Genomic DNA, 72,089 nt, shown 5'->3' on the forward strand with positions numbered 1-72,089 from the left:
AGGAACACAGACCGAAAATAACACAGACTGACAGGAATACAGACTGGCAGGAACATAGACTGACATAAACATAGACTGACAGGACACAGACTGATAGGAACACTGACTGACATGAACACTGACTGACAGGACACAGACTGACAGAAAACAAAGACTGACAGCAAAGCAGACTGACAGTAACACAGACTGACAGGACACAGACTGACAGGAACACTCATTGACAGGATCACAGACTGACAGGAACACAGACTGACAGGAACACTGACAGAAACACAGACTGACAGGAACACAGACTGACAAGAACAGAGGCTGACAGAAACACAGACTGACAGGACACATACTGTCGGACACGGACTGCCAGGACACAGACTGACAGAAGCACAGACTGACAGGAATACAGACTGGCAGGAACACAGACTGACAGGAATACAGACTGGCAGGAACACAGACTGACAGGCACATAGACTGACAGGAACATCGACTGACGGTAACAGAGACTGTCAGGAACACAGACTGACAGAAACAGAGTCGGACAGGAACACAGAAAGACAGAAACACTGACAGAAACACAGACTGACAGGAACACAGACTGACAAGAACAGAGGCTGACAGAAACACAGACTGACAGGACACATACTGTAGGACACGGACTGACAGGACACAGACTGACAGAAGCACAGACTGACAGGACACAGGCTGACAGAAACACAGACTTACAGAAACACAGACTGACAGGAATACATACTGAAAGCAATACAGACTGACAGAAACACAGTCTGCAAGGAACACAGACTGACAGGAGCATAGACTGACAGGAACATAGACTGACATGATCATAGAATGACATGAACAAAGACTGACAGGAACATTTACTGACAGGAAGACGCACTGACAGAAACACGGACTGACAGAAACACAGACTGACAGGAACACAGACTGACAGGAGCATAGACTGACAGGAACATAGACTGACATGATCATAGAATGACATGAACAAAGACTGACAGGATCATTTACTGACAGGAAGACGCACTGACAGAAACACGGACTGACAGAAACACAGACTGACAGGAACACAGACTGACAGGAGCATAGACTGACAGGAACATAGACTGACATGATCATAGAATGACATGAACAAAGACTGACAGGAACATTTACTGACAGGAACACAGACTGACAGGAACACAGGCTGACAGAAACACAGACTGACAGAAACACAGACTGAAAGAAACAGACTGACAGGAATACAGACTGACAGAAACTCAGACTGACAGGAACACAGGCTGACAGAAACACAGATTGACAGGAAGACAGACTGACAGATACAAAGACTGAATGAAACAAAGACTGACAGGTATAGAGTCTGACAGGAACAAGGACTGACAGGAAGACAGACTGACAGGAAGACAGACTGACAGAAACACAGACTGACAGGAATACAGACTGGCAGGAACACAGACTGACAGGCAAATAGACTGACAGGAATATAGACTGACGGTAACTGAGACTGTCAGGAACACAGACTGACAGAAACAGTGTCGGACAGGAACACAGACTGACAGAAACACTGACAGAAACATAGACTGACAGGAACACAGACTGAAAGAAAACAGAAACTGACTGCAAAACAGACTGACAGGAATACAGATTGACAGGAACATAGACTGACAGGAACATAGACTGACATGAACATATACTGACAGGGACACACACTGATAGGAACACAGACAGACAGAAACATAGACTGACAGGAACATATACTGACAGGAAAGCAGACTGACAGGAACACAGACTGACAGGAACATATAATAACAGAAACACAGACTGACAGGAACACAGACTGACAAGAACACTGACTGACAGGAATTGAGACTGACAGGAATAAAGACAGACAGGAACATAGACTGACTGAAACGCAGAGTGACAGGAACAAAGACTGACAAGAACTTAGACTAACAGAAACGCAGACTGGCAGGAATACAGACTGACAGAAATGCAGCTTGACAGGAACACAGACCGAAAATAACACAGTCTGACAGGAATACAGACAGGCAGGAACATAGACTGACATAAACATAGACTGACAGGACACAGACTGATAGGAACACTGACTGACATGAACACTGACTGACAGGACACAGACTGACAGAAAACAAAGACTGACAGCAAAGCAGACTGACAGTAACACAGACTGACAGGACACAGACTGACAGGAACACTCATTGACAGGATCACAGACTGACAGGAACACAGACTGACAGGAACACTGACAGAAACACAGACTGACAGGAACACAGACTGACAAGAACAGAGGCTGACAGAAACAAAGACTGACAGGACACATACTGTAGGACACGGACTGACAGGACACAGACTGACAGAAGCACAGACTGACAGGACACAGGCTGACAGAAACACAGACTGACAGGAATACATACTGAAAGCAATACAGACTGACAGAAACACTGACTGACAGGTACAGAGGCTGACTGAAATACAGACTGACAGGACACAGACTGACAGAAACACAGTCTGACTGGAAAGCGGACTGACAGGAACACAGGCTGACTGAAACGCAGAATGACAGGACATAGACTGACAGAAGCACAGACTGAAAGGAACATAGACTGACAGGAAAACAGACTGAAAGAAACACAGATTGACAGGGCACTGACAGAGAGAAACACAGACTGACAGAAACACAGTCTGCAAGGAACATAGGCTGACAGAAACACAGACTGACAGAATCACAGACTGAAAGAAACAAATACTGACAGGAATACAGACTGACGGAAGCACTGACAGACAGGAACACAGGCTGACAGAAACACAGTTTGACAGGACACTGACTGATAGAAACACAGACTGAGAGGAAGACAGACTGACAGATACACAGACTGACTGAAACACAGACTGACAGATATACAGACTGACAGGAACACAGACTGACAGGAACATGCACTGACAGAAACACGGACTGACAGAAACACAGACTGACAGGAACACAGACTGACAGGAACATAGACTGACAGGAACATAGACTGATAAAACATAGTCTGACAGGAGCATAGACTGACGGTAACAGAGACTGACAGGAACACAGACTGACAGAAAACAGACACTAACAGCAAAACAGACTGACATGAACACAGACTGACAGGAACACACAGTGAAAAATACACAGACTGACAGTAACAGAGACGGACAGGAACACAGACTGACAGAAACACAGATTGACAGGACACTGACTGATAGAAACACAGACTGACAGGAAGACAGACTGACAGATACACAGACAGTCTGAAACATAGTCTGACAGGAAGACAGACTGACAGGAACACAGACTGACAGGAAGACAGACTGACAGGAACACAGACTGACAGAAAACAGAAACTTTCAGCAAAACAGACTGACAGGAATACAGACTGACAGGAACATAGACTGACAGGAACATAGACTGACATGAGCAAAGACTGACAGGAACATTTACTGACAGGAACACAGACTGACAGAGAACACAGGCAGACAGAAACATAGACTGACAGGAACATATAATGACAGGAACGCTGACTGACAGGAACATAGACTGACAGGAACACAGACTAACTGTAACACAGATTGACAGGAACACAGACTGACAGGAACACAGACTGGCAAGAAGACTGACGGACAGGACTACAGACTGAAAGGAATAAAGACTGACAGGAACAGAGACTGACAGGAACATAGAATGACAGGAACAGTGACTGACAGGAACACAGACTGACAGAAAACAGAGACTAACAGCAAAACAGACTGACAGGAACACAGGCTGACAGAAACACAGACTGAAAGAAACACAGACTGACAGAAACAGATTCGGAAAGGAGCACAGACCGACAGAAACACGGACTGACAGGAACACAGACTGACAGGAACACAGGCTGACAGAAACACAGATTGACAGGAACACAGACTGACAGATAACAGAGACTAACAGCAAAACAGACTGACAGGAACACAGACTGACAGCAAAGCAGACTGACAGTAACACAGAATGACAGGACACAGACTGACAGGAACACTCATTGACAGGATCACAGACTGACAGGAACAAAGACTGACAGGAACACTGACAGAAACAAGGACTGACAGGAACACAGACTGACAAGAACAGAGGCTGACAGAAACACAGACTGACAGGACACACACTGTAGGACACGGACTGACAGGACACAGACTGACAGAAGCACAGACTGACAGGACACAGGCTGACAGAAACACAGACTTACAGAAACACAGACTGACAGGAATACATACTGAAAGCAACACAGACTGACAGAAACACTGACTGACAGGTACAGAGGCTGACTGAAATACAGACTGACAGGACACAGACTGACAGAAACACAGTCTGACAGGAAAGCGGACTGACAGAAGCACAGACTGACAGGACACAGGCTGACAGAAACACAGACTTACAGAAACACAGACTGACAGGAATACATACTGAAAGCAATACAGACTGACAGAAACACTGACTGACAGGTACAGAGGCTGACTGAAACACAGAATGACAGGACATAGACTGACAGAAGCACAGACTGAAAGGAACATAGACTGACAGGAAAACAGACTGAAAGAAACACAGATTGACAGGGCACTGACAGAGAGAAACACAGACTGACAGAAACACAGTCTGCAAGGAACATAGGCTGACAGAAACACAGACTGACAGAATCACAGACTGAAAGAAACACAGACTGACAGGAATACAGACTGACAGAAACGCAGACTGACAGGAACACAGGCTGACAGAAACACAGACTGAAAGAAACAAATACTGACAGGAATACAGACTGACGGAAGCACTGACAGACAGGAACACAGGCTGACAGAAACACAGTTTGACAGGACACTGGCTGATAGAAACACAGACTGACAGGAAGACGCACTGACAGAAACACAGACTGACAGGAACAGAGACTGACAGGAACATAGATTGACAGGAACATAGACTGACAAAACATAGTCTGACAGGAGCATAGACTGACGGTAACAGAGACTGACAGGAACACAGACTGACAGAAAACAGAGACTGACAGCAAAACAGACTGACATGAACACAGACTGACAGGAACACTCAGTGAAAAATACACAGACTGACAGTAACAGAGACGGACAGGAACACAGACTGACAGAAACACAGATTGACAGGACACTGACTGATAGAAACACAGACTGACAGGAAGACAGACTGACAGATACACAGACAGACTGAAACATAGTCTGACAGGAATACTGACTGACAGGAACACAGACTGAGACCAAGACAGACTGACAGGAACACAGACTGACAGAAAACAGAAACTTTCAGCAAAACAGTCTGGCAGGAATACAGACTGACAGGAACATAGACTGACAGGAACATAGACTGACATGAACAAAGACTGACAGGAACATTTACTGACAGGAAAACAGACTGACAGAGAACACAGGCAGACAGAAACATAGACTGACAGGAACATATAATGACAGGAACGCAGACTGACAGGAACATAGACTGACAGGAACACATACTAACTGTAACACAGATTGACAGGAACACAGACTGACAGGAACACAGACTGGCAAGAAGACTGGCAGACAGGAATACAGACTGAAAGGAATAAAGACTGACAGGAACAGAGACTGACAGGAACATAGAATGACAGGAACAGAGACTGACAGGAACACAGACTGACAGAAAACAGAGACTAACTGCAAAACAGACTGACAGGAACACAGGCTGACAGAAACACAGACTGAAAGAAACACAGACTGACAGAAACATATTCGGAAAGGAGCACAGACCGACAGAAACACGGACTGACAGGAACACAGTCTGACAGGAACACAGGCTGACAGAAACACAGATTGACAGGAACACAGACTGACAGATAACAGAGACTAACAGCAAAACAGACTGACAGGAAGACAGACTGACAGAAACACAGACTGACAGGAAGACAGACTGACAGGAACACAGACTGACAGAAAACAGAAACTTTCAGCAAAACAGACTGACAGGAATACAGACTGACAGGAACATAGACTGACAGGAACATAGACTGACATGAGCAAAGACTGACAGGAACATTTACTGACAGGAACACAGACTGACAGAGAACACAGGCAGACAGAAACATAGACTGACAGGAACATATAATGACAGGAACGCTGACTGACAGGAACATAGACTGACAGGAACACAGACTAACTGTAACACAGATTGACAGGAACACAGACTGACAGGAACACATACTGGCAAGAAGACTGACGGACAGGACTACAGACTGAAAGGAATAAAGACTGACAGGAACAGAGACTGACAGGAACATAGAATGACAGGAACAGTGACTGACAGGAACACAGACTGACAGAAAACAGAGACTAACAGCAAAACAGACTGACAGGAACACAGGCTGACAGAAACACAGACTGAAAGAAACACAGACTGACAGAAACAGATTCGGAAAGGAGCACAGACCGACAGAAACACGGACTGACAGGAACACAGACTGACAGGAACACAGGCTGACAGAAACACAGATTGACAGGAACACAGACTGACAGATAACAGAGACTAACAGCAAAACAGACTGACAGGAACACAGACTGACAGCAAAGCAGACTGACAGTAACACAGAATGACAGGACACAGACTGACAGGAACACTCATTGACAGGATCACAGACTGACAGGAACAAAGACTGACAGGAACACTGACAGAAACAAGGACTGACAGGAACACAGACTGACAAGAACAGAGGCTGACAGAAACACAGACTGACAGGACACACACTGTAGGACACGGACTGACAGGACACAGACTGACAGAAGCACAGACTGACAGGACACAGGCTGACAGAAACACAGACTTACAGAAACACAGACTGACAGGAATACATACTGAAAGCAACACAGACTGACAGAAACACTGACTGACAGGTACAGAGGCTGACTGAAATACAGACTGACAGGACACAGACTGACAGAAACACAGTCTGACAGGAAAGCGGACTGACAGAAGCACAGACTGACAGGACACAGGCTGACAGAAACACAGACTTACAGAAACACAGACTGACAGGAATACATACTGAAAGCAATACAGACTGACAGAAACACTGACTGACAGGTACAGAGGCTGACTGAAACACAGAATGACAGGACATAGACTGACAGAAGCACAGACTGAAAGGAACATAGACTGACAGGAAAACAGACTGAAAGAAACACAGATTGACAGGGCACTGACAGAGAGAAACACAGACTGACAGAAACACAGTCTGCAAGGAACATAGGCTGACAGAAACACAGACTGACAGAATCACAGACTGAAAGAAACACAGACTGACAGGAATACAGACTGACAGAAACGCAGACTGACAGGAACACAGGCTGACAGAAACACAGACTGAAAGAAACAAATACTGACAGGAATACAGACTGACGGAAGCACTGACAGACAGGAACACAGGCTGACAGAAACACAGTTTGACAGGACACTGGCTGATAGAAACACAGACTGACAGGAAGACGGACTGACAGAAACACAGACTGACAGGAACAGAGACTGACAGGAACATAGATTGACAGGAACATAGACTGACAAAACATAGTCTGACAGGAGCATAGACTGACGATAACAGAGACTGACAGGAACACAGACTGACAGAAAACAGAGACTGACAGCAAAACAGACTGACATGAACACAGACTGACAGGAACACTCAGTGAAAAATACACAGACTGACAGTAACAGAGACGGACAGGAACACAGACTGACAGAAACACAGATTGACAGGACACTGACTGATAGAAACACAGACTGACAGGAAGACAGACTGACAGATACACAGACAGACTGAAACATAGTCTGACAGGAATACTGACTGACAGGAACACAGACTGAGACCAAGACAGACTGACAGGAACACAGACTGACAGAAAACAGAAACTTTCAGCAAAACAGTCTGGCAGGAATACAGACTGACAGGAACATAGACTGACAGGAACATAGACTGACATGAACAAAGACTGACAGGAACATATAATGACAGGAACGCAGACTGACAGGAACATAGACTGACAGGAACACATACTAACTGTAACACAGATTGACAGGAACACAGACTGACAGGAACACAGACTGGCAAGAAGACTGGCAGACAGGAATACAGACTGAAAGGAATAAAGACTGACAGGAACAGAGACTGACAGGAACATAGAATGACAGGAACAGAGACTGACAGGAACACAGACTGACAGAAAACAGAGACTAACTGCAAAACAGACTGACAGGAACACAGGCTGACAGAAACACAGACTGAAAGAAACACAGACTGACAGAAACATATTCGGAAAGGAGCACAGACCGACAGAAACACGGACTGACAGGAACACAGACTGACAGGAACACAGGCTGACAGAAACACAGATTGACAGGAACACAGACTGACAGATAACAGAGACTAACAGCAAAACAGACTGACAGGAACACAGACTGACAGAAACACAGACTGAAAGGAACACAGACTGACAGAAACAGAGTCGGACAGGAACACAGACTGACAGAAACACTGACAGAAACACAGACTGACAGGAACACAGACTAACAGAAACACAGACTGACAGGAATACATACTGAAAGGAATACAGACTGACAGAAACACTGACTGACAGGTACAGAGGCTGACTGAAATACAGACTGACAGGACACAGACTGACAGAAACACAGTCTGACAGGAAAGCGGACTGACAGGAACACAGGCTGACTGAAAGGCAGAATGACAGGACATAGACTGACAGAAGCACAGACTGAAAGGAACATAGACTGACAGGAAAACAGACTGAAAGAATCACAGATTGACAGGGCACTGACAGAGAGAAACACAGACTGACAGAAACAAAGTCTGCAAGCAACATAGGCTGACAGAAACACAGACTGACAGAATCACAGACTGAAAGAAACAAATACTGACAGGAATACAGACTGACGGAAACACTGACTGACAGGAACACAGGCTGACAGAAACACAGATTGACAGGACACTGACTGATAGAAACACAGACTGACAGGAAGAGAGACTGACAGATACACAGACTGACTCAAACACAGACTGACAGATATACAGACTGACAGGAACACAGACTGACAGGAAGACACACTGACAGAAACACGGACTGACAGAAACACAGACTGACAGGAACACAGACTGACAGGAACATAGACTGACAGGAACATAGACTGACAAAACATATTCTGACAGGAGCATAGACTGACGGTAACAGAGACTGACAGGAACACAGACTGACAGAAAACAGACACTAACAGCAAAACAGACTGACATGAACACAGACTGACAGGAACACTCAGTGAAAAATACACAGACTGGCAGGAACAGAGACGGACAGGAACACAGACTGACAGAAACACAGATTGACAGGACACTGACTGACAGAAACACAGACTGACAGGAAGACAGACTGACAGATACACAGACAGACTGAAACATAGTCTGACAGGAATACAGACTGACAGGAACACAGACTGAGAGGAAGACAGACTGACAGGAACACAGACTGACAGAAAACAGAAATTTTCAGCAAAACAGACTGACAGGAATACAGACTGACAGGAACATAGACTGACAGGAACATAGACTGACATGAACAAAGACTGACAGGAACATTTACTGACAGGAACACAGACTGACAGAGAACACAGGCGGACTGAAACATAGACTGACAGGAACATATAATGACAGGAACGCAGACTGACAGGAACATAGGCTGACAGGAACACATACTAACTGTAACACAGATTGACAGGAACACAGACTGACAGGAACACAGACTGGCAAGAAGACTGACGGACAGGAATACAGACTGAAAGGAATAAAGACTGACAGGAACACAGACTGACAGAAAACAGAGACTAACTGCAAAACAGACTGACAGGAACACAGGCTGACAGAAACACAGACTGAAAGAAACACAGACTGACAGAAACAGATTCGGAAAGGAGCACAGACCGACAGAAACACGGACTGTCAGGAACACAGACTGACAGGAACACAGGCTGACAGAAACACAGATTGACAGGAACACAGACTGACAGATAACAGAGACTAACAGCAAAACAGACTGACAGGAACACAGACTGACAGAAACACAGACTGAAAGGAACACAGACTGACAGAAACAGAGTCGGACAGGAACACAGACTGACAGAAACACTGACAGAAACACAGACTGACAGGAACACAGACTAACAGAAACACAGACTGACAGGAATACATACTGAAAGGAATACAGACTGACAGAAACACTGACTGACAGGTACAGAGGCTGACTGAAATACAGACTGACAGGACACAGACTGACAGAAACACAGTTTGACAGGAAAGCGGACTGACAGGAACACAGGCTGACTGAAACGCAGAATGACAGGACATAGACTGACGGAAGCACAGACTGAAAGGAACATAGACTGACAGGAAAACAGACTGAAAGAATCACAGATTGACAGGGCACTGACAGAGAGAAACACAGACTGACAGAAACAAAGTCTGCAAGGAACATAGGCTGACAGAAACACAGACTGACAGAATCACAGACTGAAAGAAACAAATACTGACAGGAATACAGACTGACAGAAACACTGACAGACAGGAACACAGGCTGACAGAAACACAGATTGACAGGACACTGACTGATAGAAACACAGACTGACAGGAAGACAGACTGACAGATACACAGACTGACTGAAACACAGGCTGACAGATATACAGACTGACAGGAAGACAGACTGACAGGAAGACACACTGACAGAAACACGGACTGACAGAAACACAGACTGACAGGAACACAGAATGACAGGAACATAGACTGACAGGAACATAGACTGACAAAACATAGTCTGACAGGAGCATAGACTGACGGTAAGAGAGACTGACAGGAACACAGAGAGACAGAACACAGACTGACAGGAACACACAGTGAAAAATACACAGACTGACAGTAACAGAGAAGGACAGGAACACAGACTGACAGAAACACAGACTGAAAGAAACACAGACTGACAGGAACAGAGGCTGACAGAAACACAGACTGACAGGACACATACTGTTGGACACGGACTGACAGGACACAGACTGACAGAGGCACAGACTGACAGGACACAGGCTGTCAGAAAGACAGACTAACAGAAACACAGACTGACAGGAATACATACTGAAAGGAATACAGACTGACAGAAACACTGACTGACAGGTACAGAGGCTGACTGAAATACAGACTGACAGGACACAGACTGACAGAAACACAGTCTGACAGGAAAGCGGACTGACAGGAACATAGGCTCACTGAAACGCAGAATGACAGGACATAGACTGACAGAAGCACAGACTGAAAGGAACATAGACTGACAGGAAAACAGACTGAAAGAATCACAGATTGACAGGGCACTGACAGAGAGAAACACAGACTGACAGAAACACAGTCTGCAAGGAACATAGGCTGACAGAAACACAGACTGACAGAATCACAGACTGAAAGAAACAAATACTGACAGGAATACAGACTGATGGAAACACTGACAGACAGGAACACAGGTTGACAGAAACACAGATTGACAGGACACTGACTGATGGAAACACAGACTGACAGGAACATAGACTGACAGGAACATAGACTGACAAAACATAGTCTGACAGGAGCATAGACTGACGGTAAGAGAGACTGACAGGAACACAGAGAGACAGAACACAGACTGACAGGAACACACAGTGAAAAATACACAGACTGACAGTAACAGAGAAGGACAGGAACACAGACTGACAGAAACACAGACTGAAAGAAACACAGACTGACAGGAACCGAGGCTGACAGAAACACAGACTGACAGGACACATACTGTTGGACACGGACTGACAGGACACAGACTGACAGAGGCACAGACTGACAGGACACAGGCTGTCAGAAAGACAGACTAACAGAAACACAGACTGACAGGAATACATACTGAAAGGAATACAGACTGACAGAAACACTGACTGACAGGTACAGAGGCTGACTGAAATACAGACTGACAGGACACAGACTGACAGAAACACAGTCTGACAGGAAAGCGGACTGACAGGAACATAGGCTCACTGAAACGCAGAATGACAGGACATAGACTGACAGAAGCACAGACTGAAAGGAACATAGACTGACAGGAAAACAGACTGAAAGAATCACAGATTGACAGGGCACTGACAGAGAGAAACACAGACTGACAGAAACACAGTCTGCAAGGAACATAGGCTGACAGAAACACAGACTGACAGAATCACAGACTGAAAGAAACAAATACTGACAGGAATACAGACTGATGGAAACACTGACAGACAGGAACACAGGTTGACAGAAACACAGATTGACAGGACACTGACTGATGGAAACACAGACTGACAGGAAGACAGACTGACAGGTACACAGACTGACTGAAACACAGACTGAGAGATATACAGACTGACAGGAACACAGACTGACAGGAAGACACACTGACAGAAACACGGACTGACAGAAACACAGACTGACAGGAACACAGACTGACAGGAACATAGACTGACAGGAACATAGACTGACGGTAACAGAGACTAACAGCAAAACAGACTGACAGGAACACAGGCTGACAGAAACACAGACTGAAAGAAACACAGACTGACAGAAACAGATTCGGAAAGGAGCACAGACCGACAGAAACACGGACTGACAGGAACACAGACTGACAGGAACACAGGCTGACAGAAACACAGATTGACAGGAACACGGACTGACAGATAACAGAGACTAACAGCAAAACAGACTGACAGGAACACAGACTGACAGGAACACTCATTGACAGGATCACAGACTGACAGGAACAAAGACTGACAGGAACACTGACAGAAACAAGGACTGACAGGAACACAGACTGACAAGAACAGAGGCTGACAGAAACACAGACTGACAGGACACACACTGTAGGACACGGAATGACAGGACACAGACTGACAGAAGCACAGACTGACAGGACACAGGCTGACAGAAACACAGACTTACAGAAACACAGACTGACAGGAATACATACTGAAAGGAATACAGACTGACAGAAAAACTGACTGACAGGTACAGAGGCTGACTGAAATACAGACTGACAGGACACAGACTGACAGAAACACAGTCTGACAGGAAAGCGGACTGACAGGAACACAGGCTGACTGAAACGCAGAATGACAGGACATAGACTGACAGAAGCACAGACTGAAAGGAACATAGATTGACAGGGCACTGACAGAGAGAAACACAGACTGACAGAAACAAAGTCTGCAAGCAACATAGGCTGACAGAAACACAGACTGACAGAATCACAGACTGAAAGAAGCACAGACTGACAGGAATACAGACTGACAGAAACGCAGACTGACAGGAACACAGGCTGACAGAAACACAGAATGAAAGAAACAAATACTGACAGGAATACAGACTGACGGAAGCACTGACAGACAGGAACACAGGCTGACAGAAACACAGTTTGACAGGACACTGGCTGATATAAACACAGACTGACAGGAAGACGCACTGACAGAAACACAGACTGACAGGAACAGAGACTGACAGGAACATAGACTGACAGGAACATAGACTGACAAAACATAGTCTGACAGAAGCATAGACTGACGGTAACAGAGACTGACAGGAACACAGACTGACAGAAAACAGAGACTAACAGCAAAACAGACTGACATGAACACAGACAGACAGGAACACTCAGTGAAAAATACACAGACTGACAGTAAGAGAGACGGACAGGAACACAGACTGACAGAAACACAGATTGACAGGACACTGACTGACAGAAACACAGACTGACAGGAAGACAGACTGACAGATACACAGACAGACTGAAACATAGTCTGACAGGAATACAGACTGACAGGAACACAGACTGAGACCAAGACAGACTGACAGGAACACAGACTGACAGAAAACAGAAACTTTCAGCAAAAAAGTCTGACAGGAATACAGACTGACAGGAACATAGACTGACAGGAACATAGACTGACATGAACAAAGACTGACAGGAACATTTACTGACAGGAACACAGACTGACAGAGAACACAGGCAGACAGAAACATAGACTGACAGGAACATATAATGACAGGAACGCAGACTGACAGGAACATAGACTGACAGGAAGACATACTAACTGTGACACAGATTGACAGGAACACAGACTGACAGGAACACAGACTGGCAAGAAGACTGGCGGACAGGAATACAGACTGAAAGGAATAAAGACTGACAGGAACACAGACTGACAGGAACACAGACTGACAGAAAACAGAGACTAACTGCAAAACAGACTGACAGGAACACAGGCTGACAGAAACACAGACTGAAAGAAACACAGACTGACAGAAACATATTCGGAAAGGAGCACAGACCGACAGAAACACGGACTGACAGGAACACAGACTGACAGGAACACAGGCTGACAGAAACACAGATTGACAGGAACACAGACTGACAGATAACAGAGACTAACAGCAAAACAGACTGACAGGAACACAGACTGACAGAAACACAGACTGAAAGGAACACAGACTGACAGAAACACTGACAGAAACACAGACTGACAGGAACACAGACTAACAGAAACACAGACTGACAGGAATACATACTGAAAGGAATACAGACTGACAGAAACACTGACTGACAGGTACAGAGGCTGACTGAAATACAGACTGACAGGACACAGACTGACAGAAACACAGTTTGACAGGAAAGCGGACTGACAGGAACACAGGCTGACTGAAACGCAGAATGACAGGACATAGACTGACGGAAGCACAGACTGAAAGGAACATAGACTGACAGGAAAACAGACTGAAAGAATCACAGATTGACAGGGCACTGACAGAGAGAAACACAGACTGACAGAAACAAAGTCTGCAAGGAACATAGGCTGACAGAAACACAGACTGACAGAATCACAGACTGAAAGAAACAAATACTGACAGGAATACAGACTGACAGAAACACTGACAGACAGGAACACAGGCTGACAGAAACACAGATTGACAGGACACTGACTGATAGAAACACAGACTGACAGGAAGACAGACTGACAGATACACAGACTGACTGAAACACAGGCTGACAGATATAGAGACTGACAGGAAGACAGACTGACAGGAAGACACACTGACAGAAACACGGACTGACAGAAACACAGACTGACAGGAACACAGACTGACAGGAACATAGACTGACAGGAACATAGACTGACAAAACATAGTCTGACAGGAGCATAGACTGACGGTAAGAGAGACTGACAGGAACACAGACAGACAGAAAACAGACTGACAGGAACACACAGTGAAAAATACACAGACTGACAGTAACAGAGACGGACAGGAACACAGACTGACAGAAACACAGACTGAAAGAAACACGGACTGACAGGAACACAGACTGACAGGAACACAGGCTGACAGAAACACAGATTGACAGGAACACAGACTGACAGATAACAGAGACTAACAGCAAAACAGACTGACAGGAACACAGACTGACAGAAACACAGACTGAAAGGAACACAGACTGACAGAAACAGAGTCGGACAGGAACACAGACTGACAGAAACACTGACAGAAACACAGACTGACAGGAACACAGGCTAACAGAAACACAGACTGACAGGAATACATACTGAAAGGAATACAGACTGACAGAAACACTGACTGACAGGTACAGAGGCTGACTGAAATACAGACTGACAGGACACAGACTGACAGAAACACAGTCTGACAGGAAAGCGGACTGACAGGAACATAGGCTCACTGAAACGCAGAATGACAGGACATAGACTGACAGAAGCACAGACTGAAAGGAACATAGACTGACAGGAAAACAGACTGAAAGAATCACAGATTGACAGGGCACTGACAGAGAGAAACACAGACTGACAGAAACAAAGTCTGCAAGCAACATAGGCTGACAGAAACACAGACTGACAGAATCACAGACTGAAAGAAACATATACTGACAGGAATACAGACTGACGGAAACACTGAAAGACAGGAACACAGGCTGACAGAAACACAGATTGACAGGACACTGACTGATAGAAACACAGACTGACAGGAAGACAGACTGACTGATACACAGGCTGACTCAAACACAGACTGACAGATATACAGACTGACAGGAACACAGACTGACAGGAAGACACACTGACAGAAACACGGACTGACAGAAACACAGACTGACAGGAACACAGACTGACAGGAACATAGACTGACAGGAACATAGACTGACAAAACATAGTCTGACAGGAGCATAGACTGACGGTAACAGAGACTGACAGGAACACAGACTGACAGAAAACAGAGACTAACAGCAAAACAGACTGACATGAACACAGAATGACAGGAACACTCAGTGAAAAATACACAGACTGACAGGAACAGAGACGGACAGGAACACAGACTGACTGAAACACAGATTGACAGGACACTGACTGACAGAAACACAGACTGACAGGAAGACAGACTGACAGATATACAGACAGACTGAAACATAGTCTGACATTAATACAGACTGACAGGAACACAGACTGAGACGAAGACAGACTGATAGGAACACAGACTGACAGAAAACAGAAATTTTCAGCAAAACAGACTGACAGGAATACAGACTGACAGGAACATAGACTGACATGAACAAAGACTGACAGGAACATTTACTGACAGGAACACAGACTGACAGAGAACACAGGCAGACAGAAACATAGACTGACAGGAACATATAATGACAGGAACGCAGACTGACAGGAACATAGGCTGACAGGAACACATACTAACTGTAACACAGATTGACAGGAACACAGACTGACAGGAACACAGACTGGCAAGAAGACTGACGGACAGGAATACAGACTGAAAGGAATAAAGACTGACAGGAACACAGACTGACAGAAAACAGAGACTAACTGCAAAACAGACTGACAGGAACACAGGCTGACAGAAACACAGACTGAAAGAAACACAGACTGACAGAAACAGATTCGGAAAGGAGCACAGACCGACAGAAATACGGACTGTCAGGAACACAGACTGACAGGAACACAGGCTGACAGAACACAGATTGACAGGCACACAGACTGACAGATAACAGAGACTAACAGCAAAACAGACTGATAGGAACACAGACTGACAGAAACACAGACTGAAAGGAGCACAGACTGACAGAAACACAGACTGACAGGAACACAGACTAACAGAAACACAGACTGACAGGAATACATACTGAAAGGAATAGAGACTGACAGAAACACTGACTGACAGGTACAGAGGCTGACTGAAATACAGACTGACAGGACACAGACTGACAGAAACACAGTTTGACAGGAAAGCGGACTGACAGGAACACAGGCTGACTGAAACGCAGAATGACAGGACATAGACTGACGGAAGCAAAGACTGAAAGGAACATAGACTGACAGGAAAACAGACTGAAAGAATCACAGATTGACAGGGCACTGACAGAGAGAAACGCAGACTGACAGAAACAAAGTCTGCAAGCAACATAGGCTGACAGAAACACAGACTGACAGAATCACAGACTGAAAGAAACACAGACTGACAGGAATACAGACTGACAGAAACACTGACAGACAGGAACACAGGCTGACAGAAACACAGATTGACAGGACACTGACTGATGGAAACACAGACTGACAGGAAGACAGACTGACAGGTACACAGACTGACTGAAATACAGACTGAGAGATATACAGACTGACAGGAACACAGACTGACAGGAACATAGACTGACAGGAACATAGACTGACGGTAACAGAGACTAACAGCAAAACAGACTGACATGAACACAGACTGACAGGAACACACAGTGAAAAATACACAGACTGACATTAACAGAGACGGACAGGAACACAGACCGACAGAAACAGTGACAAAAACACAGACTGACAGGAAAAGAGGCTGACAGGAACATAGACTGACAGGAACACTGACTGACAGGAACTCAGGCTGACAGAAATACAGACTGACAGGACATAGACTGACGCAAACACAGACTGACAGGAACATAGACTGACAGGAACAGTGACTGACAGGAATACAGATTGACAGGACACTGTCTGACAGTAACGCAGACTGACAGGAACACAAACTTACAGGAACACAGACTGACAGAAGCACAGACTGACAGAATCACAGACTGAAAGAAACACAGACTGACAGGAACACAGACTGACTGAAACGCAGACTGACAGGAACACAGGCTGACAGAAACACAGATTGACAGGATACTCACTGATAGAAACACAGACTGACAGGAAGACAGACTGACAGATACACAGACAGACTGAAACATAGTCTGACAGGAATACTGACTGACAGGAACACAGACTGACAGGAAGACAGACTGACAGGGACACAGACTGACAGGAACATAGAATGACAGGAACATGGACTGAGCAAAACATAGTCTGAAAGGAACATAGACTGACAGGGACACAGACTGACAGGAACATAGACTGACAGGAACAGTGACTGACAGGAATACAGATTGACAGGACACTGTCTGACAGTAACGCAGACGGACAGGAACACAGACTGACAGGAACATAGACTGACAGGAACATAGACTGACAGGAACATAGACTGACGGTAACAGAGACTAACAGCAAAACAGACTGACATGAACACAGACTGACAGGAACACACAGTGAAAAATACACAGACTGACATTAACAGAGACGGACAGGAACACAGACTGACAGAAACAGTGACAAAAACACAGACTGACAGGAAAAGAGGCTGACAGGAACATAGACTGACAGGAACACTGACTGACAGGAACTCAGGCTGACAGAAATACAGACTGACAGGACATAGACTGACAGGAACAGTGACTGACAGGAATACAGATTGACAGGACACTGTCTGACAGTAACGCAGACTGACAGGAACACAGACTTACAGGAACACAGACTGACAGAAGCACAGACTGACAGAATCACAGACTGAAAGAAACACAGACTGACAGGAATACAGACTGACTGAAACGCAGACTGACAGGAACACAGGCTGACAGAAACACAGACTGACAGATACACAGACAGACTGAAACATAGTCTGACAGGAATACTGACTGACGGGAACACAGACTGACAGGAAGACAGACTGACAGGGACACAGACTGACAGGAACATAGAATGACAGGAACATGGACTGAGCAAAACATAGTCTGAAAGGAACATAGACTGACGGCAACAGAGACTGACAGGAACACTGACTGACAGAAACACAGACTGAAAGAAACACAGACTGATAGAAACAGAGTCGGACAGGAACGCAGACTGACAGAAACACTGACAGAAATACAGCCTGACAGGAACACAGGCTGACAGGAACATAGACTGACAGGAACTCAGGCTGACAGAAACAAAGATTGGCAGGACATAGACTGACAGAAACAGAGACTGACGGGAGCACAGACTGACAGGAATACAGACTGACAGGAACACCGACTGTCAGGACACAGACTGACACGAACACTCATTGACAAGAACACAGACTGTCAGGAACACAGACTGACAGAAACAGAGTCGGACAGGAACACAGAGTGACAGAAACACTGACTGAAACACAGACTGACAGGAACACAGTCTGACAGAAAACAGAAACTTTCAGCAAAACAGACTGACAGGAATACAGACTGACAGGAAAATAGACTGACAGGAACATAGACTGACATGAACAAAGACTGACAGGAACATTTACTGACAGGAACACAGACTGACAGAAAACACAGGAAGACAGAAACATAGACTGACAGGAACATATAATGACAGGAACGCAGACTGACAGGAACATAGACTGACAGGAACACATACTAACTGTAACACAGATTGACAGGAACATAGACTGACAGGAACACAGACTGGCAAGAAGACTGACGGACAGGAATACAGACTGAAGGGAATAAAGACTGACAGGAACACTGTCTGACAGGAACATAGAATGACAGGAACAGAGACTGACAGGAACACAGACTGACAGAAAACAGAGACTAACAGCAAAAAAGACTGACAGGAACACTGACTGACAGAAACACAGACTGAAAAAACACAGACTGACAGAAACAGAGTCGGAAAGGAACACAGACCGACAGAAACACGGACTGACAGGAACACAGACTGACAGGAACACAGGCTGACAGAAACACATATTGACAGGAACACAGACTGACAGATAACAGAGACTAACAGCAAAACAGACTGATAGGAACACAGACTGACAGAAAGACAGACTGAAAGAAACACTGACTGACAGAAACAGAGTCGGACAGGAACACAGACCGACAGAAACACTAACAGAAACACAGACTGACAGGAACACAGACTGACAGAAACACAGACTGAAAGAAACACAGACTGACAGGAACAGAGGCTGACAGAAACACAGACTGACAGGACACATACTGCAGGACACGGGCTGACAGGACACAGGCTTACAGAAACACAGACTGACAGGACACAGGCTGACAGAAACACAGACTAACAGAAACACAGACTGACAGGAATACATATTGAAAGGAATACAGACTGACAGAAACACTGACTGACAGGTACAGAGGCTAACTGAAATACAGACTGACAGGACACAGACTGACAGAAACACAGTCTGACAGGAAAGCGGACTGACAGGAACACAGGCTGACTGAAACGCAGAATGACAGGACATAGACTGACAGAAGCACAGACTGAAAGGAACATAGACTGACAGGAAAACAGACTGAAAGAAACACAGATTGACAGGGCACTGACAGAGAGAAACACAGACTGACAGAAACACAGTCTGCAAGGAACATAGGCTGACAGAAACACAGACTGACAGAATCACAGACTGAAAGAAACACAGACTGACAGGAATACAGACTGACAGAAACGCAGACTGACAGGAACACAGGCTGACAGAAACACAGATTGACAGGACACTGACTGATAGAAACACAGACTGACAGGAAGACAGACTGACAGATACACAGACAGACTGAAACATAGTCTGACAGGAATACAGACTGACAGGAACACAGACTGACAGGAAGACAGACTGACAGGAACGCAGACTGACAGGAACATAGAATGACAGGAACATAGAATGACAGAAACATGGATTGAGCAAAACATAGTCTGAAAGGAACATAGACTGACGGCAACAGAGACTGACAGGAACACAGACTGACAGAAACACAGACTGAAAGAAACACAGACTGATAGAAACGGAGTCGGACAGGAACGCAGACTGACAGAAACACTGACAGAAATACAGACTGACAGGAACACAGGCTGACAGGAACATAGACTGACAGGAACACTGACTGACAGGAACTCACGCTGACAGAAACACAGACTGGCAGGACATAGACTGACAGAAACACAGACTGACTGGAGTACAGACTGACAGGAATACAGACTGACAGGAACACATTCTGACAGAAAACAGAAACTTTCAGCAAAACAGACTGACAGGAACATAGACTGACAGAAACACTGACAGAAATACAGACTGACAGGAACACAGGCTGACAGGAACATAGACTGACAGGAACACTGACTGACAGGAACTCACGCTGACAGAAACACAGACTGGCAGGACATAGACTGACAGAAACACAGACTGACTGGAGTACAGACTGACAGGAATACAGACTGACAGGAACACATTCTGACAGAAAACAGAAACTTTCAGCAAAACAGACTGACAGGAACATAGACTGACAGGAACATTTACTGACAGGAACACAGACTGACAGAGAACACAGGCAGACAGAAACATAGACTGACAGGAACATATAATGACAGGAACGCTGACTGACAGGAACATAGACTGACAGGAACACATACTAACTGTAACACAGATTGACAGGAACACAGACTGACAGGAACACAGACTGGCAAGAAGACTGACGGACAGGAATACAGACTGAAAGGAATAAAGACTGTCAGGAACAGAGACTGACAGGAACATAGAATGACAGGAGCAGAGACTGACAGGAACACAGACTGACATAAAACAGAGACTAACAGCAAAACAGACTGACAGGAACACAGGCTGACAGAAACACAGACTGAAAGAAACACAGACTGACAGAAACAGATTCGGAAAGGAGCACAGACCGACAGAAACACGGACTGACAGGAACACAGACTGACAGGAACACAGGCTGACAGAAACACAGATTGACAGGAACACAGACTGACAGATAACAGAGACTAACAGCAAAACAGACTGACAGGAACACAGACTGACAGCAAAGCAGACTGACAGTAACACAGACTGACAGGACACAGACTGACAGGAACACTCATTGACAGGATCACAGACTGACAGGAACAAAGACTGACAGGAACACTGACAGAAACAAAGACTGACAGGAACACAGACTGAAAAGAACAGAGGCTGACAGAAACAGACTGACAGGACACACACTGTAGGACACTGACTGACAGGACACAGACTGACAGAAGCACAGACTGACAGGACACAGGCTGACAGAAACACAGACTTACAGAAACACAGACTGACAGGAATACATACCGAAAGCAATACAGACTGACAGAAACACTGACTGACAGGTACAGAGGCTGACTGAAATACAGACTGACAGGACACAGACTGACAGAAACACAGTCTGACAGGAAAGCGGACTGACAGGAACACAGGCTGACTGAAACGCAGAATGACAGGACATAGACTGACAGAAGCACAGACTGAAAGGAACATAGACTGACAGGAAAACAGACTGAAAGAAACACAGATTGACAGGGCACTGACAGAGAGAAACACAGACTGACAGAAACACAGTCTGCAAGGAACATAGGCTGACAGAAACACAGACTGACAGAATCACAGACTGAAAGAAACACAGACTGACAGGAATACAGACTGACAGAAACGCAGACTGACAGGAACACAGGCTGACAGAAACACAGACTGAAAGAAACAAATACTGACAGGAATACAGACTGACGGAAGCACTGACGGACAGGAACACAGGCTGACAGAAACACAGTTTGACAGGATACTGGCTGATGGAAACACAGACTGACAGGAAGACAGACTGACAGATACACAGACTGACTGAAACACAGACTGACAGATATATAGACTGACAGGAACACAGACTGACAGGAAGACGCACTGACAGAAACACGGACTGACAGAAACACAGACTGACAGGAACAGAGACTGACAGGAACATAGGCTGACAGGAACACAGACTGACAGAAAACAGAGACGAACGGCAAAACAGTCTGACATGAACACAGACTGACAGGAACACTCAGTGAAAAATACACAGACTGACAGTAAGAGAGACGGACAGGAACACAGACTGACAGAAACACAGATTGACAGGACACTGACTGACAGAAACACAGACTGACAGGAAGACAGACTGACAGATACACAGACAGACTGAAACATAGTCTGACAGGAATACAGACTGACAGGAACACAGACTGAGACGAAGACAGACTGACAGGAACACAGACTGACAGAAAACAGAAACTTTCAGCAAAACAGTCTGACAGGAATACAGACTGTCAGGAACATAGACTGACAGGAACATAGACTGACATGAACAAAGACTGACAGGAACATTTACTGACAGGAACACAGACTGACAGAGAACACAGGCAGACAGAAACATAGACTGACAGGAACATATAATGACAGGAACACAGACTGACAGGAACATAGACTGACAGGAACACATACTAACTGTAACACAGATTGACAGGAACACAGACTGACAGGAACACAGACTGGCAAGAAGACTGACGGACAGGAATACAGACTGAAAGGAATAAAGACTGACAGGAACAGAGACTGACAGGAACATAGAATGACAGGAACAGAGACTGACAGGAACACAGACTGACAGAAAACAGAGACTAACTGCAAAACAGACTGACAGGAACACAGGCTGACAGAAACACAGACTGAAAGAAACACAGACTGACAGAAACATATTCGAAAAGGAGCACAGACCGACAGAAACACGGACTGACAGGAACACAGACTGACAGGAACACAGACTGACAGAAACACTGACAGAAACACAGACTGACAGGAGCACAGACTGACAGAAACACAGACTGACAGGAATTCATACTGAAAGGAATACAGACTGACAGAAACACTGACTGACAGGTACAGAGGATGACTGAAATACAGACTGACAGGACACAGACTGACAGAAACACAGTCTGACAGGAAAGCGGACTGACAGGAACACAGACAGACAGAAACACTGACTGACAGGTACAGAGGATGACTGAAATACAGACTGACAGGACACAGACTGACAGAAACACAGTCTGACAGGAAAGCGGACTGACAGGAACACAGGCTGACTGAAAGGCAGAATGACAGGACATAGACTGACAGAAGCACAGACTGAAAGGAACATAGACTGATAGGAAAACAGACTGAAAGAATCACAGATTGACAGGGCACTGACAGAGAGAAACACAGACTGACAGAAACAAAGTCTGCAAGCAACATAGGCTGACAGAAACACAGACTGACAGAATCACAGACTGAAAGAAACAAATACTGACAGGAATACAGACTGATGGAAACACTGACTGACAGGAACACAGGCTGACAGAAACACAAATTGACAGGACACTGACTGATAGAAACACAGACTGACAGGAAGACAGACTGACAGATACACAGACTGACTGAAACACAGACTGACAGATATACAGACTGACAGGAAGACAGACTGACAGGGACATAGACTGACAAAACATAGTCTGACAGGAGCATAGACTGACGGTAACAGAGACTGACAGGAACACAGACTGACAGAAAACAGAGACTAACAGCAAAACAGACTGACATGAACACAGACTGACAGGAACACTCAGTGAAAAATACACAGACTGACAGTAACAGAGACGGACAGGAACACAGACTGACAGAAACACAGATTGACAGGACACTGACTGACAGAAACACAGACTTACAGGAAGACAGACTGACAGGAACACAGACTGAGAGGAAGACAGACTGACAGGAACACAGACTGACAGAAAACAGAAACTTTCAGCAAAACAGACTGACAGGAATACAGACTGACAGGAACATAGACTGACAGGAACATAGACTGACATGAACAAAGACTGACAGGAACATTTACTGACAGGAACACAGACTGACAGAGAACACAGGCAGACAGAAACATAGACTGACAGGAACATATAATGACAGGAACGCTGACTGACAGGAACATAGGCTGACAGGAACACATACTAACTGTAACACAGATTGACAGGAACACAGACTGACAGGAACACAGACTGGCAAGAAGACTGACGGACAGGAATACAGACTGAAAGGAATAAAGACTGACAGGAACACAGACTGACAGAAAACAGAGACTAACTGCAAAACAGACTGACAGGGACACAGGCTGACAGAAACACAGACTGAAAGAAACACAGACTGACAGAAACAGATTCGGAAAGGAGCACAGACAGACAGAAACACGGACTGTCAGGAACACAGACTGACAGGAACACAGGCTGACAGAAACACAGATTGACAGGAACACAGACTGACAGATAACAGAGACTAACAGCAAAGCAGACTGACAGGAACACAGACTGACAGAAACAGAGTCGGACAGGAACACAGACTGACAGAAACACTGACAGAAACACAGACTGTCAGGAACACAGACTAACAGAAACACAGACTGACAGGAATACATACTGAAAGGAATAGAGACTGACAGAAACACTGACTGACAGGTACAGAGGCTGACTGAAATACAGACTGACAGGACACAGACTGACAGAAACACATTCTGACAGGAAAGCGGACTGACAGGAACACAGGCTGACTGAAACGCAGAATGACAGGACATAGACTGACAGAAGCACAGACTGAAAGGAACATAGACTGACAGGAAAACAGACTGAAAGATTCACAGATTGACAGGGCACTGACAGAGAGAAACACAGACTGACAGAAACAAAGTCTGCAAGCAACATAGGCAGACAGAAACACAGACTGACAGAATCACAGACTGAAAGAAACAAATACTGACAGGAATACAGACTGACAGAAACGCAGACTGACAGGAACACAGGCTGACAGAAACACAGATTGACAGGACACTGACTGATAGAAACACAGACTGACAGGAAGACAGACTGACAGATACACGGACTGACAGAAACACAGACTGACAGGAACACAGACTGACAGGAACATAGACTGACAGGAACATAGACTGACAAAACATAGTCTAACAGGAGCATAGACTGACGGTAAGAGAGACTGACAGGAACACAGACTGACAGAAAACAGACTGACAGGAACACACAGTGAAAAATACACAGACTGACAGTAAAAGAGACGGACAGGAACACAGACTGACAGAAACACAGACTGAAAGAAACACAGACTGTCAGGAACAGAGGCTGACACAAACACAGACTGACAGGACACATACTGTTGGACACGGACTGACAGGACACAGACTGACAGGAACACAGACTGACAGGAACATAGACTGACAGGAACATAGACTAACAAAACATAGTCTGACAGGAGCATAGACTGACGGTAACAGAGACTAACAGCAAAACAGACTGACATGAAGACAGACTGACAGGAACACACAGTGAAAAATACACAGACTGACATTAACAGAGACGGACAGGAACACAGACTGACAGAAACAGTGACAAAAACACAGACTGACAGGAAAAGAGGCTGACAGGAACATAGACTGACAGGAACACTGACTGACAGGAACTCAGGCTGACAGAAATACAGACTGACAGGACATAGACTGACGCAAACACAGACTGACAGGAACATAGACTGACAGGAACAGTGACTGACAGGAATACAGATTGACAGGACACTGTCTGACAGTAACGCAGACTGACAGGAACACAGACTTACAGGAACACAGACTGACAGAAGCACAGACTGACAGAATCACAGACTGAAAGAAACACAGACTGACAGGAACACAGGCTGACAGAAACTCAGATTGAGAGGACACTCACTGATAGAAACACAGGCTGACAGAAACACAGACTAACAGAAACACAGACTGACAGGAATACATACTGAAAGGAATACAGACTGACAGAAACACTGACTGACAGGTACAGAGGCTGACTGAAATGCAGACTAACAGGAAACAGACTGACAGAAACACAGTCTGACAGGAAAGCGGACTGACAGGAACATAGGCTCACTGAAACGCAGAATGACAGGACATAGACTGACAGAAGAACAGACTGAAAGGAACATAGACTGACAGGAAAACAGACTGAAAGAATCACAGATTGACAGGGCACTGACAGAGAGAAACACAGACTGACAGAAACACAGTCTGCAAGGAACATAGGCTGACAGAAACACAGACTGACAGAATCACAGACTGAAAGAAACAAATACTGACAGGAATACAGACTGACGGAAACACTGACAGACAGGAACACAGGTTGACAGAAACACAGATTGACAGGACACTGACTGATAGAAACACAGACTGACAGGAAGACAGACTGACAGATACACTGACTGACTGAAACACAGACTGAGAGATATACAGACTGACAGGAACACAGACTGACAGGAAGACACACTGACAGAAACAGGAACTGACAGAAACACAGGCTGACAGGAACACAGACTGACAGGAACATAGACTGACAGGAACATAGACTAACAAAACATAGTCTGACAGGAGCATAGACTGACGGTAACAGAGACTAACAGCAAAACAGACTGACATGAACACAGACTGACAGGAACACACAGTGAAAAATACACAGACTGACATTAACAGAGACGGACAGGAACACAGACTGACAGAAACAGTGACAAAAACACAGACTGACAGGAAAAGAGTGTGACAGGAACATAGACTGACAGGAACACTGACTGACAGGAACTCAGGCTGACAGAAATACAGACTGACAGGACATAGACTGACGCAAACACAGACTGACAGGAACATAGACTGACAGGAACAGTGACTGACAGGAATACAGATTGACAGGACACTGTCTGACAGTAACGCAGACTGACAGGAACACAGACTTACAGGAACACAGACTGACAGAAGCACAGACTGACAGAATCACAGACTGAAAGAAACGCAGACTGACAGGAACACAGGCTGACAGAAACTCAGATTGAGAGGACACTCACTGATAGAAACACAGACTGACAGGAAGACAGACTGACAGATACACAGACAGACTGAAACATAGTCTGACAGGAATACAGACTGACAGGAACACAGTCTGACAGGAAGACAGACTGACAGGGACACAGACTGACAGGAACATAGAATGACAGGAACATGGACTGAGCAAAACATAGTCTGAAAGGAACATAGACTGACGGCAACAGAGACTGATAGGAACACAGACTGACAGAAACACAGACTGAAAGAAACACAGACTGATAGAAACAGAGTCGGACAGGAACGCAGACTGACAGAAACACTGACAGAAATACAGCCTGACAGGAACACAGGCTGACAGGAACATAGACTGACAGGAACTCAGGCTGACAGAAACAAAGATTGGCAGGACATAGACTGACAGAAACACAGACTGACAGGAGCACAGACTGATAGGAATACTGACTGACAGGAACACCGACTGTCAGGACACAGACTGACACGAACACTCATTGACAAGAACACAGACTGTCAGGAACACAGACTGACAGAAACAGAGTCGGACAGGAACACAGAGTGATAGAAACACTGACTGAAACACAGACTGACAGGAACACAGTCTGACAGAAAACAGAAACTTTCAGCAAAACAGACTGACAGGAATACAGACTGACAGGAAAATAGACTGATAGGAACATAGACTGACATGAACAAAGACTGACAGGAACACAGACTGACAGAGAACACAGGCAGACAGAAACATAGACTGACAGGAACATATAATGACAGGAACGCAGACTGACAGGAACATAGACTGACAGGAACACATACTAACTGTAACACAGATTGACAGGAACATAGACTGACAGGAACACAGACTGGCAAGAAGACTGACGGACAGGAATACAGACTGAAAGGAATAAAGACTGACAGGAACACAGTCTGACAGGAACATAGAATGACAGGAACAGAGACTGACAGGAACACAGACTGACAGAAAACAGAGACTAACAGCAAAAAAGACTGACAGGAACACTGACTGACAGAAACACAGACTGAAAGAAACACAGACTGACAGAAACAGAGTCGGAAAGGAACACAGACCGACAGAAACACGGACTGACAGGAACACAGACTGACAGGAACACAGGCTGACAGAAACACAGATTGACAGGAACACAGACTGACAGATACCAGAGACGAACAGCAAAACAGACTGATAGGAACACAGACTGACAGAAAGACAGACTGAAAGAAACACAGACTGACAGAAACAGAGTCGGACAGGAACACAGACCGACAGAAACACTAACAGAAACACAGACTGACAGGAACACAGACTGACAGAAACACAGACAGAAAGAAACACAGACTGACAGGACACATACTGCAGGACACGGGCTGGCAGGACACAGGCTTACAGAAACACAGACTGACAGGAATACATATTGAAAGGAATACAGACTTACAGAAACACTGACTGACAGGTACAGAGGCTAACTGAAATACAGACTGACAGGACACAGACTGACAGAAACACAGTCTGACAGGAAAGCGGACTGACAGGAACACAGGCTGACTGAAACGCAGAATGACAGGACATAGACTGACAGAAGCACAGACTGAAAGGAACATAGACTGACAGGAAAACAGACTGAAAGAAACACAGATTGACAGGGCACTGACAGAGAGAAACACAGACTGACAGAAACACAGTCTGCAAGGAACATAGGCTGACAGAAACACAGACTGACAGAATCACAGACTGAAAGAAACACAGACTGACAGGAATACAGACTGACAGAAACGCAGACTGACAGGAACACAGGCTGACAGAAACACAGATTGACAGGACACTGACTGATAGAAACACAGACTGACAGGAAGACAGACTGACAGATACACAGACAGACTGAAACATAGTCTGACAGGAATACAGACTGACAGGAACACAGACTGACAGGAAGACAGACTGACAGGAACGCAGACTGACAGGAACATAGAATGACAGGAACATAGAATGACAGAAACATGGATTGAGCAAAACATAGTCTGAAAGGAACATAGACTGACGGCAACAGAGACTGACAGGAACACAGACTGACAGAAACACAGACTGAAAGAAACACAGATTGATAGAAACAGAGTCGGACAGGAACGCAGACTGACAGAAACACTGACAGAAATACAGACTGACAGGAACACAGGCTGACAGGAACATAGACTTACAGGAACACTGACTGACAGGAACTCAGGCTGACAGAAACACAGACTGGCAGGACATAGACTGACAGAAACACAGACTGACAGGAGTACAGACTGACAGGAATACAGACTGACAGGAACACATTCTCACAGAAAACAGAAACTTTCAGCAAAACAGACTGACAGGAACAAAGACTGACAGGAACATAGACTGACAGGAACATTTACTGACAGGAACACAGACTGCCAGAGAACACAGGCAGACAGAAACATAGACTGACAGGAACATATAATGACAGGAACGCAGACTGAAAGGAACATAGACTGACAGGAACACATACTAACTGTAACACAGATTGACAGGAACACAGACTGACAGGAACACAGACTGGCAAGAAGACTGACGGACAGGAATACAGACTGACAGGAACACAGACTGACAGAAACACAGACTGAAACAAACACAGACTGACAGAAACAGAGTCGGAAAGGTACACAGACCGACAGAAACACGGACTGACAGGAACACAGACTGACAGGAACACAGGCTGACAGAAACACAGATTGACAGGAACACAGACTGACAGATAACAGAGACTAACAGCAAAACAGACTGACAGAAACACAGACTGAAAGAAACACAGACTGACAGAAACAGAGTCGGACAGGAACACAGATCGACAGAAACACTGACTGACAAGAATACAGACTGACAGAAACGCAGAATGACAGGAACACAGACTGACAGAAACACATGCTGACAGGAATACAGACTGACAGGAACATAGACTGACAGGAACATAGACTGACGAAAACATACTGTGACAGGAACATAGACTGACGGTAACAGTGACTGACAGGAACGTGGACAGACAGGAACACAGGCTGACTGAAACACAGACCGACAGGACATAAACTGATAGAAACACAGACTAAAAGGAACACAGAGTGAAAAATACACAGACTGACAGAAACAGAGTCGGACAGGAACTCAGACTGACAGAAACATTGACAGAAACACAGACTGACAGGAGCAGAGACTGACAGGAACATAGACTGACAGGAACATAGACTGACAAAACATAGTCTGACAGGAGCATAGACTGACGGTAAGAGAGACTGACAGGGACACAGACTGACAGAAAACAGACTGACAGGAACACACAGTGAAAAATACACAGACTGACAGTAACAGAGACGGACAGGAACACAGACTGACAGAAACACAGACTGAAAGAAACACAGACTGACAGGAACAGTGGCTGACAGAAACACAGACTGACAGGACACATACTGTTGGACACGGACTGACAGGACACAGACTGACAGAAGCACAGACTGACAGGACACAGGCTGACAGAAACACAGACTAACAGAAACACAGTCTGACAGGAATACATACTGAAAGGAATACAGACTGACAGAAACACTGACTGACAGGTACAGAGGCTGACTGAAATACAGACTGACAGGAAACAGACTGACAGAAACACAGTCTGACAGGAAAGCGGACTGACAGGAACATAGGCTCACTGAAACGCACAATGACAGGACATAGACTGACAGAAGCACAGACTGAAAGGAACATAGACTGACAGGAAAACAGACTGAAAGAATCACAGATTGACAGGGCACTGACAGAGAGAAACACAGACTGACAGAAACACAGTCTGCAAGGAACATAGGCTGACAGAAACACAGACTGACAGAATCACAGACTGAAAGAAACAAATACTGACAGGAATACAGACTGACGGAAACACTGACAGACAGGAACACAGGTTGACAGAAACACAGATTGACAGGACACTGACTGATAGAAACACAGACTGACAGGAAGACAGACTGACAGATACACAGACTGACTGAAACACAGACTGAGAGATATACAGACTGACAGGAACACAGACTGACAGGAAGACACACTGACGGAAACACGGACTGACAGAAACACAGACTGACAGGAACACAGACTGACAGGAACATAGACTGACAGGAACATAGACTAACAAAACATAGTCTGACAGGAGCATAGACTGACGGTAACAGAGACTAACAGCAAAACAGACTGACATGAACACAGACTGACAGGAACACACAGTGAAAAATACACAGACTGACATTAACAGAGACGGACAGGAACACAGACTGACAGAAACAGTGACAAAAACACAGACTGACAAGATAAGAGGCTGACAGGAACATAGACTGACAGGAACACTGACTGACAGGAACTCAGGCTGACAGAAATACAGACTGACAGGACATAGACTGACGCAAACACAGACTGACAGGAACATAGACTGACAGGAACAGTGACTCACAGGAATACAGATTGACAGGACACTGTCTGACAGTAACGCAGACTGACAGGAACACAGACTTACAGGAACACAGACTGACAGAAGCACAGACTGACAGAATCACAGACTGAAAGAAACACAGACTGACAGGAACACAGGCTGACAGAAACTCAGATTGAGAGGACACTCACTGATAGAAACGCAGACTGACAGAAACACAGACTAACAGAAACACAGACTGACAGGAATACATACTGAAAGGAATACAGACTGACAGAAACACTGACTGACAGGTACAGAGGCTGACTGAAATACAGACTGACAGGAAACAGACTGACAGAAACACAGTCTGACAGGAAAGCGGACTGACAGGAACATAGGCTCACTGAAACGCAGAATGACAGGACATAGACTGACAGAAGCACAGACTGAAAGGAACATAGACTGACAGGAAAACAGACTGAAAGAATCACAGATTGACAGGGCACTGACAGAGAGAAACACAGACTGACAGAAACACAGTCTGCAAGGAACACAGACTGACAGAAGCACAGACTGACAGAATCACAGACTGAAAGAAACACAGACTGACAGGAACACAGGCTGACAGAAACTCAGATTGAGAGGACACTCACTGATAGAAACACAGACTGACAGGAAGACAGACTGACAGATACACAGACAGACTGAAACATAGTCTGACAGGAATACAGACTGACAGGAACACAGACTGACAGGAAGACAGACTGACAGGGACACAGACTGACAGGAACATAGAATGACAGGAACATGGACTGAGCAAAACATAGTCTGAAAGGAACATAGACTGACGGCAACAGAGACTGACAGGAACACAGACTGACAGAAACACAGACTGAAAGAAACACAGACTGATAGAAACAGAGTCGGACAGGAACGCAGACTGACAGAAACACTGACAGAAATACAGCCTGACAGGAACACAGGCTGACAGGAACATAGACTGACAGGAACTCAGGCTGACAGAAACAAAGATTGGCAGGACATAGACTGACAGAAACACAGACTGACAGGAGCACAGACTGACAGGAATACTGACTGACAGGAACACCGACTGTCAGGACACAGACTGACACGAACACTCATTGACAAGAACACAGACTGTCAGGAACACAGACTGACAGAAACAGAGTCGGACAGGAACACAGAGTGATAGAAACACTGACTGAAACACAGACTGACAGGAACACAGTCTGACAGAAAACAGAAACTTTCAGCAAAACAGACTGACAGGAATACAGACTGACAGGAAAATAGACTGATAGGAACATAGACTGACATGAACAAAGACTGACAGGAACATTTACTGACAGGAACACAGACTGACAGAGAACACAGGCAGACAGAAACATAGACTGACAGGAACATATAATGACAGGAACGCAGACTGACAGGAACATAGACTGACAGGAACACATACTAACTGTAACACAGATTGACAGGAACATAGACTGACAGGAACACAGACTGGCAAGAAGACTGACGGACAGGAATACAGACTGAAAGGAATAAAGACTGACAGGAACACAGTCTGACAGGAACATAGAATGACAGGAACAGAGACGGACAGGAACACAGACTGACAGAAAACAGAGACTAACAGCAAAAAAGACTGACAGGATCACTGACTGACAGAAACACAGACTGAAAGAAACACAGACTGACAGAAACAGAGTCGGAAAGGAACACAGACCGACAGAAACACGGACTGACAGGAACACAGACTGACAGGAACACAGGCTGACAGAAACACAGATTGAAAGGAACACAGACTGACAGATAACAGAGACGAACAGCAAAACAGACTGATAGGAACACAGACTGACAGAAAGACAGACTGAAAGAAACACAGACTGACAGAAACAGAGTCGGACAGGAACACAGACCGACAGAAACACTAACAGAAACACAGACTGACAGGAACACAGACTGACAGAAACACAGACTGAAAGAAACACAGACTGATAGAAACAGAGTCGGACAGGAACGCAGACTGACAGAAACACTGACAGAAATACAGCCTGACAGGAACACAGGCTGACAGGAACATAGACTGACAGGAACTCAGGCTGACAGAAACAAAGATTGGCAGGACATAGACTGACAGAAACACCGACTGACAGGAGCACAGACTGACAGGAATACTGACTGACAGGAACACCGACTGTCAGGACACAGACTGACACGAACACTCATTGACAAGAACACAGACTGTCAGGAACACAGACTGACAGAAACAGAGTCGGACAGGAACACAGAGTGATAGAAACACTGACTGAAACACAGACTGACAGGAACACAGTCTGACAGAAAACAGAAACTTTCAGCAAAACAGACTGACAGGAATACAGACTGACAGGAAAATAGACTGATAGGAACATAGACTGACATGAACAAAGACTGACAGGAACATTTACTGACAGGAACACAGACTGACAGAGAACACAGGCAGACAGAAACATAGACTGACAGGAACATATAATGACAGGAACGCAGACTGACAGGAACATAGACTGACAGGAACACATACTAACTGTAACACAGATTGACAGGAACATAGACTGACAGGAACACAGACTGGCAAGAAGACTGACGGACAGGAATACAGACTGAAAGGAATAAAGACTGACAGGAACACAGTCTGACAGGAACATAGAATGACAGGAACAGAGACGGACAGGAACACAGACTGACAGAAAACAGAGACTAACAGCAAAAAAGACTGACATGATCACTGACTGACAGAAACACAGACTGAAAGAAACACAGACTGACAGAAACAGAGTCGGAAAGGAACACAGACCGACAGAAACACGGACTGACAGGAACACAGACTGACAGGAACACAGGCTGACAGAAACACAGATTGAAAGGAACACAGACTGACAGATAACAGAGACGAACAGCAAAACAGACTGATAGGAACACAGACTGACAGAAAGACAGACTGAAAGAAACACAGACTGACAGAAACAGAGTCGGACAGGAACACAGACCGACAGAAACACTAACAGAAACACAGACTGACAGGAACACAGACTGACAGAAACACAGACAGAAAGAAACACAGACTGACAGGAACAGAGGCTGACAGAAACACAGACTGACAGGACATATACTGCAGGACACGGGCTGACAGGACACAGGCTTACAGAAACACAGACTGACAGGACACAGGCTGACAGAAACACAGACTAACAGAAACACAGACTGACAGGAATACATATTGAAAGGAATACAGACTGACAGAAACACTGACTGACAGGTACAGAGGCTAACTGAAATACAGACTGACAGGACACAGACTGACAGAAACACAGTCTGACAGGAAAGCGGACTGACAGGAACACAGGCTGACTGAAACGCAGAATGACAGGACATAGACTGACAGAAGCACAGACTGAAAGAAACACAGATTGACAGGGCACTGACAGAGAGAAACACAGACTGACAGAAACACAGTCTGCAAGGAACATAGGCTGACAGAAACACAGACTGACAGAATCACAGACTGAAAGAAACACAGACTGACAGGAATACAGACTGACAGAAACGCAGACTGACAGGAACACAGGCTGACAGAAACACAGATTGACAGGACACTGACTGATAGAAACACAGACTGACAGGAAGACAGACTGACAGATACACAGACAGACTGAAACATAGTCTGACAGGAATACAGACTGACAGAAACACAGACTGACAGGAAGACAGACTGACAGGAACGCAGACTGACAGGAACATAGAATGACAGGAACATAGAATGACAGAAACATGGATTGAGCAAAACATTGTCTGAAAGGAACATAGACTGATGGCAACAGAGACTGACAGGAACACAGACTGACAGAAACACAGACTGAAAGAAACACAGATTGATAGAAACAGAGTCGGACAGGAACGCAGACTGACAGAAACACTGACAGAAATACAGACTGACAGGAACACAGGCTGACAGGAACATAGACTTACAGGAACACTGACTGACAGGAACTCAGGCTGACAGAAACACAGACTGGCAGGACATAGACTGACAGAAACACAGACTGACAGGAGTACAGACTGACAGGAATACTGACTGACAGGAACACATTCTCACAGAAAACAGAAACTTTCAGCAAAACAGACTGACAGGAACAAAGACTGACAGGAACATAGACTGACAGGAACATTTACTGACAGGAACACAGACTGCCAGAGAACACAGGCAGACAGAAACATAGACTGACAGGAACATATAATGACAGGAACGCAGACTGAAAGGAACATAGACTGACAGGAACACATACTAACTGTAACACAGATTGACAGGAACACAGACTGACAGGAACACAGACTGGCAAGAAGACTGACGGACAGGAATACAGACTGACAGGAACACAGACTGACAGGAACATAGACTTACAGGAACACTGACTGACAGGAACTCAGGCTGACAGAAACACAGACTGGCAGGACATAGACTGACAGAAACACAGACTGACAGGAGTACAGACTGACAGGAATACAGACTGACAGGAACACATTCTCACAGAAAACAGAAACTTTCAGCAAAACAGACTGACAGGAACAAAGACTGACAGGAACATAGACTGACAGGAACATTTACTGACAGGAACACAGACTGCCAGAGAACACAGGCAGACAGAAACATAGACTGACAGGAACATATAATGACAGGAACGCAGACTGAAAGGAACATAGACTGACAGGAACACATACTAACTGTAACACAGATTGACAGGAACACAGACTGACAGGAACACAGACTGGCAAGAAGACTGACGGACAGGAATACAGACTGACAGGAACACAGACTGACAGAAGCACAGACTGAAAGAAACACAGACTGACAGAAACAGAGTCAGAAAGGTACACAGACCGACAGAAACACGGACTGACAGGAACACAGACTGACAGGAACACAGGCTGACTGAAACACAGATTGACAGGAACACAGACTGACAGATAACAGAGACTAACAGCAAAACAGACTGACAGGAACACAGACTGACAGAAACACAGACTGAAAGAAACACAGACTGACAGAAACAGAGTCGGACAGGAACACAGATCGACAGAAACACTGACTGACAAGAATACAGACTGACAGAAACGCAGAATGACAGGAACACAGACTGACAGAAACACATGCTGACAGGAATACAGACTGACAGGAACATAGACTGACAGGAACATAGACTGACGAAAACATACTGTGACAGGAACATAGACTGACGGTAACAGTGACTGACAGGAACGTGGACAGACAGGAACACAGGCTGACTGAAACACAGACCGACAGGACATAAACTGATAGAAACACAGACTAAAAGGAACACAGAGTGAAAAATACACAGACTGACAGAAACAGAGTCGGACAGGAACTCAGACTGACAGAAACATTGACAGAAACACAGACTGACAGGAGCAGAGACTGACAGGAACATAGACTGACAGGAACATAGACTGACAAAACATAGTCTGACAGGAGCATAGACTGACGGTAAGAGAGACTGACAGGAACACAGACTGACAGAAAACAGACTGACAGGAACACACAGTGAAAAATACACAGACTGACAGTAACAGAGACGGACAGGAACACAGACTGACAGGAACAGTGACTCACAGGAATACAGATTGACAGGAAACTGTCTGACAGTAACGCAGACTGACAGGAACACAGACTTACAGGAACACAGACTGACAGAAGCACAGACTGACAGAATCACAGACTGACAGGAACAGAGGCTGACAGAAACACAGACTGACAGGACACATACTGTTGGACACGGACTGACAGGACACAGACTGACAGAAGCACAGACTGACAGGACACAGGCTGACGGAAACACAGACTAACAGAAACACAGACTGACAGGAATACATACTGAAAGGAATACAGACTGACAGAAACACTGACTGACAGGTACAGAGGCTGACTGAAATACAGACTGACAGGAAACAGACTGACAGAAACACAGTCTGACAGGAAAGCGGACTGAAAGGAACATAGGCTCACTGAAACGCAGAATGACAGGACATAGACTGACAGAAGCACAGACTGAAAGGAACATAGACTGACAGGAAAACAGACTGAAAGAATCACAGATTGACAGGGCACTGACAGAGAGAAACACAGACTGACAGAAACACAGTCTGCAAGGAACATAGGCTGACAGAAACACAGACTGACAGAATCACAGACTGAAAGAAACAAATACTGACAGGAATACAGACTGACGGAAACACTGACAGACAGGAACACAGGTTGACAGAAACACAGATTGACAGGACACTGACTGATAGAAACACAGACTGACAGGAAGACAGACTGACAGATACACAGACTGACTGAAACACAGACTGAGAGATATACAGACTGACAGGAACACAGACTGACAGGAAGACACACTGACAGAAACACGGACTGACAGAAACACAGACTGACAGGAACACAGACTGACAGGAACATAGACTTACAGGAACATAGACTAACAAAACATAGTCTGACAGGAGCATAGACTGACGGTAACAGAGACTAACAGCAAAACAGACTGACATGAACACAGACTGACAGGAACACACAGTGAAAAATACACAGTCTGACATTAACAGAGACGGACAGGAACACAGACTGACAGAAACAGTGACAAAAACACAGACTGACAGGAAAAGAGGCTGACAGGAACATAGACTGACAGGAACACTGACTGACAGGAACTCAGGCTGACAGAAATACAGACTGACAGGACATAGACTGACGCAAACACAGACTGACAGGAACATAGACTGACAGGAACAGTGACTGACAGGAATACAGATTGACAGGACACTGTCTGACAGTAACGCAGACTGACAGGAACACAGACTGACAGAAGCACAGACTGACAGAATCACAGACTGAAAGAAACACAGACTGACAGGAACACAGGCTGACAGAAACTCAGATTGAGAGGACACTCACTGATAGAAACACAGGCTGACAGAAACACAGACTAACAGAAACACTGACTGACAGGTACAGAGGCTGACTGAAATACAGACTGACAGGAAACAGACTGACAGAAACACAGTCTGACAGGAAAGCGGACTGACAGGAACATAGGCTCACTGAAACGCAGAATGACAGGACATAGACTGACAGAAGCACAGACTGAAAGGAACATAGACTGACAGGAAAACAGACTGAAAGAATCACAGATTGACAGGGCACTGACAGAGAGAAACACAGACTGACAGAAACACAGTCTGCAAGGAACATAGGCTGACAGAAACACAGACTGACAGAATCACAGACTGAAAGAAACAAATACTGACAGGAATACAGACTGACGGAAACACTGACAGACAGGAACACAGGTTGACAGAAACACAGATTGACAGGACACTGACTGATAGAAACACAGACTGACAGGAAGACAGACTGACAGATACACTGACTGACTGAAACACAGACTGAGAGATATACAGACTGACAGGAACACAGACTGACAGGAAGACACACTGACAGAAACACGGACTGACAGAAACACAGACTGACAGGAACACAGACTGACAGGAACATAGACTTACAGGAACATAGACTAACAAAACATAGTCTGACAGGAGCATAGACTGACGGTAACAGAGACTAACAGCAAAACAGACTGGCATGAACACAGACTGACAGGAACACACAGTGAAAAATACACAGACTGACATTAACAGAGACGGACAGGAACACAGACTGACAGAAACAGTGACAAAAACACAGACTGACAGGAAAATAGGCTGACAGGAACATAGACGGACAGGAACACTGACTGACAGGAACTCAGGCTGACAGAAATACAGACTGACAGGACATAGACTGACGCAAACACAGACTGACAGGAACATAGACTGACAGGAACAGTGACTGACAGGAATACAGATTGACAGGACACTGTCTGACAGTAACGCAGACTGACAGGAACACAGACTTACAGGAACACAGACTGACAGAAGCACAGACTGACAGAATCACAGACTGAAAGAAACACAGACTGACAGGAACACAGGCTGACAGAAACACAGATTGACAGGACACTCACTGATAGAAACACAGACTGACAGGAAGACAGACTGACAGATACACAGACAGACTGAAACATAGTCTGACAGGAATACAGACTGACAGGAACACAGACTGACAGGAAGACAGACTGACAGGGACACAGACTGACAGGAACATAGAATGACAGGAACATGGACTGAGCAAAACATAGTCTGAAAGGAACATTGACTGACGGCAACAGAGACTGACAGGAACACAGACTGACAGAAACACAGACTGAAAGAAACACAGACTGAATTGAAACAGAGTCGGACAGGAACGCAGACTGACAGGAACATAGACTGACAGGAACTCAGGCTGACAGAAACAAAGATTGGCAGGACATAGACTGAAAGAAACACAGACTGACAGGAGCACAGACTGACAGGAATACTGACTGACAGGAACACCGACTGTCAGGACACAGACTGACACGAACACTCATTGACAAGAACACAAACTGTCAGGAACACAGACTGACAGAAACAGAGTCGGACAGGAACACAGAGTGATAGAAACACTGACTGAAACACAGACTGACAGGAACACAGTCTGACAGAAAACAGAAACTTTCAGCAAAACAGACTGACAGGAATACAGACTGACAGGAAAATAGACTGATAGGAACATAGACTGACATGAACAAAGACTGACAGGAACATTTACTGACAGGAACACAGACTGACAGAGAACACAGGCAGACAGAAACATAGACTGACAGGAACATATAATGATAGGAACGCAGACTGACAGGAACATAGACTGACAGGAACACATACTAACTGTAACACAGATTGACAGGAACATAGACTGACAGGAACACAGACTGGCAAGAAGACTGACGGACAGGAATACAGACTGAAAGGAATAAAGACTGACAGGAACACAGTCTGGCAGGAACATAGAATGACAGGAACAGAGACTGACAGGAACACAGACTGACATAAAACAGAGACTAACAGCAAAAAAGACTGACAGGAACACTGACTGACAGAAACACAGACTGAAAGAAACACAGACTGACAGAAACAGAGTCGGAAAGGAACACAGACCGACAGAAACACGGACTGACAGGAACACAGACTGACAGGAACACAGGCTGACAGAAACACAGATTGACAGGAACACAGACTGACAGATACCAGAGACTAACAGCAAAACAGACTGATAGGAACACAGACTGACAGAAAGACAGACTGAAAGAAACACAGACTGACAGAAACAGAGTCGGACAGGAACACAGACCGACAGAAACACTAACAGAAACACAGACTGACAGGAACACAGACTGACAGAAACACAGACAGAAAGAAACACAGACTGACAGGAACAGAGGCTGACAGAAACACAGACTGACAGGACACATACTGCAGGACACGGGCTGACAGGACACAGGCTTACAGAAACACAGACTGACAGGAATACATATTGAAAGGAATACAGACTGACAGAAACACTGACTGACAGGTACAGAGGCTAACTGAAATACAGACTGACAGGACACAGACTGGCAGAAACACAGTCTGACAGGAAAGCGGACTGACAGGAACACAGGCTGACTGAAACGCAGAATGACAGGACATAGACTGACAGAAGCACAGACTGAAAGGAACATAGACTGACAGGAAAACAGACTGAAAGAAACACAGATTGACAGGGCACTGACAGAGAGAAACAGACTGACAGAAACACAGTCTGCAAGGAACATAGGCTGACAGAAACACAGACTGACAGAATCACAGACTGAAAGAAACACAGACTGACAGGAATACAGACTGACAGAAACGCAGACTGACAGGAACACAGGCTGACAGAAACACAGATTGACAGGACACTGACTGATAGAAACACAGACTGACAGGAAGACAGACTGACAGATACACAGACAGACTGAAACATAGTCTGACAGGAATACAGACTGACAGGAACACTGACTGACAGGAAGACAGACTGACAGGAACGCAGACTGACAGGAACATAGAATGACAGGAACATAGAATGACAGAAACATGGATTGAGCAAAACATAGTCTGAAAGGAACATAGACTGACGGCAACAGAGACTGACAGGAACACAGACTGACAGAAACACAGACTGAAAGAGACACAGATTGATAGAAACAGAGTCGGACAGGAACGCAGACTGACAGAAACACTGACAGAAATACAGACTGACAGGAACACAGGCTGACAGGAACATAGACTGACAGGAACACTGACTGACAGGAACTCAGGCTGACAGAAACACAGACTGGCAGGACATAGACTGACAGAAACACAGGCTGACAGGAGTACAGACTGACAGGAATACAGACTGACAGGAACACATTCTCACAGAAAACAGAAACTTTCAGCAAAACAGACTGACAGGAACATAGATTGACAGGAACATATACTGACAGGAACATTTACTGACAGGAACACAGACTGCCAGAGAACACAGGCAGACAGAAACATAGACTGACAGGAACATATAATGACAGGAACGCAGACTGATAGGAACATAGACTGACAGGAACACATACTAACTGTAACACAGATTGAAAGGAACACAGACTGACAGGAACACAGACTGGCAAGAAGACTGACGGACAGGAATACAGACTGACAGGAACACAGACTTACAGAAACACAGACTGAAAGAAACACAGACTGACAGAAACAGAGTCGGAAAGGTACACAGACCGACAGAAACACGGACTGACAGGAACACAGACTGACAGGAACACAGGCTGACAGAAAAACAGATTGACAGGAACACAGACTGACAGATAACAGAGACTAACAGCAAAACAGACTGACAGGAACACAGACTGACAGAAACACAGACTGAAAGAAACACAGACTGACAGAAACAGAGTCGGACAGGAACACAGATCGACAGAAACACTGACTGACAAGAATACAGACTGACAGAAACGCAGAATGACAGGAACAAAGACTCACAGAAACACATGCTGACAGGAATACAGACTGACAGGAACATAGACTGACAGGAACATAGACTGACGAAAACATACTGTGACAGGAACATAGACTGACGGTAACAGTGACTGACAGGAACGTGGACAGACAGGAACACAGGCTGACTGAAACACAGACCGACAGGACATAAACTGATTGAAACACAGACTGACAGGAACATAGATTGACGGGACACTGACTGACAGAAACACAGACTAAAAGGAACACAGAGTGAAAAATACACAGACTGACAGAAACAGAGTCGGACAGGATCTCAGACTGACAGAAACATTGACAGAAACACAGACTGACAGGAACATAGGCTGACAGGAACATAGACTGACAGGAACACTGACTGACAGGAACACAGGCTGACAGAAACCCAGACTGACAGGACATAGACTGACAGGAACACAGACTGACAGAAACAGAGTCGGACAGGAACACAGACTGACAAGAACAGAGGCTGACAGAAACACAGACTGAAAGGACACATACTGTAGGACACGGACCGACAGGACACAGACTGACAGAAACACAGACTGACAGGACACATGCTGAAAGAAACACAGACTTACAGAAACACAGACTGACAGGAATACAGACTGACAGAAACACTGACTGACAGGAACAGAGGCTGACTGAAATACAGACTGACAGGACACAGATGGACAGGCAGACAGACTGACAGGAACATAGACTGACAGGAAAACAGACAGACAGAAACACAGATTGACAGGTCACTGACAGAGAGAAACACAGACTGACAGAAAAACAGTCTGACAGGAACACAGGCTGACAGAAACACAGACTGACAGAATCACAGACCGAAAGAAACACAGACTGACAGGAATACAGACTGACAGAAACACTGACAGACAGGAACACAGGCTGACAGAAACACAGATTGACAGGACACTGACTGATAGAAACACAGACTGACAGGAAGACAGACTGATAGATACACAGACTGTCTGAAACACAGACTGACAGGAATACAGACTGACAGTAACATAGACTGACATGAATACAGACTGATAGGAATACAGACTGACAGGAACACAGACTGACAGGAACATAGACTGACAGGAACATAGACTGACCAAAACATAGTCTGACAGGAACATAGACTGACGGAAACAGAGACTGATAGTAACACAGACTGACATAAAACAGAGACGAACATCAAAACAGACTGACAGGAACACAGACTGACAGAAACACAGACTGAAAGAAAATCAGACTGACAGAAACACAGACTGAGAGGAATACAGAATGACAGAAACAAAGACCGAAAGCAACACACTCTGACAAGCACACTGACTGACAAGAATACAGACGGAAAGAAACGCTAAATGACAGGAACACAGACTGATGGAAACACAGACTGACAGGAATACAGACTGACAGGAACACAGACTGACAGAAACACAGACTGACAGGAATGCAGACTGACAGGAATAAAGACTGACAGAAACACTGACTGACAGGAACAGAGGCTGAATGAAATACAGACTGACAGGACACAGACTGACAGAAAAACAGCCTGACAGGAAAGCGGTCTGACAGGAATACAGGCTGACTGAAACACAGACTGACAGGACATAGACTGACAGAAACACAGACTGACAGGAACATAGACTGACAGGAACACTGACTGACAGGAATACAGTCTGACAGGAACACAAACTGACAGGAACATAGACTGACAGGACATAGACTGACAGAAACACAGACTGACAGAAGCACAGACTGACAGAAGCGCAGACTGACAGGAACATAGACTGACAAGAACAGAGGCTGACAGAAACACAGACTGACAGGACACATACTGTAGGACACGGACCCACAGGACACAGAATGACAGAAACACAGACTGACAGAAACACAGATTGACTGGACACTGACTGACAGAAACACAGACTGACAGGGACACAGACTGACAGGAACAAAGGCTGACAGAAACACAGACTGATAGAAACACAGACTGACAGGACGACATACTGACAGATACACAGACTGACTGAAACACAGTCTGACAGGAACACTGACTGACAGGACAAACACTGACATAAACACAGACTGACAGGACACAGGCTGACAGAAACACAGACTGACAGAAACACAGACTGACAAGAATACAGACTGACAGGAATACAGACTGACAGAAAAACTGACTGACAGGAAGGCGGACTGACATGAACACAGGCTGACTGAAACGCAGACGGTCAGGACATAGACTGACAGAAGCACAGACTGACAGGAACATAGACTGACAGGAAAACAGACTGACAGAATCACAGACTGAAAGAAACACAGACTGACAGGAATACAGACTGACAGTAACATAGACTGACAGGAACACAGACTGAGAGGAACAGAGGCTGAATGAAATACAGACTGACAGGACACAGACTGACAGAAAAACAGCCTGACAGGAAAGCGGACTGACAGGAATACAGGCTGACTGAAACACAGACTGACAGGACATAGACTGACAGAAACACAGACTGACAGGAACATAGACTGACAGGAACACTGACTGACAGGAATACAGTCTGACAGGAACACAAACTGACAGGAACATAGACTGACAGGACATAGACTGACAGAAACACACTCTGACAGAAGCACAGACTGACAGGAACATAGACTGACAAGAACAGAGGCTGACAGAAACACAGACTGACAGGAATACAGACTGACAGGAATACAGACTGACAGAAACACTGACTGACAGGAACAGAGGCTGACTGAAATACACACTGACAGGACACAGACTGACAGAAACACAGTTTGACAGGAAAGCGGACTGACAGGAACACAGGCTGACTGAAACGCAGACGGTCAGGACATAGACTGACAGAAGCACAGACTGACAGGAACATAGACTGACAGGAAAACAGACTGACAGAAACACAAATTGACTTGGCACTGACAGAGAGAAACACAGACTGACTGAAACACAGTCTGACAGGAACACAGGCTGACAGAAACACAGACTGACAGAATCACAGACTGAAAGAAACACAGACTGACAGGAATACAGACTGACAGTAACATAGACTGACAGGAACACAGACTGAAAGGAATACAGACTGACAGGAACAAAGACTGACAGGAACATAGACTGACAGGAACATAGACTGACCAAAACATATTCTGACAGGAACATAGACTGACGGAAACACAGACTGACAGTAACACAGACTGACAGAAAACAGAGACGAACTGCAAAACAGACTGACAGGAACACAGACTGACTGAAACACAGACAGAAACACAGACTGACAGGAACAGAGGCTGACAGGAACATAGACTGACAGGAACACTGACTGACAGGAACACAGGCTGACAGAAACCCAGACTGACTGGATCACAGACTGACAGAAACAGAGTCGGACAGGAACACAGACTGACAAGAACAGAGGCTGACAGAAACACAGACTGACAGGACACATACTGTAGGACACGGACCGACAGGACACAGACTGACAGAAACACAGACTGACAGGACACAGGCTGAAAGAAACACAGACAGAGAGAAACACAGACTGACAGGAATACAGACTGACAGGAATACAGACTGACAGAAACACTGACTGACAGGAACAGGGGCTGACTGAAATACAGACTGACAGGGCACAGACTGACAGGAAGACAGACTGACAGGAACATAGACTGACAGGAATACAGACTGACAGAAACATTGACAGACAGGAACACAGGCTGACAGAAACACAGATTGGCAGGACACTGACTGACAGAACACAGACTGACAGGAAGACAGACTGTTAGATACACAGACTGTCTGAAACACAGACTGACAGGAATACAGACTGACAGAAAACAGAGACGAACAACAAAACAGACTGGCAGGAACACAGACTGACAGAAACACAGACTGAAAGAAAATCAGACTGACAGAAACACAGACTGACAGGAATACAGACTGACAGAAACACAGACCGAAAGCAACACACTCTGACAAGCTCACTGACTGACAAGAATACAGCGGAAAGAAGTGCAAAATGACAGGAACACAGACTGATGGAAACACAGACTGACAGGAATACAGACTGACAGAAACACTGACTGAGAGGAACAGAGGCTGAATGAAATATAGACTGACAGGACACAGACTGACAGAAAAACAGCCTGACAGGAAAGCGGACTGACAGGAATACAGGCTGACTGAAACACAGACTGACAGGACATAGACTGACAGAAACACAGACTGACAGGAACATAGACTGACAGGAACACTGACTGACAGGAATACAGTCTGACAGGAACACAAACTGACAGGAACATAGACAGACAGGTCATAGACTGACAGAAGCACAGACTGACAGAAGCACAGACTGACAGGAACATAGACTGACAAGAACAGAGGCTGACAGAAACACAGACTGACAGGACACATACTGTAGGACACGGACCGACAGGACACAGAATGACAGAAACACAGACTGACAGAAACACAGATTGACAGGACACTGACTGACAGAAACACAGACTGACAGGGACACAGACTGACAGGAACAAAGGCTGACAGAAACACAGACTGATAGAAACACAGACTGACAGGACGACATACTGACAGATACACAGACTGACAGGAACACAGACTGACAGAAACAGAGTCGGACAGGAACACAGACTGACAAGAACAGAGGCTGCCAGAAACACAGACTGACAGGACACATACTGTGGGACATGGACCGACAGGACACAGACTGACAGAAACACAGACTGACAGGACACATGCTGAAATAAACACAGACTTACAGAAACAAAGACTGACAGGAATACAGACTGACAGGAACATAGACTGACAGGAACATAGACTGACGAAAACAGACTGTGAAAGGAACATAGACTGACGGTAACAGTGACTGACAGGAACGTGGACAGACAGGAACACAGGCTGACTGAAACACAGACTGACAGGACATAAACTGATAGAAACACAGACTGACAGGAACATAGATTGACAGGACACTGACTGACAGAAACACAGACTAACAGGAACACAGAGTGAAAAATACACAGACTGACAGAAACAGAGTCGGACAGGAACTCAGACTGACAGAAACATTGATAGAAACACAGACTGACAGGAACAGAGGCTGATAGGAACATAGACTGACAGGAACACTGACTGACAGGAACACAGGCTGACAGAAACCCAGACTGACAGGACACATACTGTAGGACACGGACCGACAGGACACAGACTGACAGAAACACAGACTGACAGGACACATGCTGAAAGAAACAAAGACTTACAGAAACACAGACTGACAGGAATACAGACTGACAGAAACACTGACTGACAGGAACAGAGGCTGACTGAAATAAAGACTGACAGGACATAGACTGACAGGAACACAGACTGACAGAAACAGAGTCGGACAGGAACACAGACTGACAAGAACAGAGGCTGACAGAAACACAGACTGACAGGACACATACTGTAGGACACGGACCGACAGGACACAGACTGACAGAAACACAGACTGACAGGACACATGCTGAAAGAAACAAAGACTTACAGAAACACAGACTGACAGGAATACAGACTGACAGAAACACTGACTGACAGGAACAGAGGCTGACTGAAATAAAGACTGACAGGACACAGACGGACAGGAAGACAGATTGACAGGTCACTGACAGAGAGAAACACAGACTGACAGAAACACATTCTGACAGGAACACAGGCTGACAGAAACACAGACTGACAGAATCACAGACTGAAAGAAACACAGACTGACAGGAATACAGACTGACAGAAACACTGACAGACAGGAACACAGGCTGACAGAAACACAGATTGACAGGACACTGACTGATAGAAACACACACTGACAGGAAGACAGACTGATAAATACACAGACTGTTTGAAACACAGACTGACAGGAATACAGACTGACAATAACATAGACTGACAGGAACATAGACTGACCAAAACATAGTCTGACAGGAACATAGACTGACGGAAACACAGACTGACAGAATCACAGACTGAAAGAAACACAGACTGACAGGAATACAGACTGACAGTAACATAGACTGACAGGAACACAGACTGATAGGAATACAGACTGACAGGAACACAGACTGATAGGAACATAGACTGACAGGAACATAGACTGACCAAAGCATAGTCTGACAGGAACATAGACTGACGGAAACAGAGACTGACAGTAACACAGACTGATTGAAAACCGAGACGAACAGCAAAACAGACTGACAGGAACACAGACTGACTGAAACACAGACTGAAAGAAAATCAGACTGACAGAAACACAGACTGACAGGTATACAGACTGACAGAAACACAGACCGAAAGCAACACACTCTGACAAGCACACTGACTGACAAGAATACAGACGGAAAGAAACGCAAAATGACAGGAACACAGACGGATGGAAACACAGACTGACAGGAATACAGACTGACAGGAACACAGACTGACAGTAACATAGATTGACAGGAACATAGGCTGACAGAAACACAGACTTACAGAAACACAGACTGACAGGATTACAGACTGACAGGAATACAGACTGACAGAAACACTGACTGACAGGAACAGTGGCTGAATGAAACACAGACTGACAGGACACAGACTGACAGAAAAACAGACTGACAGGAAAGCGGACTGACAGGAATACAGGCTGACTGAAACACAGACTGACAGAACATAGACTGACAGAAACACAGACTGACAGGAACATAGACTGACAGGAACACTGACTGACAGGAATACAGTCTGACAGGAACACAAACTGACAGGAACATAGACTGACAGGAACATAGACTGACCAAAACATAGTCAGACAGGAACATAGACTGACAGAAACACAGACAGAAACACAGACTGACAGGAACAGAGGCTGACAGGAACATAGACTGACAGGAATACAGTCTGACAGGAACACAAACTGACAGGAACATAGACTGACAGGACATAGACTGACAGAAACACAGACTGACAGAAGCACAGACTGACAGAAGCGCAGACTGACAGGAACATAGACTGACAAGAACAGAGGCTGACAGAAACACAGACTGACAGGACACATACTGTAGGACACGGACCCACAGGACACAGAATGACAGAAACACAGACTGACAGAAACACAGATTGACTGGACACTGACTGACAGAAACACAGACTGACAGGGACACAGACTGACAGGAACAAAGGCTGACAGAAACACAGACTGATAGAAACACAGACTGACAGGACGACATACTGACAGATACACAGACTGACTGAAACACAGTCTGACAGGAACACTGACTGACAGGACAAACACTGACATAAACACAGACTGACAGGACACAGGCTGACAGAAACACAGACTGACAGAAACACAGACTGACAGGAATACAGACTGACAGGAATACAGACTGACAGAAAAACTGACTGACAGGAAGGCGGACTGACATGAACACAGGCTGACTGAAACGCAGACGGTCAGGACATAGACTGACAGAAGCACAGACTGACAGGAACATAGACTGACAGGAAAACAGACTGACAGAATCACAGACTGAAAGAAACACAGACTGACAGGAATACAGACTGACAGTAACATAGACTGACAGGAACACAGACTGAGAGGAACAGAGGCTGAATGAAATACAGACTGACAGGACACAGACTGACAGAAAAACAGCCTGACAGGAAAGCGGCCTGACAGGAATACAGGCTGACTGAAACACAGACTGACAGGACATAGACTGACAGAAACACAGACTGACAGGAACATAGACTGACAGGAATACAGACTGACAGAAAAACTGACTGACAGGAAGGCGGACTGACATGAACACAGGCTGACTGAAACGCAGACGGTCAGGACATAGACTGACAGAAGCACAGACTGACAGGAACATAGACTGACAGGAAAACAGACTGACAGAATCACAGACTGAAAGAAACACAGACTGACAGGAATACAGACTGACAGTAACATAGACTGACAGGAACACAGACTGAGAGGAACAGAGGCTGAATGAAATACAGACTGACAGGACACAGACTGACAGAAAAACAGCCTGACAGGAAAGCGGACTGACAGTAATACAGGCTGACTGAAACACAGACTGACAGGACATAGACTGACAGAAACACAGACTGACAGGAACATAGACTGACAGGAACACTGACTGACAGGAATACAGTCTGACAGAAGCACAGACTGACAGGAACATAGACTGACAAGAACAGAGGCTGACAGAAACACAGACTGACAGGAATACAGACTGACAGAAACACTGACTGACAGCAACAGAGGCTGACTGAAATACACACTGACAGGACACAGACTGACAGAAACACAGTTTGACAGGAAAGCGGACTGACAGGAACACAGGCTGACTGAAACGCAGACGGTCAGGACATAGACTGACAGAAGCACAGACTGACAGGAACATAGACTGACAGGAAAACAGACTGACAGAATCACAGACTGAAAGAAACACAGACTGACAGGAATACAGACTGACAGTAACATAGACTGACAGGAACACAGACTGAGAGGAACAGAGGCTGAATGAAATACAGACTGACAGGACACAGACTGACAGAAAAACAGACTGACAGGAAAGCGGACTGACAGGAATACAGGCTGACTGAAACACAGACTGACAGAACATAGACTGACAGAAACACAGACTGACAGGAACATAGACTGACAGGAACACAAACTGACAGGAACATAGACTGACAGGAACATAGACTGACCAAAACATAGTCAGACAGGGACATAGACTGACAGAAACACAGACAGAAACACAGACTGACAGGAACAGAGGCTGACAGGAACATAGACTGACAGGAATACAGTCTGACAGGAACACAAACTGACAGGAACATAGACTGACAGGACATAGACTGACAGAAACACAGACTGACAGAAGCACAGACTGACAGAAGCGCAGACTGACAGGAACATAGACTGACAAGAACAGAGGCTGACAGAAACACAGACTGACAGGACACATACTGTAGGACACGGACCCACAGGACACAGAATGACAGAAACACAGACTGACAGAAACACAGATTGACTGGACACTGACTGACAGAAACACAGACTGACAGGGACACAGACTGACAGGAACAAAGGCTGACAGAAACACAGACTGATAGAAACACAGACTGACAGGACGACATACTGACAGATACACAGACTGACTGAAACACAGTCTGACAGGAACACTGACTGACAGGACAAACACTGACATAAACACAGACTGACAGGACACAGGCTGACAGAAACACAGACTGACAGAAACACAGACTGACAGGAATACAGACTGACAGGAATACAGACTGACAGAAAAACTGACTGACAGGAAGGCGGACTGACATGAACACAGGCTGACTGAAATGCAGACGGTCAGGACATAGACTGACAGAAGCACAGACTGACAGGAACATAGACTGACAGGAAAACAGACTGACAGAATCACAGACTGAAAGAAACACAGAGTGACAGGAATACAGACTGACAGTAACATAGACTGACAGGAACACAGACTGAGAGGAACAGAGGCTGAATGAAATACAGACTGACAGGACACAGACTGACAGAAAAACAGCCTGACAGGAAAGCGGACTGACAGGAATACAGGCTGACTGAAACACAGACTGACAGGACATAGACTGACAGAAACACAGACTGACAGGAACATAGACTGACAGGAACACTGACTGACAGGAATACAGTCTGACAGGAACACAAACTGACAGGAACATAGACTGACAGGACATAGACTGACAGAAACACACTCTGACAGAAGCACAGACTGACAGGAACATAGACTGACAAGAACAGAGGCTGACAGAAACACAGACTGACAGGAATACAGACTGACAGGAATACAGACTGACAGAAACACTGACTGACAGGAACAGAGGCTGACTGAAATACACACTGACAGGACACAGACTGACAGAAACACAGTTTGACAGGAAAGCGGACTGACAGGAACACAGGCTGACTGAAACGCAGACGGTCAGGACATAGACTGACAGAAGCACAGACTGACAGGAACATAGACTGACAGGAAAACAGACTGACAGAAACACAAATTGACTTGGCATTGACAGAGAGAAACACAGACTGACTGAAACACAGTCTGACAGGAACACAGGCTGACAGAAACACAGACTGACAGAATCACAGACTGAAAGAAACACAGACTGACAGGAATACAGACTGACAGTAACATAGACTGACAGGAACACAGACTGAAAGGAATACAGACTGACAGGAACAAAGACTGACAGGAACATAGACTGACAGGAACATAGACTGACCAAAACATATTCTGACAGGAACATAGACTGACGGAAACACAGACTGACAGTAACACAGACTGACAGAAAACAGAGACGAACTGCAAAACAGACTGACAGGAACACAGACTGACTGAAACACAGACAGAAACACAGACTGACAGGAACAGAGGCTGACAGGAACATAGACTGACAGGAACACTGACTGACAGGAACACAGGCTGACAGAAACCCAGACTGACTGGATCACAGACTGACAGAAACAGAGTCGGACAGGAACACAGACTGACAAGAACAGAGGCTGACAGAAACACAGACTGACAGGACACATACTGTAGGACACGGACCGACAGGACACAGACTGACAGAAACACAGACTGACAGGACACAGGCTGAAAGAAACACAGACAGAGAGAAACACAGACTGACAGGAATACAGACTGACAGGAATACAGACTGACAGAAACACTGACTGACAGGAACAGGGGCTGACTGAAATACAGACTGACAGGGCACAGACTGACAGGAAGACAGACTGACAGGAACATAGACTGACAGGAATACAGACTGACAGAAACATTGACAGACAGGAACACAGGCTGACAGAAACACAGATTGGCAGGACACTGACTGACAGAACACAGACTGACAGGAAGACAGACTGATAGATACACAGACTGTCTGAAACACAGACTGACAGGAATACAGACTGACAGAAAACAGAGACGAACAACAAAACAGACTGGCAGGAACACAGACTGACAGAAACACAGACTGAAAGAAAATCAGACTGACAGAAACACAGACTGACAGGAATACAGACTGACAGAAACACAGACCGAAAGCAACACAGGCTGACAGAAACACAGATTGGCAGGACACTGACTGACAGAACACAGACTGACAGGAAGACAGACTGATAGATACACAGACTGTCTGAAACACAGACTGACAGGAATACAGACTGACAGAAAACAGAGACGAACAACAAAACAGACTGGCAGGAACACAGACTGACAGAAACACAGACTGAAAGAAAATCAGACTGACAGAAACACAGACTGACAGGAATACAGACTGACAGAAACACAGACCGAAAGCAACACACTCTGACAAGCTCACTGACTGACAAGAATACAGCGGAAAGAAGTGCAAAATGACAGGAACACAGACTGATGGAAACACAGACTGACAGGAATACAGACTGACAGGAACACAGACTGACAGGAAAACAGACTGACAGGAACACAGACTGACAGAAACATTGACTGAGAGGAACAGAGGCTGAATGAAATATAGACTGACAGGACACAGACTGACAGAAAAACAGCCTGACAGGAAAGCGGACTGACAGGAATACAGGCTGACTGAAACACAGACTGACAGGACATAGACTGACAGAAACACAGACTGACAGGAACATAGACTGACAGGAACACTGACTGACAGGAATACAGTCTGACAGGAACACAAACTGACAGGAACATAGACAGACAGGTCATAGACTGACAGAAGCACAGACTGACAGAAGCACAGACTGACAGGAACATAGACTGACAAGAACAGAGGCTGACAGAAACACAGACTGACAGGACACATACTGTAGGACACGGACCGACAGGACACAGAATGACAGAAACACAGACTGACAGAAACACAGATTGACAGGACACTGACTGACAGAAACACAGACTGACAGGGACACAGACTGACAGGAACAAAGGCTGACAGAAACACAGACTGATAGAAACACAGACTGACAGGACGACATACTGACAGATACACAGACTGACAGGAACACAGACTGACAGAAACAGAGTCGGACAGGAACACAGACTGACAAGAACAGAGGCTGCCAGAAACACAGACTGACAGGACACATACTGTGGGACATGGACCGACAGGACACAGACTGACAGAAACACAGACTGACAGGACACATGCTGAAAGAAACACAGACTTACAGAAACAAAGACTGACAGGAATACAGACTGACAGGAACATAGACTGACAGGAACATAGACTGACGAAAACAGACTGTGAAAGGAACATAGACTGACGGTAACAGTGACTGACAGGAACGTGGACAGACAGGAACACAGGCTGACTGAAACACAGACTGACAGGACATAAACTGATAGAAACACAGACTGACAGGAACATAGATTAACAGGACACTGACTGACAGAAACACAGACTAACAGGAACACAGAGTGAAAAATACACAGACTGACAGAAACAGAGTCGGACAGGAACTCAGACTGACAGAAACATTGACAGAAACACAGACTGACAGGAACAGAGGCTGATAGGAACATAGACTGACAGGAACACTGACTGACAGAAACATTGACAGACAGGAACACAGGCTGACAGAAACACAGATTGGCAGGACACTGACTGACAGAACACAGACTGACAGGAAGACAGACTGACAGGAACATAGACTGACAGGAATACAGACTGACAGAAACATTGACAGACAGGAACACAGGCTGACAGAAACACAGATTGGCAGGACACTGACTGACAGAACACAGACTGACAGGAAGACAGACTGATAGATACACAGACTGTCTGAAACACAGGCTGACAGGAATACAGACTGACAGAAAACAGAGACGAACAACAAAACAGACTGGCAGGAACACAGACTGACAGAAACACAGACTGAAAGAAAATCAGACTGACAGAAACACAGACTGACAGGAATACAGACTGACAGAAACACAGACCGAAAGCAACACACTCTGACAAGCTCACTGACTGACAAGAATACAGCGGAAAGAAGTGCAAAATGACAGGAACACAGACTGATGGAAACACAGACTGACAGGAATACAGACTGACAGGAACACAGACTGACAGGAAAACAGACTGACAGGAACACAGACTGACAGAAACACTGACTGAGAGGAACAGAGGCTGAATGAAATATAGACTGACAGGACACAGACTGACAGAAAAACAGCCTGACAGGAAAGCGGACTGACAGGAATACAGGCTGACTGAAACACAGACTGACAGGACATAGACTGACAGAAACACAGACTGACAGGAACATAGACTGACAGGAACACTGACTGACAGGAATAAAGTCTGACAGGAACACAAACTGACAGGAACATAGACAGACAGGTCATAGACTGACAGAAGCACAGACTGACAGAAGCACAGACTGACAGGAACATAGACTGACAAGAACAGAGGCTGACAGAAACACAGACTGACAGGACACATACTGTAGGACACGGACCGACAGGACACAGAATGACAGAAACACAGACTGACAGAAACACAGATTGACAGGACACTGACTGACAGAAACACAGACTGACAGGGACACAGACTGACAGGAACAAAGGCTGACAGAAACACAGACTGATAGAAACACAGACTGACAGGACGACATACTGACAGATACACAGACTGACAGGAACACAGACTGACAGAAACACAGACTGACAGGACACATGCTGAAAGAAACACAGACTTACAGAAACAAAGACTGACAGGAATACAGACTGACAGGAACATAGACTGACAGGAACATAGACTGACGAAAACAGACTGTGAAAGGAACATAGACTGACGGTAACAGTGACTGACAGGAACGTGGACAGACAGGAACACAGGCTGACTGAAACACAGACTGACAGGACATAAACTGATAGAAACACAGACTGACAGGAACATAGATTGACCGGACACTGACTGACAGAAACACAGACTAACAGGAACACAGAGTGAAAAATACACAGACTGACAGAAACAGAGTCGGACAGGAACTCAGACTGACAGAAAAATTGATAGAAACACAGACTGACAGGAACAGAGGCTGATAGGAACAGAGACTGACAGGAACACTGACTGACAGGAACACAGGCTGACAGAAACCCAGACTGACAGGACATAGACTGACAGGAACACAGACTGACAGAAACAGAGTCGGACAGGAACACAGACTGACAAGAACAGAGGCTGACAGAAACACAGACTGACAGGACACATACTGTAGGACACGGACCGACAGGACACAGACTGACAGAAACACAGACTGACAGGACACATGCTGAAAGAAACAAAGACTTACAGAAACACAGACTGACAGGAATACAGACTGACAGAAACACTGACTGACAGGAACAGAGGCTGACTGAAATAAAGACTGACAGGACACAGACGGACAGGAAGACAGATTGACAGGTCACTGACAGAGAGAAACACAGACTGACAGAAACACATTCTGACAGGAACACAGGCTGACAGAAACACAGACTGACAGAATCACAGACTGAAAGAAACACAGACTGACAGGAATACAGACTGACAGAAACACAGATTGACAGGACACTGACTGATAGAAACACACACTGACAGGAAGACAGACTGATAAATACACAGACTGTTTGAAACACAGACTGACAGGAATACAGACTGACAATAACATAGACTGACAGGAACACAGACTGATAGGAATACAGACTGACAGGAACACAGACTGACAGGAACATAGACTGACAGGAACATAGACTGACCAAAGCATAGTCTGACAGGAACATAGACTGACGGAAACAGAGACTGACAGTAACACAGACTGATTGAAAACAGAGACGAACAGCAAAACAGACTGACAGGAACACAGACTGACTGAAACACAGACTGAAAGAAAATCAGACTGACAGAAACACAGACTGACAGGAATACAGACTGACAGAAACACAGACCGAAAGCAACACACTCTGACAAGCACACTGACTGACAAGAATACAGACGGAAAGAAACGCAAAATGACAGGAACACAGACTGATGGAAACACAGACTGACAGGAATACAGACTGACAGGAACACAGACTGACAGTAACATAGATTGACAGGAACATAGGCTGACAGAAACACAGACTTACAGAAACACAGACTGACAGGATTACAGACTGACAGGAATACAGACTGACAGAAACACTGACTGACAGGAACAGTGGCTGAATGAAACACAGACTGACAGGACACAGACTGACAGAAAAACAGACTGACAGGAAAGCGGACTGACAGGAATACAGGCTGACTGAAACACAGACTGACAGAACATAGACTGACAGAAACACAGACTGACAGGAACATAGACTGACAGGAACACTGACTGACAGGAATACAGTCTGACAGGAACACAAACTGACAGGAACATAGACTGACAGGAACATAGACTGACCAAAACATAGTCAGACAGGAACATAGACTGACAGAAACACAGACAGAAACACAGACTGACAGGAACAGAGGCTGACAGGAACATAGACTGACAGGAACACTGACTGACAGAAACAGAGTCGGACAGGAACATAGATTGACAAGAACAGAGGCTGACAGAAGCACAGACTGACAGGACACATACTGTAGGACACGGACTGACAGAAACACAGACTGACAGGACACAGACTGAAAGAAACACAGACAGAGAGAAACACAGACAGACAGGAATACAGACTGACAGGAATACAGACTGACAGAAACACTGACTGACAGGAACAGAGGCTGACTGAAATACAGACTGACAGGACACAGACTGACAGGAAGACAGACTGACAGGAACATAGACTGACAGGAATACAGACTGACAGAAACATTGACAGACAGGAACACAGGCTGACAGAAACACAGATTGGCAGGACACTGACTGACAGAACACAGACTGACAGGAACACAGACTGACAGAAACACAGACTGAAATAAAATCAGACTGACAGAAACACAGACTGACAGGAATACAGACTGACAGAAACACAGACCGAAAGCAACACACTCTGACAAGCACACTGACTGACAAGAATACAGATGGAAAGAAGCGCAAAATGACAGGAACACAGACTGATGGAAACACAGACTGACAGGAATACAGACTGACAGGAACACAGACTGACAGGAACATAGATTGACAGGAACATAGGCAGACAGAAACACAGACTTACAGAAACACAGACTGACAGGAATACAGACTGACAGGAATACAGACTGACAGAAACACTGACTGAGAGGAACAGAGGCTGAATGAAATACAGACTGACAGGACACAGACTGACAGAAAAACAGCCTGACAGGAAAGCGGACTGACAGGAATACAGGCTGACTGAAACACAGACTGACAGGACATAGACTGACAGAAACACAGACTGACAGGAACATAGACTGACAGGAACACTGACTGACAGGAATACAGTCTGACAGGAACACAAACTGACAGGAACATAGACTGACAGGACATAGACTGACAGAAACACAGACTGACAGAAGGACAGACTGACAAGAACAGAGGCTGACAGAAACACAGACTGACAGGACACATACTGTAGGACACGGACCGACAGGACACAGAATGACAGAAACACAGACTGACAGAAACACAGATTGACAGGACACTGACTGACAGAAACACAGACTGACAGGGACACAGACTGACAGGAACAAAGGCTGACAGAAACACAGACTGATAGAAACACAGACTGACAGGACGACATACTGACAGATACACAGACTGACTGAAACACAGACTGACAGGACAAACACTGACATAAACACAGACTGACAGGACACAGGCAGACAGAAACACAGACTGACAGAAACACAGACTGACAGGAATACAGACTGACAGGAATACAGACTGACAGAAAAACTGACTGACAGGAAGGCGGACTGACAGGAACACAGGCTGACTGAAACGCAGACGGTCAGGACATAGACTGACAGAAGCACAGACTGACAGGAACATAGACTGACAGGAAAACAGACTGACAGAATCACAGACTGAAAGAAACACAGACTGACAGGAATACAGACTGACAGTAACATAGACTGACAGGAACACAGACTGAGAGGAACATAGGCTGAATGAAATACAGACTGACAGGACACAGACTGACAGAAAAACAGCCTGACAGGAAAGCGGACTGACAGGAATACAGGCTGACTGAAACACAGACTGACAGGACATAGACTGACAGAAACACAGACTGACAGGAACATAGACTGACAGGAACACTGACTGACAGGAATACAGTCTGACAGGAACACAAACTGACAGGAACATAGACTGACAGGACATAGACTGACAGAAACACAGTCTGACAGAAGCACAGACTGACAGGAACATAGACTGACAAGAACAGAGGCTGACAGAAACACAGACTGACAGGAATACAGACTGACAGGAATACAGACTGACAGAAACACTGACTGACAGGAACAGAGGCTGACTGAAATACACACTGACAGGACACAGACTGACAGAAACACAGTTTGACAGGAAAGCGGACTGACAGGAACACAGGCTGACTGAAACGCAGACGGTCAGGACATAGACTGACAGAAGCACAGACTGACAGGAACATAGACTGACAGGAAAACAGACTGACAGAAACACAAATTGACTTGGCACTGACAGAGAGAAACACAGACTGACTGAAACACAGTCTGACAGGAACACAGGCTGACAGAAACACAGACTGACAGAATCACAGACTGAAAGAAACACAGACTGACAGGAATACAGACTGACAGTAACATAGACTGACAGGAACACAGACTGAAAGGAATACAGACTGACAGGAACAAAGACTGACAGGAATACAGACTGACAGGAATACAGACTGACAGAAACACTGACTGAGAGGAAAAGAGGCTGAATGAAATACAGACTGACAGGACACAGACTGATAGAAAAACAGCCTGACAGGAAAGCGGACTGACAGGAATACAGGCTGACAGAAACACAGAATGACAGGACATAGACTGACAAAAACACAGACTGACAGGAACATAGACTGACAGGAACACTGACTGACAGGAATACAGTCTGACAGGAACACAAACTGACAGGAACATAGACTGACAGGACATAGACTGACAGAAACACAGACTGACAGAAGCACAGACTGACAGGAACATAGACTGACAAGAACAGAGGCTGACAGAAACACAGACTGACAGGTCACATACTGTAGGACACGGACCCAAAGGACACAGAATGACAGAAACACAGACTGACAGAAACACAGATTGACTGGACACTGACTGACAGAAACACAGACTGACAGGGACGCAGACTGACAGGAACAAAGGCTGACAGAAACACAGACTGATAGAAACATAGACTGACAGGACGACATACTGACAGATACACAGACTGACTGAAACACAGACTGACAGGAACTCTGACTGACAGGACAAACACTGACATAAACACAGACTGACAGGACACAGGCTGACAGAAACACAGACTTACAGAAACACAGACTGACAGGAATACAGACTGACAGGAATAAAGACTGACAGAAAAACTGACTGACAGGAAGGCGGACTGACAGGAACACAGACTGACTGAAACGCAGACGGTCAGGACATAGACTGACAGAAGCACAGACTGACAGGAACATAGACTGACAGGAAAACAGACTGACAGAATCACAGACTGAAAGAAACACAGACTGACAGGAATACAGACTGACAGTAACATAGACTGACAGGAACACAGACTGAGAGGAACAGAGGCTGAATGAAATACAGACTGACAGGACACAGACTGACAGAAAAACAGCCTGACAGGAAAGCGGACTGACAGGAATACAGGCTGACTGAAACACAGACTGACAGGACATAGACTGACAGAAACACAGACTGACAGGAACATAGACTGACAGGAACACTGACTGACAGGAATACAGTCTGACAGGAACACAAACTGACATGAACATAGACTGACAGGACATAGACTGACAGAAACACAGTCTGACAGAAGCACAGACTGACAGGAACATAGACTGACAAGAACAGAGGCTGACAGAAACACAGACTGACAGGAATACAGACTGACAGGAATACAGACTGACAGAAACACTGACTGACAGGAACAGAGGCTGACTGAAATACACACTGACAGGACACAGACTGACAGAAACACAGTTTGACAGGAAAGCGGACTGACAGGAACACAGGCTGACTGAAACGCAGACGGTCAGGACATAGACTGACAGAAGCACAGACTGACAGGAACATAGACTGACAGGAAAACAGACTGACAGAAACACAAATTGACAGGGCACTGACAGAGAGAAACACAGACTGACAGAAACACAGTCTGACAGGAACACAGGCTGACAGAAACACAGACTGACAGAATCACAGACTGAAAGAAACACAGACTGACAGGAATACAGACTGACAGTAACATAGACTGACAGGAAGACAGACTGAAAGGAATACAGACTGACAGGAACACAGACTGACAGGAACATAGACTGACAGGAACATAGACTGACCAAAACATATTCTGACAGTAACACAGACTGACAGAAAACAGAGACGAACTGCAAAACAGACTGACAGGAACAAAGACTGACAGAAACACAGACTGAAAGAAAATCAGACTGACAGAAACACAGACTGACAGGTATACAGACTGACAGAAAAACAGACCGAAAGCAACACACTCTGACAAGAACACTGACTGACAAGAATACAGATGGAAAGGAACGCAGAATGACAGGAACACAGACTGATGGAAACACTGACTGACAGGCATACAGACTGACAGGAACAGAGACTGACAGGAACATAGATTGACAGAAACACTGACTGACAGGAACACAGGCTGACAGAAACCCAGACTGACAGGACATAGACTGACAGGAACACAGACTGACAGAAACAGAGTCGGACAGGAACACAGACTGACAAGAACAGAGGCTGACAGAAACACAGACTGACAGGACACATACAGTAGGACCCGGACCGACAGGACACAGAATGACAGAAACACAGACTGACAGGACACAGGCTGAAAGAAACACAGACTTACAGAAACACAGACTGACAGGAATGCAGACTGACAGGAATACAGACTGACAGAAACACTGACTGACAGGAACAGAGGCTGACTGAAATACAGACTGACAGGACACAGACTGACAGGAAGACAGACTGACAGGAACATAGACTGACAGTTAAACAGACTGACAGGAACACAGGCTGACTGAAACGCAGACTGACAGGACATAGACTGACAGAAGCACAGACCGACAGGAACATAGACTGACAGGAATACAGACTGACAGAAACACAGACCAAAAGCAACACACTCTGACAAGAACACTGACTGACAAGAATACAGACTGAAAGAAACGCTGAATGACAGGAACACAGACTGATGGAAACACAGACTGACAGGAATACAGACTGACAGGAACACAGACTGACAGGAACATAGATTGACAGGAACATAGGCTGACAGAAACACAGACTTACAGAAACACAGACTGACAGGAATACAGACTGACAGGAATACAGACTGACAGAAACAGTGACTGACAGGAACAGAGGCTGAATGAAATACAGACTGACAGGACACAGAGTGACAGAAACACAGCCTGACAGGGAAGCGGACTGACAGGCATACAGGCTGACTGAAACAAAGACAGACAGGACATAGACTGACAGAAACACAGACTGACAGGAACATAGACTGACAGGAACACTGACTGACAGGAATACAGTCTGACAGTAACACAGACTGACAGGAACAAAGACTGACAGGAACATTGACTGACCAAAACATAGTCTGACAGGAACATGGACTGACGGTAACAGAGACTGACAGGAACACAGACTGACAGAAAACAGAGACTAACTGCAAAACAGACTGACAGGAACACAGACTGACAGATACACAGAGTGAAAAATACACAGACTGACATAAACAGAGTCGGACAGGAACTCAGACTGACAGAAACACTGACAGAAACACGGACTGAAAGGAACAGAGGCTGACAGGAACATAGACTGACAGGAACACTGACCGACAGAAACAGATTGGGACAGGAACACAGACTGACAAGAACAGAGGCTGACAGAAACCCAGACAGACAGGACATAGACTGACAGGAACACAGACTGACAGGACACAGACTTACAGAAACACAGACTGACAGGAATAAAGACTGACAGGAATACAGACTGACAGAAACACTGACTGACAGGAACTGAGGCTGACTGAAATACAGACTGACAGGACACAGACTGACAGGAAGACAGACTGACAGGAACACAGGCTGACTGAAAAGCAGACTGACAGGACATAGACTGACAGAAGCACAGCCTGACAGGAACACAGTCTCACAAGAACACAGGCTGACAGAAACACAGACTGACAGAATCAACGACTGAAAGAAACACAGACTAACAGGAATACAGACTGACAGAAACACTGACAGACAGGAACACAGGCTGACAGAAACACAGATTGACAGGACACTGACTGATAGAAACACAGACTGACAGGAAGACAAACTGATAGATACACAGACGGTCTGAAAAACAGACTGACAGGAATACAGACTGACAGTAACATAGACTGACAGCAACATAGACTGACCAAAACATAGTCTGACAGGAACATAGACTGACGGAAACAGAGACTGACAGTAACACAGACTGACAGAAAACAGAGACGAACAGCAAAACAGACTGACAGGAACACAGACTGACAGAAACACAAACTGACAGGAATACAGACTGACAGAAACACAGACCGAAAGCAATACACTCTGACAAGAACACTGACTGACAAGAATACAGACTGAAATAAACGCTGAATGACAGGAACACAGACTGATGGAAACACAGACTGAAATAAAATCAGAATGACAGAAACACAGACTGACAGGAATTCAGACTGACAGAAACACAGACCGAAAGCAACACACTCTGACAAGCACACTGACTGACAAGAATACAGACGGAAAGAAGCGCAAAATGACAGGAACACAGACTGATGGAAACACAGACTGACAGGAATACAGACTGACATGAACACAGACTGACAGGAACATAGATTGACAGGAACATAGGCTGACAGAAACACAGACTTACAGAAACACAAACTGACAGGAATACAGACTGACAGGAATACAGACTGACAGAAACACTGACTGAGAGGAACAGAGGCTGAATGAAATACAGACTGACAGGACACAGACTGACAGAAAAACAGCCTGACAGGGAAGCGGACTGACAGGAATACAGGCTGACTGAAACACAGACTGACAGGACATAGACTGACAGAAACACAGACTGACAGGAACATAGACTGACAGGAACACTGACTGACAGGAATACAGTCTGACAGGAACACAAACTGACAGGAACATAGACTGACAGGACATAGACTGACAGAAACACAGTCTGACAGAAGCACAGACTGACAGGAACATAGACTGACAAGAACAGAGGCTGACAGAAACACAGACTGACAGGAATACAGACTGACAGAAACACTGACTGACAGGAACAGAGGCTGACTGAAATACACACTGACAGGACACAGACTGACAGGAAGACAGACTGACAGGAACATAGACTGACAGGAAAACAGACTGACAGGAACACAGGCTGACTGAAACGCAGACGGTCAGGACATAGACTGACAGAAGCACAGACTGACAGGAACATAGACTGACAGGAAAACAGACTGACAGAAACACAAATTGACAGGGCACTGACAGAGAGAAACACAGACTGACAGAAACACAGTCTGCAAGGAACACAGGCTGACAGAAACACAGACTGACAGAATCACAGACTGAAAGAAACACAGACTGACAGGAATACAGACTGACAGTAACATAGACTGACAGGAACACAGACTGAAAGGAATACAGACTGACCAAAACATATTCTGACAGGAACATAGACTGACGGAAACACAGACTGACAGTAACACAGACTGACAGAAAACAGAGACGAACTGCAAAACATACTGACAGGAACACAGACTGACAGAAACACAGACTGAAAGAAAATCAGACTGACAGAAACACAGACTGACAGGTATACAGACTGACAGAAACATAGACCGAAAGCAACACACTCTGACAAGAACACTGACTGACAAGAATACAGACGGAAAGAAACGCAGAATGACAGGAACACAGACTGATGGAAACACAGACTGACAGGAATACAGACTGACAGGAACAGAGACTGACAGGAACTTAGATTGACAGGAACATAGGCTGACAGAGACACTGACTGACAGGAACACAGGCTGACAGAAACCCAGACTGACAGGACATAGACTGACAGGAACACAGACTGACAGAAACAGAGTCGGACAGGAACACAGACTGACAAGAACAGAGGCTGACAGAAACACAGACTGACAGGACACATACTGTAGGACACGGACCGACAGGGCACAGAATGACAGAAACACAGACTGACAGGACACAGGCTGAAAGAAACACAGACTTACAGAAACACAGACTGACAGGAATACAGACTGACAGGAATACAGACTGACAGAAACACTGACTGACAGGAACAGAGGCTGACTGAAATACACACTGACAGGACACAGACTGACAGAAACACAGTTTGACAGGAAAGCGGACTGACAGGAACACAGGCTGACTGAAACGCAGACGGTCTGGACATAGACTGACAGAAGCACAGACTGACAGGAACATAGACTGACAGGAAAACAGAATGACAGAAACACAAATTGACAGGGCACTGACAGAGAGAAACACAGACTGACAGGAATACAGACTGACAGTAACATAGACTGACAGGAACACAGACTGAAAGGAATACAGACTGACAGGAACACAGACTGACAGGAACATAGACTGACAGGAACATAGACTGACCAAAACATATTCTGACAGGAACATAGACTGACGGAAACACAGACTGACAGTGACACAGACTGACAGAAAACAGAGACGAACTGCAAAACAGACTGACAGGAACACAGACTGACAGAAACACAGACTGAAAGAAAATCAGACTGACAGAAACACAGACTGACAGGTATACACACTGGCAGAAACACAGACCGAAAGCAACACACTCTGACAAGAACACTGACTGACAAGAATACAGACGGAAAGAAACGCAGAATGACAGGAACACAGACTGATGGAAACACAGACTGACAGGAATACAGACTGACAGGAACAGAGACTGACAGGAACTTAGATTGACAGGAACATAGGCTGACAGAAACACTGACTGACAGGAACACAGGCTGACAGAAACCCAGACTGACAGGACATAGACTGACAGGAACACAGACTGACAGAAACAGAGTCGGACAGGAACACAGACTGACAAGAACAGAGGCTGACAGAAACACAGACTGACAGGACACATACTGTAGGACACGGACCGACAGGACACAGAATGACAGAAACACAGACTGACAGGACACAGGCTGAAAGAAACACAGACTTACAGAAACACAGACTGACAGGAATACAGACTGACAGGAATACAGACTGACAGAAACACTGACTGACAGGAACAGAGGCTGACTGAAATACAGACTGACAGGACACAGACTGACAGGAAGACAGACTGACAGGAACATAGACTGACAGGAAAACAGACTGACAGGAACACAGGCTGACTGAAACGCAGACTGACAGGACATAGACTGGCAGGAATACAGACTGACAGAAACACAGACCAAAAGCAACACACTCTGACAAGAACACTGACTGACAAGAATACAGACTGACAGGAACACAGACTGACAGGAACATAGATTGACAGGAACATAGGCTGACAGAAACACAGACTTACAGAAACATAGACTGACAGGAATAGAGACTGACAGGAATACAGACTGACAGAAACACTGACCGACAGGAACAGAGGCTGAATGAAATACAGACTGACAGGACACAGACTGACAGAAACACAGCCTGACAGGGAAGCGGACTGACAGGAATACAGGCTGACTGAAACAAAGACAGACAGGACATAGACTGACAGAAACACAGACTGACAGGAACATAGACTGACAGGAACACTGACTGACAGGAATACAGTCTGACAGTAACACAGACTGACAGGAACAAAGACTGACAGGAACATTGACTGACCAAAACATAGTCTGACAGGAACATAGACTGACGGTAACAGAGACTGACAGGAACACAGACTGACAGAAAACAGAGACTAACTGCAAAACAGACTGACAGGAACACAGACTGACAGATACACAGAGTGAAAAATACACAGACTGACAGAAACAGAGTCGGACAGGAACTCAGACTGACAGAAACACTGACAGAAACACGGACTGAAAGGAACAGAGGCTGACAGGAACATAGACTGACAGGAACACTGACTGACAGAAACAGATTGGGACAGGAACACAGGCTGACAAGAACAGAGGCTGACAGAAACCCAGACTGACAGGACATAGACTGACAGGAACACAGACTGACAGGACACAGACTTACAGAAACACAGACTGACAGGAATAAAGACTGACAGGAATACAGACTGACAGAAACACTGACTGACAGGAACTGAGGCTGACTGAAATACAGACTGATAGGACACAGACTGACAGGAAGACAGACTGACAGGAACATAGACTGACAGGAAAACAGACTGACAGGAACACAGGATGACTGAAACGCAGACTGACAGGACATAGACTGACAGAAGCACAGACTGACATGAACATAGACTGACAGGAAAACAGACTGACAGAAACACAGATTCACAGGGCACTGACAGAGAGAAACACAGACTGACAGAAACACAGTCTCACACGAACACAGGCTGACAGAAACACAGACTGACAGAATCACAGACTGAAAGAAACACAGACTAACAGGAATACAGACTGACAGAAACACTGACAGACAGGAACACAGGCTGACAGAAACACAGATTGACAGGACACTGACTGATAGAAACACAGACTGACAGGAAGACAAACTGATAGATACACAGACTGTCTGAAAAACAGACTGACAGGAATACAGACTGACAGTAACATAGACTGACAGGAACACAGACTGATAGGAATACAGACTGACAGGAACACAGACTGACAGTAACATAGTCTGACAGGAACATAGACTGATGGAAACAGAGACTGACAGTAACACAGACTGACAGAAAACAGAGACGAACAGCAAAACAGACTGACAGGAACACAGACTGACAGAAACACAGACTGAAAGAAAATCAGACTGACAGAAATACAGACTGACAGGAATACAGACTGACAGAAACACAGACCGAAAGCAACACACTCTGACAAGAACACTGACTGACAAGAATACAGACGGAATAAACGCAAATTGACAGGAACACAGCCTGATGGAAACACAGACTGACAGGAATACAGACTGACAGGAACACAGACTGACAGGAACATAGATTGACAGGAACATAGGCTGACAGAAACACAGAATTACAGAAACACAGACTGACAGGAATACAGACTGACAGGAATACAGACTGACAGAAACACTGACTGACAGGAACAGAGGCTGAATGAAATACAGACTGACAGGACACAGACTGACAGAAAAATAGACTGACAGGAAAGCGGACTGAGAGGAATACAGGGTGACTGATACACAGACTGATAGGACATAGACTGACAGAAACACAGACTGACAGGAACATAGACTGACAGGAATACTGACTGACAGAAATGCCGTCTGACAGGAACACAAACTGACAGGAACATAGACTGACAGAAACGTAGACTGACCTAAACATAGTCTGACAGGAACATAGACTGGCGGTAACAGAGACTGACAGGAACACAGACTGACAGAAAACAGAGACTAAAAGCAAAACAGACTGACAGGAACACAGACCGACAGAAACACAGAGTGAAAAATACACAGACTGACAGAAACAGAGTCGGACAGGAACACCGACTGACAGAAACACTGACAGAAACACAGACTGACAGGAAGACAGACTGACAGATACACCGACTGACTGAAGCACAGACTGACATGAATGCAGACTGACAGGAACACAGACTGACAGGAAGACAGACTGACAGGAACACGGACTGACAGAAACACTGATTGACAGGAATACAGACTGACAGGAACACAGACTGACAGGAACATAGACTGACATGAACATAGACTGACCAAAACATAGTCTGACAGGAACATAGACTGACGGTAACAGAGAATGACAGGAACACAGACTGACAGAAAACAGAGACTAAAAGCAAAACAGACTGACAGGAACACAGACTGACAGAAAGACATACTGACAGAAACACAGACTGACAGGACATAGACTGACAGAAACACAGACTGACAGAAGCACAGATTGACAGGAACACTGACTGTCAGGACACAGACTGACAGGAACACTCTTTGAGAGGAACACAGACTGTCAGGACACAGACTGACAGGAACACTCATTGACAAGAACACAGACTGTCAGGAACACAGACTGACAGAAACAGAGTCGGACAGGAACACAGATTGACAGAAACACTGACAGAAACACAGACTGACAGGAACACAGACTGACAGAAACACAGACCGACAGGAACACAGACTGACAAGAACACTGACTGACAAAATACAGACTGACAGATACGCAGAACGACAGGAACACAGACTGACAGAAACACATGCTGACAGGAATACAGACTGACAGGAACATAGACTGACAGGAACATAGACTGACGAAAACATCGTGTGACAGGAACATAGACTGACGGTAACAGTGACTGACAGGAACGCGGACAGACAGGAACACAGGCTGACTGAAACACAGACTGACAGGACATAGACTGATAGAAACACAGACTGACAGGAACATAGATTGACAGGACACTGACTGACAGAAACACAGACTAACAGGAACACAGACTGACAGGAATGCAGATTGACAGGACACTGACTGACAGAAAAATAGACTGATAGGAACACAGACTGACAGGAGCACAGGCTGACAGAAACATTGAATGACAGAATCACAGACTGAAAGAAACACAGATTGAAAGGAATTCAGACTG

This window comes from Heterodontus francisci, chromosome 25, assembly GCF_036365525.1.
Source record: "Heterodontus francisci isolate sHetFra1 chromosome 25, sHetFra1.hap1, whole genome shotgun sequence".
Taxonomy (NCBI): domain Eukaryota; kingdom Metazoa; phylum Chordata; class Chondrichthyes; order Heterodontiformes; family Heterodontidae; genus Heterodontus; species Heterodontus francisci.